The 60,948-nt window shown below is 40.3% G+C and overlaps 1 protein-coding gene across 2 annotated transcripts; it reads left to right on the top strand.

Moving 5' to 3' along the window:
- The first annotated feature begins 692 nt into the window (after nt 1–692).
- sim1a (SIM bHLH transcription factor 1a) lies at nt 693–24,735 on the top strand. Of its 2 annotated transcripts, none has more exons than XM_051407285.1 (12): nt 693–813; nt 990–1,443; nt 5,994–6,076; nt 7,441–7,530; nt 7,616–7,724; nt 7,821–7,906; nt 11,163–11,362; nt 11,513–11,619; nt 12,156–12,303; nt 18,644–18,806; nt 20,675–21,086; nt 22,069–24,735. In XM_051407285.1, exons 2-12 carry the CDS (start codon nt 1,269–1,271, stop codon nt 22,785–22,787), a joined length of 2,292 nt encoding a protein of 763 aa, XP_051263245.1. In that variant the 5' UTR covers nt 693–813; nt 990–1,268; the 3' UTR covers nt 22,788–24,735. The 2 variants fall into 2 exon arrangements, with proteins under 2 accessions (XP_051263245.1, XP_051263244.1); XM_051407284.1 differs by having other exon boundaries at nt 11,513–11,628.
- The last annotated feature ends 36,213 nt before the right edge of the window (nt 24,736–60,948 follow it).

Below are 60,948 nucleotides of genomic sequence, written 5' to 3'. Positions count from 1 at the left end.
TAAAACCTTAAATAAATAAAACATCAACACCGACTGCACTGCTGAACAACGCATGTTGGAATATGTTCCGGATCTCTGCACAGGTTAGAAAGACCTGCGGGAATAAAACCATTCAGGCATTATTGTATGCCAAACTCCATTCAAAAATCAGGCAGTTCTTCACTGCGAAAATCAACATATTATAGCTCAAGCCTTAAACTTTCTTAAAGAAAATTGTTACAATTTGCTTGTAAAATCTAAAAAACACTACTCCCCATCGATAACTAGTTGAAGCTCATATTTTTTTTGCATTAAATAATAATTTTACAAATCATGAAAATTGAGAGTAGACATTAAATCATGCTACAATATGCATGCCAAATGAAAGAGAAGCCGTCACATATTACATTTCCTTAATGGAATCTTTACTACATTTTTTTGTTGATAAAATATAAATCTGTTAAATTGACATATTTTTTAAAGGAGTTCTGCGTACCGTTTTCTCCCAGAAAAACGAGCGCTCGGGTTCTGTGGGGATCCACTGTGGGCCAGAGGTGAACATTTTGTATCCCGTTCCTCGTGGAGCGCGTCATTCCGGAAAGTAGCCAATAGACATGTGAACTGGCTATCCAATTGTCCAATAGAAGCAGAGCTGTCTGTGGTGGGCGGGCCTTCGAGCCTGCAGCACATTGGAGGCTGTGGACGAGCTGCGATCCATAAAATCACACAGGATCGAAGATATGCGAATGCTGAGGCTTTTTGGACATTCTGCCCGGACACTTTGAAGCCCAGCGGGAGTCCGTTGAACAGACTGTCGGTTGGAACTGCGCGGAGGTAAGCTAACAAGCAATTTAAAAATACAGCCACTAAATTTGTGTAGAAAGATTCAAACAAGTGTCTTTATTAGTTTCCCGTTAGCTAGCTGTCCAATATGCAGTTTATAGACAGATACAAGTGATGGCTCGCTCACGTAAGGGTGCAAATAAAGTGATGAACGTTTCACCCCGCAGGGCCTAATGTCTCCAGCGGTTCCACTTCAACAGCACCTGTGATGGATATCAGCGAGCGGTGAGCCCTCCAATGGGCTGACCAAAAACGCCACAATAACCCGCAGAGATCCAGGAATTAGCCGCGTCCCACTCGCCGCCAACCGCCGGAACACCTGGAAATAAGTATGGGTCCACGCGCCGGCAGCTGTGGATTTTAGGCCGAGCGGAGGACGGACAGGTCGGGTACAATGCTCTGAGAGAGCCGGCAGTGACAGAGCGCTGTGACACTGACAACACAACATGAAGGAGAAGTCTAAAAACGCTGCCCGGACCCGGCGGGAGAAGGAAAACAGTGAGTTTTATGAACTGGCCAAACTGTTGCCGCTGCCCTCCGCCATCACCTCCCAGCTGGATAAAGCCTCCATCATCCGGCTCACCACCAGCTACCTGAAAATGAGGATAGTGTTCCCGGAAGGTACGAGCGGCATTCAAACAGTAAAAAGCAATCATTATATTGAAATACAATTAATATGTATCAAATGAATATAACATTATAATCAACAAAATATCAATTATAACCATTACACTATTATATTGTAGCCTATATATAGGCCTAATTATAGAAAGTTATATGAGCTATAATATTCATTTTCTCAGCACTGTTATTATCATCATGTCATTATTGGTAGTAGTATTATTTATATATTCATATTATTACCTCCTTTTAGTAGCTGTAAGCTTGTTTTTTGTAGGCTATGCCTTATTTCATATGGGCTTTAGTCATTTTTATTTTTTAAGTTAAGTTTTTCATTTTTAAAAAATAATTTTAAATCTTGTTTTTCTTATAGCCTCATTTTCTCTCTTTCTTTCCTGATATATAATTCTGATTTCCTAGGTCATTTATGGATCATTTTTTATAAGAAAGAAAAACATTGTGACGCCGCGTTTCAGATGTGACCGACCGATTTATCACAAAATACAAACTGTACAAATGACTATAAAACGGGATTTTTAGATTTAGTTCCCACCGTCTATTAATGTCTTTATTTATTGTTTGAGCGTTACATTCAAGAACATATCAATATGGAGTGAGAATGGAGGAACGTTGTAATGGATGTATTTATCAGCACATTCTCTCTAATGTGTATTACATCTGTCTAATCACGTGCTATTCGTTTAAAAGCTGTGTGTGTGTGTGTGTGTGTGTGTGTGTGTGTGTGTGTGTGTGTGTGTGTGTGTCAGATCTGTCTCACCGCGGTGGCAGTATTCTGATATGATCGGCGAAAATGACATTTATCCGGATTTAACATCCTCCGTAGTGGATGAGTGTGTCCCCTGTGTCCCTCGGTCCGTCCGTCTGTCCGTGTCCCCCAGCCTGCAGTGATGTCGGTTTCTCTCCGGGGGCCCCTGGCGGCCCCTGCCAGCAGATTAGCTGTGATGAGGCTCCATCCTGCGTGACTGCTGCAGAGCCGCGGATATTAGTATGATGTGCACGTCTGATCCCTCAACATATGGAGCTCCTTGTAACAGTGGAGCGGGCTGCGGTGCGGGGAAGGTGCGGGGACAAAGAAAACACAAAGGGAACATGGACACTAGTGAGGATCTGTCATTTTACACTCTTGTAGCACCACTCACATGAGCGGACTGACACAGATGAGATATATCACAGGGAGTGGGTTAATACTGCGTGTTATAATGTGATACAACCCATCGTCATCACACCATAGGGTACATTGCAGTGTATTGATCATTTATATGCTAATACCACAAAATAATGTCAAATAGTTATGGAAGTGTAATCTCTGCCCATTGCAGCTCTTCTTTTAATAATGAAGTAGAAATCAGCTGAGAGGTAAGAAACATGCTTGAACTCAGTATAAACGTTGTTACATGTGCATGTGGGATTATTCAGGAGGAACTAGAGATGCAAAGATTAGTGGGCTATATTAATCAATTAATTGTCAGCTATTAACCAATTATTTAATCAATGAAAAATAAATTCTGATTTCAGCTCATCAAATGTGAACACGTTCTTGTGTCTTTAGTCCTCTGTGACAGTAAACTGAATGTCTTTGCGTTGTGGACCAAACAAGACATTTGAGGACGTCAGCTTGGGCTTTAGGAAACATTTCTCACATTTTATGGATCAAACAACTAATCAATAAATAAAGAAAATTATTGACATATATATCGATAATGAAAATAATGAAGAAATACAAGAAAGACAGGGAGATATCTGAATTACGCCTGAAAGTGAAATTAGAGACAAATAGCACAGATTCTTACTGCATAAAGTTAAATGTAGGGTTGGTTGTAAAAAAAAAAGTCTTATTATTGAACCAAAGGATTCCCCTACAACTAAACTGAAAACATGCAGTATATCAGGATGAATTGGGGATTCCTTCAGTATAGTGAAGTCACATTTAATATGAACTTTTGCATCTTTTTCCAACTGGGCAACAGAAGATCTCTGAATAATTGAAAGGACAATCATGCAGGCGTTTACTCCTCCGTCTTACAGGCCGTGTTCAGTGTTCTCGCATTAAACCACCTCTCTGCTGTTTTAAGGCAGGACCTCTTCACTCCAAGGACCACTTGCAGAAGTGGGGGAAGAGAACGCCAAAAGTGCTGTTATGTTTAGGGGATGTAGCAAATGATTTTTTTTTCTGTGACTGGGGGGGTTAGGGTTATTTATGGCTCTCAGAGTGGCCAGTAGTATGACCTTTGACTTTTAGCCATGTTGTCCATCCTGACTGGGTTGAATTACATGACACCCCACACCACAAATATCTTGCAGAATTGTCTCCACCTATAAACCCTGGGAGAGATTCAAACAGAGAGGAGGCTAAAATCACCTTTTATTATATTTACTATATTTGCTCAATTCATTTTACAATTTATTATTATGTATTGTTTACTGTGATTCATATATACATCTTATCAGAGCTTATTTATAGGCAACAGTAGAAGTCATATGGGCTCAAGATAATAATGTGGAATGTTGTTGGATCTCACGTCTTCTTCAAGCTGTGATGGTTTCTTTCTTGAAATACACACCGTGTGTGTGTACAATGATTCTGAATGACGTACTGAAATGCTCACTCTTTTTTCTACTCTTATTCCACGTGAAGCTTTTGGGCTCAGTTCTGACTTTAAAGCGTCAGCGTGTCTTTTTGATACGTATGAATCATTATTATTTGGGTAAAAATAATTTATATTTTGATAATTACAAATGTATTATCAGCATTATTGTTGGCGTTCTTTAACTATGTGTCTTAATGTGTTCACGGAACGCAGCGACGTTATGTGAGGGGTTTTGCGCAGAGAACGTAAACGCATCTTTCCCACTGTGTAAGCATTGTACAGTTTATTTATTTATTGATATTTTTATTTATTAAAACATGACATATTTGATATTGATATATATTTAAGAAAAAAAACCTTCACCCTTATATATATATAGATATATATATTTATATATATAAACATGAGGTAAAAGGATATTAGTCCCAAGCTTTGCCTAAGACATAATGGAATGATATTAGTGAATAAGAAGTTAAATAATAAAACATTAAGTTGGATAGAAGCACAGCGCAGTGAGCTCTATAATAAGGACCGTCTATGCTCAGATTGCTGTATTTCCTGATGGAACTGCGGTATTTGGGCCGCTTCCTGTACCAAACTTCATTTGATTTTTGTTCATTTTTAGGATGATCTCCGCCAAACGAAAACTCCGTTATTAAAGCGATTGTTACTCTTTATAATGTTCTATTATTTTCTGTTGATCATAATTAACTGCCTCTCACTAATGAGCTTAAATCAATGAAATGTATTCACCGGATTTTTTCCCGTTAAGCACAACAGTCCTACAGTTATTAATAAAAAAATAAATTATTATTATTATTATTTGAACGTTGATTATTATTATTATTATTATTATTATTATTATTATTATTATTATTATTATTATTATTTATTATTATTATTATTATTATTATAGCGGGCCTACAGGAGTTCTAGTCTATTACTATAGAGCCTAATAATAAAGTGTGTTCTGTCAGAGAGCAGCGGACACTGTGTTCTCATAGAGTATTTATTTATCATTGTTATGAAGTGGAATTTGTTTTGCACTCGTGGCTTTGTTGCTCGGTAATTTGATTGTGTCTTTTCATGCAAACGCGAAGTCCATATTAGCTCCATATGAAGCGTGCAGGCGGCGGGTCGCTGTGATCCCCGCATGCTGCCTGTTTACTCTGCAGAGCGGGATTTACATCTGAATGCGAGCTGCTGCACACACACACACACACACACACACACACACACACACACACTGCTGTTTGCACCGTCTCACATGTTATTTATTTTGACTGCTGCTGTGAAGGGTTTATGAAAAGATTTCACGCCACCACATTCGCAGTGATCCGGATTCGATAAAGGTCCGCTCCCAGTCCAACTTGCGGTTCAGTGTATTTTTAGAGCTGCAGACCAGTAAGATTAACACATTGTAGCAGTTTGTACTGGGTTGATTTTGGATTTGTGATGGTCATCGGTGCAGTTTAACGAGCCTGCAGACCCTGCTAGTGCCAGCTTATTATTAATATTATATTGTTATTGTTACATCATCATAATTAGATAAAGACTCATTTTATTTTCTCTTGGTATTGTCTTTGCACTATTTATTGTTCTATACACAATACAATGTACAATCGCTGTTAGTCTGTAAAACCAGCACATGGGACACAGACATTACTGTTGCTATTTGTTCTTAAATTTGTTGTAAATGAAGCCTCTTTGTACTGACAATGTGGGTACAATAAAATGATGTTTTTACATTCAGATTATGAATTTCTAATGAACTTCTTCATTGCTTACATTAGAATATACTGGCTAAACTATAGAATTACACCATCTTTCTGTTCACAAGGTTTTCAAAGATATTGTTTACGCTCTGCTTTCATTGTAAAATATGCAATTATATTTTTGTAATTATATTATTTCCCTCCGTTTGTGTGATTGGTTTGCCAGGCCTCGGGGAGTCCTGGGGTCACGTGAGCCGCAGCAGTTCTCTGGATGGAGTCTGCCAGGAACTAGGCTCCCATCTCTTACAGGTACTCACGGCTGTGGTTCAGAGTATGCACAGGTTAAAGGCAGCTGAAACAAATAGTGGGCTTTGCAGTTTGCAAGTAACTGAGATTCCCTAAAAATGGTCATTAGAGTACAGATTTTGAATAATTCTACAGCTTAGCTGTCACCCTCAAATGCACCCTCTTCAAGAAGAAATTATTATTACTATGATTATTATTATTCATGTTATTATTATTATTATTATTATTATTATTCAGCCAAAGCTAGTGTGTGTGTGGTTTAGTGGTTGCTGCCTTTGCCTCCTGCTGCCTTCATTCATGTGCTTTAAGAGTGAAATGAGCTGAGCACATTCCTGGTCACGCACAGAGCTTCAGTCTGTCCTGCAGCCCCTCTCCCATCAGCAGCAACACAATGGAGTAGGGCTGCGGGGTTGCAGGGCTACAGGCTGGCTACAGACAACCACAGGTCAGCTAGTACCAGTCAGACAGACATAACAGAGCTTCATGTAAGCCGAGCAGGGCTACAGGATTGTCAGAGTAGCAAAAGAGGACCAGAGGGCTTCAAGCTTTCAAACAGGTCTACAGAATAGTCAAATAGGGCAACAGGCCGGCCTAAAATGGTTCCATAATGAAAGTGTACTGGTTTGAGGACCACAGAGAAAGGACAAGTGTCTACAAGCTAGCAGCACTGGAAATAAGCTGCTCATTAAATAAGCACTTAATTCCAGCTGAGGTTAAGATTGTTATTATCAGTAATGTTCCTTATTATCATTAGTTAGTTAATGTGACATATACTAATAATAGTATAATCTAACACTCAGTTGCTAGTTTATTAGGTAGGTTAACCAAATGCAGTCTAAGACAATAGCCAGTAATATATCCTTCATTAAGTTTATAAAATAATAAAGATGAGTGGGACAAAATATTAGAAACACCTGTCGATATAATGAGTTACACTCCAACAGCAGCTCACACTACAACTCCCAAAATGACCATAAAGTTGAATCAACAGCTCTCCAAATAAAAAAGAAAGTGGCTGTTGTATTAGACTGTATTAGTTAGAGCAGGATGGACCTTATGAACTGAGCGTGTAATTCAGCTGTTCCTTTGATGGTACACGTCGTTGTTGTTTGTGTTTGTTATTTCATTCCTCTCTTCAAATCTTGATTTTGTCATGATGTTGTTACAACGATCAATCGGTCTGCAGGTAGCAGCTCTGTAGTTATCTCCAGTTTAATGATATGGTCATAATAATGAGACACTGTAGTGTATACACATTGTCAATGGAAACAGACTCAAGACAATAACACTGATTTTATTAAAAGGCTAATTAATTTGGACCTTTTGTTGGTATCTAATACAATAACACTTTGTGTTGTTTCTTTCAGACATTAGATGGATTCATTTTTGTGGTCGCTCCAGACGGGAAAATAATGTACATATCAGAAACAGCATCAGTCCACTTGGGCCTGTCGCAGGTTGGTTTGACAAACTTAAAGCAACCTCCTCTAACATGTTTGTCCTGATGTTTCACAGTTCTGACGTGAATGTTCCTTTCAACAGGTAGAGTTGACAGGAAACAGCATCTACGAGTACATCCATCCAGCAGACCACGATGAAATGACAGCCGTCCTCACAGCACACCAGCCTTACCATTCACACTTCGTTCATGGTAAACAACAACCCAGGCAGGTCGTTCTGTATATGACATGGACTCATTATCATGTAGCATCAAAAACTTTTTTGCATGTTTTTTAATTCTCTGCAGAATACGAGATGGAACGCTCCTTCTTTCTGAGGATGAAATGTGTCCTGGCTAAAAGAAACGCCGGTCTTACCTGTGGAGGCTACAAGGTAGAGGGGCGAAATGCAATGAAAGTAATTTACAAATGTACAGAAATATGTAAAGAAAAAGTAATAATAACATTATAGATATATGAATGAATATACTGTAACAGAGTTAAAGTAAACAGTATCAACAGAGTAGATATATACGGCAATAAGTTAAGATATTTACAATATGGGATTGAGACAGTTCAGTGGGAGTTCAGGGGGTGGGGGGTCTCCTCGACCAAGAGTTTAGCAGGCTGACTGCTGATGGGAAAAAGCTGTTCCTGAGCATACTAGTTCGGGAACGGAGGGACCTGCAACGCCTCCCAGAGGGGAGGGGGGCAAACAGTTTGTGACCTGGGTGAGAGGTGTCCCTAGCAATGCTGCGTGCCTTCCGCGGACATCGCTTGCTCTGGACAGCCTCAATGGTGGGGAGAGGTGAACCGGTGATTCGCTAGGCAGTTTTCACCACCCTCTGCAGAATTTTCCGGTCCGAGGCCGAGCAGTTTCCATACCAGACTATGATGCAGTTGGTAAGGATGCTTTCGATGGTGCAGCAGTAGAAGTTCACAAGGATCTGAGGAGACAGATGGGCCTTCTTGAGTTTCCTCTAGAAGAAGAGACACTGGTGAGCCTTCTTGATCAGGGTTGAGGTGTTCAGGGTCCAAGAAAAGTCCTCAGAGATGTGGACACCCAGAAACTTGAAGTTGGAGACGTGCTCAACCTCATTTCCGTTAATACAGATGGGGGTGTGTGTGCCGCCATTCCTTTTTCTGGAGTCCACAATGATCTCTTTGGTCTTTTTGGAGTTGATGGCCAGGTTGTTGTTGGCGCACCAGGTCACCAGGTGCCGGACCTCCTCCCTATAGTCTGACTCATCGTTGTCAGTGATGAGGCCAATCACTGTTGTGTCGTCCGCAAACTTGATGATGGTGTTGGAACCATGTACAGGTGTGCAGTCGTGGGTGAAGAGGGAGTAGAGGAGGGGGCTCAGCACACAGCCCTGTGGGACACCAGTGTTCAGGGTTAGGGTTGAGGAGGTGTGAAGTCCAGTATCCAGTTGCAGAGGGAGGTGTTGATGCCAAGGTTGCTGAGTTTGGTGATCAGACTAGAGGGGATGATGGTGTTGAATGCTGAACAGAAGTCAATGAACAGCATTCTCACATAGGTGTTACTGTTATCCAGGTGGGAGAGAACGGAGTGTAGCGCTGTAGAGATGGCGTCTTCTGTACTCCTGTTCTGGCAGTAGGAGAATTGGAGGGGGTCCAGTGTGGGTGGGCTGGCTTTGAGGTGAGCCAGGACCAGCCTCTCAAAGCACTTCATGATGGTAGGGGTAAGTGCAACTGGGCGGAAGTCATTGAGGCCTGCTGCAGTTGAGTGTTTGGGCACCGGCACGATGGATGTGGTTTTGAGGGACAACTGCTTGGGCCAGTGACAGGTTGAAGATGTCAGTCAGGACCTCAGTCAGCTGTCCATCAGGACCAGCAGCCTTACGTGCATTAGTCTTGCTCAGAGCAGCGCACACGGCGATGGTGGAAAGTGTGAGGGGTTGGTGGTCTGCAGGGAGCGCAGCCTTAATCGCCGCCTCCTGGTTCTCCCTGTCAAAGCGAGCATAGAAGTTATTGAGCTCATCTGACAAGGAGGCGTCGCCAGTTGGTATGGTTGTGTTGGTCGGCTTAAATTGACCTGGGGCCGGTGCTGGTATTGTCATCTCATAGGAGGGCCACTTCAGTGTTTAAGTACTACAAAAAATGCAATATTACTAATATCATACTTAACAAAAAAAATGCAAATAGCAGTTTGTATACATTTACAACTAGGAAAAATAATTTAATTAAACAATAGTTGTGCTGGTCGAATTATATTTTTGACTTCATTGCAATTTCCTTATTCAATCACATGCTACTTTGTGTGAAAAGTTTACATTTTCAATGTTATCTGGCTAACTTTGCTGGGATGGACGAGGTTGACGAGGACTACCTTGCTTACTTACTTGTTCCGGAGCCTTTGACTGTATCACACGATCTTGAGCAGCAGATGGAGTGCTCAGTGGTCATGGAACTACAGATGTTCAGATTTTCCATTTATTTGAGCCCTTTTAGGAATTTTGAAGAGTGGCCATTGTGATAAGTTAATATCATAGGGAAGCACAAAACAAGATGCAGGTTATTATCTGGGTACAAAGCTCATGTACTGTGTGTTTGGTTCAGATGTGACCTCTGCCTTTATTTGCAGAAGGAAGCCTTTAACTCCTACTAGACTAAGCCCGAGGTTGAGAATTTCTTTATAAAAGGAAGAGCAGAAGGAAACAACAGAAATACACTTTATTTGGTTATTATTCCATTGTGTTCATTTATTAAATATGAATAGCAGCAGATCAGACTCTTGGCAGGTGTTCAGACTGAAAACAGCACTGTGTTAAAACAATGCAAGGGGCTCCATTAGTGTGTGTTGCTTCAGGTACCAGTGAGGTGATGAAATACTATCCAGGCCAGGTGACAGGGACTCCTGTGCTGTGTTTTTTCATGGAATGCTCTGCATCTGCACCCCCGCTGCTTCATCAGACAGGCCTCATAAAAATGAACAAGGAGGAAAGTTTTTTTGGAACGCGGCATTGATAGTTTCAAATGATTCTAATGCTCAGGTCGAATACTGGTGACATGCTGAGACGTTGTTGTCCAAAGTAGGGCTGTCACTATATCAAATGTTCACTACACGACTATCGTGGCCAGAAGAATTATAATTTTTAGAATAAGAAATATCTATAGAAAATTTGAAAGAAAAACTCGAACTTTTATTGTGTGTTTTGCCTCTTTTTTGGTAAATTAATTACACTTAAAATACAGGTGTTGGGAGGTGGGGAGAGAGTGTGTAACCATAACTGTACAAGATAAGAACAGTAACACTGAGTGTGAACCACAAAGTGAGAACGGATGGAAATTATTTATGCTGGATTATTTATACAAATAATTTATAAAATGTATACAGCATGTGTATTAATAATGTGACATCAATATTAAATTTTTTTAATATCATGGGTATCATCAATACCAGTATATCGCAGCCCTAGTCCAGAGTGACAAGAAAAAGTCCTCCACGCTGTCCAAAACTCACAACTAGAGCCCTTGGGCCTGGGGTCACAAATATCGAGCATGTTTAATAAAGACAGGGCTCCTCTGGATGTGGTTCCTGCTCTGCTCTTGACCTTACTGGACTGGAACATGTATGGATTGATACACTATTTATACTTTGTGTATCCCTCTGTGAACTTTTGGTGCAGGTGATCCACTGTAGTGGCTACTTGAAGATCCGCCAGTACAGCCTGGACATGTCTCCGTTCGATGGCTGCTATCAGAACGTGGGGCTGGTGGCGGTCGGCCACTCGTTGCCGCCCAGCGCCGTCACCGAGATCAAACTGCACAGCAACATGTTCATGTTCAGAGCCAGCCTCGACATGAAGCTCATCTTCCTCGACTCACGGTACGTTCTGTGTGACAGTCTGTATGTATGTGTGTGGGTGTGAATTCTTCCGCATATTTTCCTGTTACATATTGTGTGTGTGTGTGTGGGTGTGAGTTCTTCCGCATTTTTTCCTGTTACATATTGTGTGTGTGGGTGTGTGTTGCTCAGGGTTGCAGAGCTGACAGGCTACGAGCCTCAGGATCTGATAGAGAAGACTCTCTATCATCATGTCCACAGCTGTGACTCCTTTCACCTGCGCTGTGCTCATCACTTGTGTGAGTTAGGTTTGTTTTACTTTCCTATAAATTCTCTCTGCACACACACACACACTGGTACAGTAAAGACTCACTACATCAGGCTATACAGTGTTATATCATTTCTTTCTCATGTTATGCTGCTATATTATGTTATATTATGTTGTCTTGTTATATTATGTTGTGTTTTCTGCTGTGGTGGTGTGTTGTGCTGTATTGCTATGTAATAATATGTTATGTCAGATCATATTGTGTGCTTATGTTAAAATACTCTTTTATTTCTTTTTCAGTTTTGAAAAGAATTAAGCAATATAAATTCCATACAGTAGTAGTTAATTTTTCAATGTTTGTTTATATAAAACAGCTCATTTATACCTATTCACAAATACCATAAGATACAATCAAATACATTCAGTGCAGTTTTACAGTGTCACATTTTAATCTTATGTCACCTTTTGCTGTAATTTGCTGCTATATTTCGATGTGTGAATGTAATTTAATAGTAGATTACTTCCCCACAGTAATCATAATTTCTTTCCAATCTCTCACTCTTAAAGTGCTTGTCAAAGGTCAGGTCACAACGAAGTACTACCGTTTTTTGGCCAAGCATGGCGGCTGGGTCTGGGTCCAGAGTTACGCAACCATTGTACACAACAGCCGATCATCCCGGCCTCACTGCATCGTCAGCGTTAACTACGTTCTCACGTGAGTATCCGTCTGTATTCCTAAATGCTGCTAGATTGACCTTAATGATATCAACATGCTGATAACCCTGACAGCCAAACAGAGGTCCAGAAGGTTCTTACTTGAGACAAATAGTGTTATTATGTTTAGGTGTTGGTGGGGATTGCTGTGGTGGTAGTGCACTTCATTTCCAGGAGACCACATTTTACATCAAGCAGTGTGTCCAGGTATTTGGATGATGAGGCGTTATCTCTGGTTACAAGAGGTGAAGTCGGTCTGTCCCTACCTGCTTGGTAGCTAACACTAGTCTCACAGAAACAGGAGGAGATAAGTTGGTGTGTTTCTCTGCTGAAACTGATCATTAAGGTGGATGTCTGTTCTCTACTTAGGCCTGTCCCAATGCTTATATTCATGATATATCAACTTATCATACAATATATGGACATGACCTCAACTGTGCTGTTATACTATCATGGCATAAAATGGTCTTGATGACAATGACAATAATATTGTTAAATATATCATCTAATAAAAGTAGTTATCGTGACATAATATATCTTTTATCTTTCATCCCTGCTGCTGTCAGACTCTACAACACCTGATCAATGTTGTAGTTTCTGTTTTTTTTTCTTTCAAATTACCACCATACCATAGTTTCTGGTTTTTGTTTTTTTTCAAATTTCAAATTACCACCATAACATAGTTTAGTTTTTATCATAGTTTTTTATATCTGTATTTATTTATTTCAAGTAATTGCTGCTGTGACAAGGAAATTTCCCCGTTGTGGGATTAATAATTAATTATTAATAATTAATAAAGTAATACAATTTAACAATTTAATTTGGTGGTAAATTATAAAACAAGAAGTCTCACATTACTAAAGAACATTGTTTGAAGACACTAAACTTATCCTAAGGCCATTTTGCTCACTTTATATGTATATATTTTTTTACCTTGATTTATCCCATTCTGCTTATTATACAACATTAGCTCCACACTAGATACAAATTCATTTAGTCTACACATTACACAGTATGACTGCATACAGCACCTTGACTCATGCCCCAGGAATGTTCTATGGATGTAGCTTTACGTTTCGTATTCTAGCCTAGTGTGTATTTAAACCAGTATGAACACTAATTGAGCGAAGCCTGCAAGCTAGTTCAGGCAGTCAACTCGAGCTGCATTGATTACACACATGACACGCCTTATTCCATAATCACTAATCAAGCGCACCCTTTTAATCTGGCTGTCTATTTAAGCTGCAAAATTTCCTAGCTCTCCCTCTGCTCTGTCAATGCCGCTGTTGCCCTGCATCCGTATTGCTGCCTGCAGGTTTGTAAGCCCCACCACCACCCCAGAATCCACCTGTAGGCTCCGACTGGGGGTTTAAGGTATTTGCTCATCCCTCCCAAATATCTCTGTGTAAACAGATCTGGGGGGACTGATGAGGTCAGAGCCTAGATGCCAAAATCTAAATATGCTATACTGCTGTAATAAACATTTCAAACGTGCGTTGGCTGACTGAACTGTGTTTATTTAGTTGTTTTGTTTTTATGTTTTTACTTTTAAACAGGGGTCCAGTATGCAATTTGCACAGTATGATGTAGAAACCTGAAGCCACCAGTGCACATCCACTGAGAATGGACTTGAACAACATTTGCATATTCAAAAATTCTGGAGGTTTTTAATAAGGTAGAAGGAGGAGAGGACCTTTTAAGGATTTTAATGTGGAAATTCTACTGTTTTGCAAACACATATTATTGTTCCAAGCAGACTATTTGTATGTATTTCCTAATACTTGTCTAGAGGGGATCTCTAAAGGATAAGTCTCCTATTGTGTCATATGTATCATATAAAAAAGCCCCCTTACATTAACTTAATTAAGTATTGTGTGTGTATCCAAAACCTGATATAGCATATTCATCTGTGCCATTCAGCTCCAGATGTGTATTAATCCACCACTGTGCACAAAAACTATACTATGTCTTCCCGTTGATCTAACATTGGCGAAAAATTATAGTACCCAGCTGTTCTATTACTGACAGGGTTCCCACGCATCCTGGAAAAACTGGAAAACTAGGAAATTTAGAGACACTTCTTCCAGTCATGGAAACACATGGAAAATGATTTGAATGACCAAATATCCTGGAAATATTTTATATTGTCCCGAATTTTTTTTTTATTGTATTTTACCCCCTCACTCAGATTGGCTATATAAACCTGATAACTGATTCTGATTTTGTTTGAAACTCGACTTTTGGTGGGATAAGCTTTGTGAAAACTAAAGTTAGATGTGTCAATATTAGGACTACTGGTAAATTATATGATTGTTTTTGAGCAAGTGCTGAAAAACAATCCTGGAAAATGTCCTGCAAAGGTCCTGGAAAACAAGTAGGAACCCTACACTGAACCTTTTAAAAAGTCCTTTTTAGAAATGTACGTCTTTACTAGAACCAGTGGGCTTGGGGTTGGGTGTCACAGACAGAGCTGGCTTTGGTCTTTTTATGGGATTTTATGACAATAAGAAAAATAACACCAGTGTTAACATTTTAACAGCACATTAGCAGCAGCTATTCCATGAGATGGAAAAACATACCTGAAACAGTGTAAACAGGGTGTGACCCTATATTTCAAAATAAATTAAAGCTGACTGATGAAGCCTGCAGGGAACTGATGGATGGATAGAAGATTGCTGATGGAATACCTACTACTGATCATCCAGGCTGGCCCTACAGCAACTTATAGAAACTTGCAGTCATGTAAAGCTCGAGTGTTTTTCTTTTAGATCCAACCTGGAAATAAATGTCAAACGCTGTGACGTGAACTCACTATAGGTTGAATCACTATTGTTTATGAATTATTGAACAGGTGGTTAACCATTAGGAAAGCGTTGTGGATTTCTACTTTATAGATGCGTGGTGGTATTTATGGATTGGTTTGGTGTGAAAGTGTCTGGCAGCTCCAGGGCAGAGAGGAGTGGCTCAGATCTCTGTTATTGTCATTCTCTGCTTTGATAAGATAATGAGTGTTGGTACTAGAGATTTACGCAAACAGTTGCTGTGAAGCAATTAACTGGAGGTTAATTGGAAATATGACACGTGTTTGTTGAGGCCTGGTTTGCAGGATCCGAGAATGAATAAAGTTTGTCAAGTCACATTCTGTTTTTGTTTTTAGTCTTTATTGTTATAGAGTTCGAAACAAAGGAAATGTGATTATGATTTCTTTTAGGAACACCAGAACTTTCCTGCTCTCTCTGCCTTGGATGGTAGTAGACATTCCTGTTCTGTCTATCTCCTCTCTTGTATGCCAGTTATGTCAGAATGTCTGAGCCCTTTGTTACCAAAGGTAAGTGTGCTCATGTGTTGGCTGTTACCTGTGGCGGCCTCTCTGTGGCGGCGTCAGTCACCTGGTATAGTTTATCTAAGACTGGCAGCTCTGCCTGCAGAGTATATAAACAGAGTCGGGTGCTGAAGCATATCTGACTGGACCAGGATTGCTTTTGCAGGCCTTTATCCTGCACAAACCGTCCAATAGTACTGTGTTGCCACCAAAATCCTCATCACAAGCTGCTACTTCACCTCCTTACAATAAAATCCAACTGTAATCACAGCAGAGACTCTACCTGCGTGAGCCGCATTATTATTGAGAGAGGGACAGCATTTCATTGCCTGTTATCCTATTATTTTATTACCCCTGATGTGCATATTTCACAGATGTACAAGAGAGCGCGTGAATGAATGAGGCCTATAAAGCCCTCCATTAAGCAGCTCGGCCGGGTGCATTCGGAGGCAGAGAACAGCTTGACACACATTTCTTCTACCTCCTACATCAAACCCATAACAGCTTTGTGTTTACGGCCTTTTAATTGATAGGCTGTAAACTTGATGAGCGTTTATGGGCTCCAGCTTACTGTGAGGGGAATGAAGCCTCAGTTCCCTCTTTGCTCTGCGTTTGTAAATCTTTTTGAGATACTATATGGATTGACCCACAGTGACAGTGGAAGGAGGCAGTAGGCTTCTTTTGTGCGCTGTTATCAGGAGCAGAGTTGGTTTGCCCGGTAGCTGTAGTGTATGCAGCCACGGATAACACAGCCGATAAGGCCACTTCACCTGCATGTGAACTCCCACTGTGTGTTTAGCTCAGATAACCTCTACACCTGCCTCTGCTACCACAACCTGACAGTGATTTAGTAATCCTTTGAATAAAGGCATGTCTGCAGCAAAAGCACATAACCACATGTTTTTACTCACAACAGTTTCGCAGTCTGTTTAATCAGTTGTGTTGCGTTCCATTCTGGTTTAGAGGAAAGTCGTCACTCTGCCGCACTCCGGAAAACGTCAGTGTCCAGTATAAACACTTTCATTGATACATCCACATTTGTCACATTTAGTGAGTTTAATAATCCTCGTATACTCGAGTAAAACCAAAAAAAGGTTCTACCTGTTGTCTTTAGAGCGCTGGTTTCCAACCTTTGTGTTGGGATACTCCGAGGGGTCACAAATTAAATGTAAGTAATCATGAATTAAGAAGAAAAGAACAAAGTTTTGGCACAAAATTATATCTTTTGACTATTCTCATACCCTTGCTTTTTTCTTCTAACAGACGTAATAATCTCACATTCTCTAAAAATGTGTTCAAATATAAGAATCCTAACTGCATTAGACTCATTGACGTGCAACTTGTGACTTGGGATGGGATGATATATGATATTAGGGGTGTAAGAAAATATCAGATCACTTGATTATTACAATGTTTTGTTTTGTAATATTGTATTGATTCTCAAAAGCACTGTATGGATTGTTGTGTTTAAACCTCCAAATGCTAGATAGCAGTGTTGTAGATATTAACTGAGGACTGTGATGTTGGATGCTACAGAGACTGTGATACATACAAATGCAGATCCATCTCTTCTGGTTGCATAAAAAGTTAACTATTTTGTTAACTTTGGGGATGTGTTTTTTTTATCCTCTATCAGTAAAATGATCCTAAAATGATAATCTCAATAGATCACCTTGCTTACAGCAATCCAATATTTTGCAATGTATTGAGTCATATATTGTGTCGTTTCACCAGACACAGGCCTATACGAAATGATCACATATATCGTTGAAAACACTATTGTTGTGGTAAATTTTCATTATTGGGATTATCAGGAATCGGGGTAATTGTGAATATTGTCACATGGCTTGACTTGAAAAAGCCGCCTGTCTTGTTAACGTACGTCCCATCTTTTTCTGTTTTATTTTGAATTGCCTAAACGGTTAGCGCGCATCTTTCCAGTCATTCCAAAATCCTAAACCTGTCACCATGGCAGTGTCAAGGGGTTGCAAGTACATACTGCTTCATTTTAATTAATGGTTTGGGAACCAGTGTTTTAGAGTGCTTCCATTTCTTTTTTTTTTTAAATCAACAGCAACAATCTACTTACATACAGATGTTCTGGGTTCTGTTTCCATTAGTCTGTTAACCAGGTGTCTGAAATCAATGTCACATATATGTATCTCAATTTAACTGTCTTGTAATACATCTTTACATTCCTATCATCAAACCATTTAGGGAGTGCTTTATAACCTGTAGGAAAGAATTCTAATTTGTCAGTTATTCCACCAGGCTGCTAGCATTATAATTATAGCAGCAGTTCCTTATGAATGTGATATTTTAGGACGCTCTCCAAAAGTAACTGATGCAAATACTATGAAATGTGCCTGCATGTATGTATGAATTTGTGTTTGTGTGGGGAGAAATTGAAACAGAGGGGAGGTATGTGTAGATGATGGATCACTATTTGTCTCAAGTAAACCCTGTCCAGGTTTTCTGTTGTCTCAAACTTGATTTATCATCCATGGCGAGATCTGTAGAACACTTTAGCGAGAAATCAATTCCCTTTTCCCAGCAGTGAGACGTCCAAGCTTCTCCTATGGGCCTGATTTAGCCAGACATAGCCTTTAATCTCCCAGTGTATTTGATTGGACAGCCTTCCCCCTGTAGAGTGTTTGTTGAAGGCCTTGCTGCAATCCTTCTGGTAAAACAAGCATCCCAACAACCATCCCAGCCCTCTACCCCGCCCCTCCCAGCATTCTCACACACACACACACAGACCTCTCTGCAAGCTGGCCCTCTCTGCACCATGATGAGGCTCTAATTGCTAAACAGATGTTAATGGGTTTTTGCACCTAGAGAAAAACCAAACACACAGGTACACATGGGCTGTTTGTGTTCTTTAATAAACAGCCTTTCCAGGGGACTGGGCTCTCTCCTTGTGTAATTATGGACCATAATTAATCTATGCCATGCAAATTCAAAACGTCAACGAAATTACTTTGACTGCAACACGTGGAATTTACGCTTGTTTCTGTAGGGAGACAGAGTATAAAGGCCTCCAGCTCTCTCTGGACCAGGCCACGTCCAAGGCCTCTTTCCCCTACGGCAGCAGCACCGCCAGCCTCACGGAAAACTGCAGAACTCCCAAGAGCAAAGCATCCCGGCCCAAGACCAAAGCAAGACTCTCGCCATACACACAGGTGAGCGTGTCTTACTGGAAAACTTCACATTGTAGCGCTTGCTCATTCAGGTATGACACATCGTTTTGGCTGACTTTGAAGGGAGCGGTTCTTTAGGTGAGGTACCATCATTTATTATTTAAAGGACAATTCTGGTTTCTTACAACTTGGGTGTTGTTTTTGTAGTTTTGGTCCTATCAGTTATGAAAATTGCTGAGATCTGGGAATATGCATGACAGGTGACGCTGCTACAACAAAGTCCAACAAAGCATCAGACAGGTTGTAAAAACCACAACAGTTTAGCAGGATTATCTTTATTTACTTTATTTAATGATTGGTATACAGACACATGCAGACAAAATGATTTTCCTTCAGAAGGAGTCTGTAATCTAACCATGCAACAAAATCCTGTGAGAACCCAATCAGCATCCTTTGAGGAAGTAACAGCAGCTGTGATGGTGGGCGCTAGGTGCCAGATAACACAGCTCCCAAAGAGGTTAGCGTAGATGCTGCTAGCATGTAATAGACGTAGAAAAGATGGTTTCACTCTTCTCCAGACTGACTTCAGTGAGAGTTTGTTGGTAAGTTAATATGTTATATGGTTGGTTGATTTGATTGGTTCAGGTTCACCCGTGACAGACTGTGATAGATAGATGGTTCATCCAATCACCTGCTGAGTATTTTTTGAAAACGCTTTCCTTTTTCTAATAGTTTTCAATGACTACTTCCTGTGCAACAAACCATCTGGCTCAGTCAGGTAGGCTGGGGGGAAATCCAAAAGGAGCTTAGAGTAGAACTGTTGCCTCATGCTAATACGATACCCAAACCACATCAACTTACCCCTATCAATGCCAATGTCTCCTTGAGGGAAGAAGAAGGACTTCTAGGCTACCTCACTGAGCTTGCTGCCACAGCAACCCCAAATCTGTTAAACCACAGAAAATTGATAAGTTTACTTTATTACTTTTATTTTTAGGTAAAACAGAAAGTGAGTACAACATGTTGGTAATAATCCCTCATTTTACAGGAAGACTATGTGCAACTACTGCAAGTACGGTACATCAAAGTAGACCCAGGAAGTAATCTGTAAACTGCGATGGATGTTTGGGTAATAATTTGCAGTGGTTTTCTCTTCCAAATTAGTTTGGCTAACCCTGGGGTTTGTTTCCAACCTGTCTGATGGTCTGACTGCTCATGTTTCTTGTCCCATCAGATGTGTTCATGAAGATGTTGCTGTAACCTCAGTTCTTTGCCAGCAATGGTTAACTGTAGCCGCAGTGTTTATAGTTCTTTTCCCGGCCGGGGATCTTTGTTGCATGTTGAACATGTCTCACCTTGTTTCCTGTCCCTCTCTACAATCAGTCAACTAAAGACAAAAAGGTCTTAGAGAAAACAACCAACAGTGGCCAAACCTACAAAATCAAGTTCCAAAAGTTAATACTCCAGAATTATCCTTTTAGAGAAGTGGATTCTTTCTTCCATGATAATGCTCCGTGCGTTCCAACTGAAATGTTCACTGGGCCATTACAAGGAAAATGTCTTCAGGCTTTTGCATTTTGGGGAGCAGCACATGCTGATTAGAGGCCTTCACTGGCCGAGGCGACCCCTGCTGCACACATGGGTAGAATGAATCTGATTTACTGATAGGCCTCTTTTTGACTTGACCTTTTAAAGTGTTTGTGATACATTCTTCACTGTTGTACAGTTGTTTCTTTTGTAGTAATGTATGGGGAAAAGTCTTTCTTGGTAACATGGTATCCACCAGTATACTGTGCTGATTTTGGTAGTCAGCTGTTCATAGTCTCAAATGTGGCTCCAGCCGGCTGTGTTCATTCGAAGGCTTTCTATAATCTCTTTTGTTGTCTCACTACCCACATTTCTCACCGCAGTACCCTAGTTTCCAGACAGAGCGGTCAGAGTCTGACCAGGACAGTCCATGGGGCAGCAGCCCCCTCACCGACTCCGCCTCCCCTCAGCTGCTGGAGCACAGCGAAGGCCTTGACGCCTCCTGTGTGTACAGGCAGTTCACTGATCCTCGCACGCTCTGCCACAGTCTGTCTGAAGAGCAGCATCACACAGCCAGTGACGGCTACACACACCTCCACACGCACGCTCAAGGTCAAAGTTGTGAGCGTGGCCGATGTGAGGCGGGGCGATATTTTCTAGGAGCGCCTCCGTCTGGCAGGGACGCGTGGTGGGGCACGGCTCGCTCCATCCTACCGCTGAGCAAGAGCTCTTTGGAGAACCACGAGGGATATGACAGCAGCATGCCGCACATCACCGCCATCCACAGCTACCACGGTGAGGACTAAGACCTGGACTGTGTCCACTGTAGAGACAGAGCTATACGGGCAGTTGATAGTTTTACAGTGTATTCACACCAAATGTGTGTTAATCTGTCTTACTATGGTGGTATGAACCAAAAATACAGATTCTGCTGTTATTTAATTGCAATGAATGGATCAAAAGGATGCCAAATCATGATAGCGATTTTTAAAAAGTCTGAATTCATACTTTGGATCTTTTAAAATGCAAAAAAAGTAAAGTAAAACAGATTACTAGACTCAAGTAACAGACATTTTCAGCTTTTACCAAGTTTTCCAACTTCTTTTTTGTCCACTCTCTGTATTAATGTGAAGCAGTATCATAGAGCTCTGGGTGCACACAGACAGATACAAGTCGGTGTGGCACCTCTGTGGCTCACAGCAGACAGGTTGATCAATCCACTGTTTAATCCCAAAAGATAAAAAATAATCTCCAAGCTTTGATCAGAGCAGAATCTGGTGTGACAGTGGATGTTTATTCGTCCAGAAGCTCTCGCTCTGCCCCCGGCTCTCCTCTGCAGAGCTCCCCGGACTCAATCCGCTGTCTGTGGGCCAGCTCTGTCTCTCTGCTCCTCCCCACAGAACACTGCAAACACACTGTGTGCACAAATGTTTTTGATAAGTTGATTATTTTCTACTGGCACAAATATAGAGTTGGCCCATTCACATCACCTGGCATGAATTTGCATCTGTCCCTCTCTTTGCATTTAGTCTGTATGTAATCTCATCACTTGAAAGATTTGCTTCGCTTTCTGTACACAACATTACAGTGAACCTGTCAACAGTCAGCATTATGTGCTGCTGTTGTGCCACATAACTAGCATCAGGCTAGTTTCCATTTGTTCTTGCTAGAAGATCCCACAGAGTTAGAGGGAATCTGTGGAAGCCAAGGGCTGCCATGGTTGCTGAGAATGACATGTTTCCTCTGCACTGACTGTTCTCACTGTGTCCTCCTGCAGGCCGGGGACACTGGGACGAGGACAGCGTGGTCAGCTCTCCAGATGGAGGCTCGGCCAGCGACTCAGGGGATCGGTACCAAGCTGAGCACTACCGCTGCAGCCCGCAGGAACCCAGCAAGATCGAAACGCTGATCCGAGCCACGCAGCAGATGATCAAGGAAGAAGAAAGTCGACTTCAGCTACGCAAGGGCCCTCCGGATGCTCCAGTGGGGCCGGCCAATGGACTGCCCAAGGGCCCTGGTCCATGCTTCACTCCGGAGTATACTCAAGGTCCCCTGCCGCTACAGACCGTGGTGTGTCGAGGTTTGAGTCAGGGGATCAGCCCTGCGTCCAGCCCCGCCCCACTGTCTAGGCTCAGCAGTCCAGGGTCTGAGCGCCTCCACAAGCCCAAAGACTACCTCCAGACAGATCTGTCCCCGCTGTCTTTGCCATTACACCACCCATTTGGTCGGCCGGGTCCGTGCTCGGCCTCCCCCACCCCCGCCCCAGCCCTCTACCCCTCCCACACACACCCGCGGCCCTACTTGGACAAGCATACAGCCTACTCCCTGACAGGCTACACTCTGGAGCACCTCTATGACACAGAGAGCCTCCGGGGCTACTGCACCTCTGCCAGCACGGGCCCCACCCATTACGATATGACCCCTCACCTCCGCATCCCGGCAGAGCAGACCCCCGGACACAAAGGCACCTCTGTCATTATAACCAATGGCAGCTAACACTCACCTAACACACACAGCGGGACTGCAGTCACAGCCTGACTGTTAGCTCGGGTACAGCATTAAGCCATGGTCATTCTGGATCCTGTTAGCTTGTTTCTCCATCATACTGATCCAAATCTCATCTGTTGCTTCATTACAGAACTTCAGTTTCTAAAGGCTACAGAGAACATGTCAGTGTGTGGCTCTCTGAATGGGTGCTAGGTGAATATAAGAGGGAACAACATTATAGTGCCTGTGATTCTGGTAAATAATGCAATTCTATTGCAGCTTTTCATCTAAGATTGACTTTATTTGACTTGATGAATTTATCTGCTTCCTCTGGCCTAAAATCAGGTACAACATTTTAGACCTATAATAAGATAACCGCAAGGACCTCTACTATGTAGCCTTTATTTCTGCTGCCCTTTGAATTCTTCATGGTTTGGTCCTCATGGTGTCCATTATCATTAAAAAGCCCTCACTGTGTTACACTGTGGAGGAGAATGGGGGGAGAGTATCTTCTCAACTAAGGCTGATATCTCAAAACGTCAGTGAGACGGTAAAGAACAAAGATGGTGGTCAGCGGTAACAACGCGCATACATTGCTGCGAATAAAAGACAAACAAGAAGCATGTCCTGCAATGTCATCAAAGATCTGTTTCCTTTACATTTTTGCGTCTTCTCGTCTTTGAGTCACACTAGAAAGTGTGCCAGCTCTGATGTTTTTAGTGTGCAAACTCAAACTGTGCTCCAAATGAAACAAAATATGTTGGTTACAGCTCACTCTGGTTGAGGTTCAGTTCAGGGAAACATCGGGGTTTGGCTTAAAATTACGATTTCATTAAGGTCGGGGGTCCCAAGTCGTCATGGTAATAGCAAACACTATCATTAAACATGTCATTATAGATGTGATGAATAGATGAATGTTAATAGATTTTATTTTGAATGGAGCAAAGTAACATAGTGCAAGTTCAAAACGTACAGTATTTTGGTCAGAATGGATCGGTGTGATGGAGAAAATGGGAATAAAATAGCTGAAGTTGTGCTTTAACATCCGTGCCCGTGTGTAACCTTTTGCACTATAACAGATGGAGTATTTGTGAAGAGATCTCCTTGTTTTTCAATGCATCTGGATGAGGAAGTGACAGGGTTGGGTGTGGTGCACTTTGCAGTGATGCAGAATAATTAAACTTCACAGACTAATATGCAAAGCCATTCTCTTGATGTTTCTGTTCTCTCACTTTTGGTATCTTGCAGCAAAGTAAAGACAGACCCTTATGCGTACATGATAAATATTGAAGAGAACCATGGCTACTGAGCAGTTTTAATAGTTGACACAGGACGTCTGCTGCTTCAGTACATGGTAAATAATCCTGGTGGAGGGAAAATTTTTGATTTGAGAATGACCTGTTAGCAGAAACTGAAGTATCATCCAAGTACATGACAGAAAATATGGGAAATATTGTATGTTTTCCATCCTGATATCTGTGTCTGTATCATTTCTGAGGTGACTGTAGGAAGACTGACACTTGAGATCATATGCAATTTGACCCGTTGGAATGCCAGGTAAGGCAGCTTAATTGCATTCATTACGGCGGATCCCTGTTAATTATTGTTATGTGGGCATGTTTGTACAGCAGGATTCAAGGTTTCTCTTCTTTATGTCCTCTTCAGTCCTTAGATGAACCTATATTTATACAAGTTTGGATTTTTTTTTTCTTTCGTCAAAGCCTGAAATGTGCTCCAATCTCTTAAAAGTTATTTATGGTGTACTGTAAATATGCTCAGTAAAGAAAATCCCACCACATTTAAGCACATGGGCAAAAACTGTATTTATTGAGTAAATGTTTCTTTATGATTTTGAAATATAGCTGCAATCAAATCCAGTCTAACTGCTTGTACATTGAGTGTGTTTTTGACTGAAGCAAATTGTAAAAGAGGACAAAATAAAATCATTTTGCAGAGATGTCATGGGTTTTTTATGTTTAATGTTTTTAATAAAACATTCAAACATGGCCGTTTATACACAACAGAATCTTGTTTTTAGTGAACAATTCCACCAAGAACATGTAAATTCATATGTAGAAAACAGGAATGAACAAAATCACAGTTCCCTGGTTCACATACAGCATGCACATTAGCTTTATCACGTGTGAGAAAGCATTTAAATGTGATGAATTCACATTTAAAGGAGACATGATTTTTGGATATTTCACATTTCATTAAAACTCACGTGTGGGTGCCCGGTTAGGTTCAGTCCGTAGACCTGGCGACCCATCTACCGAGGCTGAGTCCTTGCTGCAGCGGCCCAGGGTTCAAATCCGACCTGCAGCCCTTTGCTGCGTGTCATCCCCCCTCTCTGTCCCCCTTCCCTGTCTGTCTTCTTCTGTCCCTATCAAATAAAGGCAATAAAAAGGCCAAAAAATAAATAAATAATAACTCGTGTGGGCCTATGTGGTTTTATTTTTTTCAAAAAGAAGTCAAAAATATTTTTCATATTCTTAGTAACACATGGGTTCACAAGGTAGGCACATGCAAGTTTCAGATGTTTAACAAATGATTAGAAAAACATTTTCATTCATGTAATTCATATATGTGGTTTATTTTGTAAAGTGTCTTAAGAGTATTTAGAAAAGCGCTTATAAATAAAATGTATTATTCCTCCTGTCCAATCAGTGGCCCTTCCTCCACCTCACACTCTCTCTATCAGCAGACCACTGTTTGTTCTGTATTTCCTTTTTATTTACTTAATAAATCTAAAATCCGGTGAATCAACTTTGTTTTCTTCCTTCATGTAGCTTCCCTTGAGCCAGGGTTTTAACACAATATGTTAAATACAAATCCATGTGGTTTTTGGGGCATTTCACATGCAAGACATCACACCATTCTCAGGTGAAAACAGCAATTACAGACACTACAGGCCAAAAGTTTGGAAGCAAGATCAAATATGTACAAAAAAAGATCATAGTTTCATTTGTATACTTTGCAACAAAATAAACATGATTATTATATAAAGAGTCACTTATCAGAATATATTTTTACTATAATTATCAGGTATTTGGGTTTTTCTTGCTTAGACTTTGTTTTCTTCAAAGTAACCTCTGGCTTTAACAGCAGCATGGCATATACGAGGCAAGTTTTTTAGCGCACTTTTCTGACTGATTGATGCAATTCGTCCCACACAAGCTCAATTTTAAAAAAGGTCTAGAGACTGTCGGGGCCAAACCATTATCTTGCTGCAAAACAAACTTTCAACCCACAAGTCTCAGTCCAGATGGAACTGCATGATGCTGGAGGATGGAGTGGTACTGTTCCTTCTTCATGATACCCTTTACTTCAAACAAATCTCCTACTCTATCACCTGCAAAACATCCCCATACCATGGCACTACCATCTCCATGCTTTATTGTGGGTGTTACGCATGGTGCTTTAAGACGTTCACCAGTTTGTCTGCGGACATAGACTCTTCGATTTGAACCTAATAGTTCAAACCTGCTTTCGTCGGTCCAGAGAACTTGTTTCTAGTCATCATAGGTCCAATTTTTGTGTGCTTTTGTTCACTCATATCCCTTTTTCTTGTTCTTTGGACGAAGTAGTGGTTTTCTTGCAGATACACAACCTTTCAGACCAGCCTTTCTCAAACGTCTTTTCACAGTTGTCAGAGATATGGGTTTTGACCTTGTCATGTTGATTTCCTCCCTTATTTGTGGTGCTGTTTTTCAACGATCTCTCTTACTTGTGACAATGATATGTTTATCCTCTCTCAACCCTAAAACTAAGCCCTTCTTTTCTTTTGTTAACATTTATTCAGCAATGGTCTGGTAACATTAATGTATACCTAAAGGTAAATTGAGGAAATGGTGCATGTCAATGAAAGCAAAGTCTGATCATGCAGTGAATACATCCCAAAATCCAAAGAATTCATACTGGTTTTTAGAAAGGCATTGTGAACTGAAACTTGAAGTTGCTTCCAAACTTTTGGCCTGCAGTGTATATTTACACAGGATATTAGAATGTTTTATGTGATATAAACTCCCATGATATAGGCACATACATTCCAAATATTATAAATGTGAACACATAAAATTCACACATATTTTTTGCACAGGATAGCTGTATGCGTTTCTGTCACAGCCGTCTGGTTATGATTCAATTGGATGAATTTTAGATATGTTCTCGGCACTCTAAAATTTGCACAGGTTATGTGTGGCTGCACTGGCAAATAAAGAGCTCTGATGGAGAGCAGTGCAGCAGAATCTCCAATTAAGCCCGTAGATTTGTGGGTGTGTGGAGGTCAGAGATGAGGGCCAGTCGTCTCTTCAGCACTGATGGACGTTGACTGTTTGCTTTAGTCATCTCAGTCCGCTCTGCTGCTGGACTCTCCCGGGCCTCCGCCTCGCCTATTACCTCCATATTAAAAGCCTTTCATCCTGCTAGTTATTCCTCACTTCTGTTCTCTCTGGCAGGTTTCTCGCTCACTGTCAACAAGGCTGATATAACTCTGCCCATTAGGTACAAACACGTTGCTAAGAAACCAGCAAGGAAACAAGAAGTGGCGTCAACAGCAAGGCAGGCTGGGAAGGGCTCCGGGGCTAGGCAAGTAAGATGTGGTGCAGATATCAGTGTTTTATTGTGAAAAGAATCTGCCTCTCTCATTCACATCTAAAATTTAGTATCTTCTGGTTCTGTGAGCGCCTTCCACTCCACACTCTTTCAAAGGCGGTAGCAGACTCAGTGAAGCTATCATATGGAACTACATAATCTTTTAACACATCCATTGGTTCCAACCATGCCATGGTAGCATTTTGGTAAGGCAGTAAAGTAACGATCCAAAGTAAAAAAGCTAAAGCTAAATTTTGGCGATGGAAACTGGCATGGCCATTTTCAAAGGGATCCCTTGACCTCTGACCTCAAGATATCTGAATGACAATGCGTTCTATGGGTACCCACGAGTCTCCCTTTTCCAGACCCATTATGCTTATCTCTCACAGTTTTGGGGCAAAAACCATGCAGTTTGTTGCATGTTTTATACATTCTTCCTAGTGTATATATCTGTATACTGGGGTCCATAAACAGTACTGGAATTACATGAATTGGGAATGACTGGAAAGCTGAGACACACACTTCATGCCAACCATAAGTCACTGCCCCTCTTGTGCCCCCCCAGTCCAAAAAGGCTGGAAACCTGCACACTAAGCCACTCTGGAAGCCATAACAGTATATTACAAGGATAAGCCTTTTTGTGGATGGGAAGAGAATGTACGGTTACAGCTGATATCAGACTTCGGGCAGGTCTGACCGTTAGCCACTAACACAACAAGACTGAGTCCAGCAGCCATGGGTTCTAGTCCCACCTGTGGCCCTTTAATGTGTCTCTCTCTCTCTCTCTCTCTCTCTCTCTCTCTCTCTCTCTCTCTCTCTCTCAACCTTCAGCTGTCCTGTCTAATAAAAAGGCAAAAAGCCCAAAACATACAGTCTATATATATAGAAAATGTATTAAAGCCAGTAATACTAGTAACGGTAAATGCTTGCTGTTAGCAGCATAACTGTCTCTCTCCAGAAACAGTGTTCCTGTCACTGTGGATAATCCACAGACTTCGCTGTTCAGCTCTGTCGATTATCCAGGGACACAGTTTCATTCATGACATTGCGGTCTGTTAGTTGGTCTACCTCTTTTATTATTTTTTTAATATATCTTTTAAGCTCCCAAACTGGGACCCTTAAAGTGAATCACATGTGAACACATTCACACATGTACATGCTTCTGCCATTGACGCATTAAAAGATGGATGTCACATCTGCACTTCTTTCCACTGTACAAAAATGAAGCCAAAATATCCTGATAAGGTCACTGCCATCTAACACCAGAGTCTGCACAGTAGCGATCAAAGTCCCGCCCATACACTCAGCAGACTCAGTCGTGAGCAGGACTGCCAGCAATCGAGTGAAACCCCCCTTTTTATAACGTCAAGTAACTAATTGAAACCAAACTGAAAGTCGGCTATAATATTGATGTATAGGACAATTTGGTAGTGAATGTTCGGGACACCAAGCCTGAAACTGGGACAATCCTAGACAAACTGGGACGTCTAGTCACCGTATCTTTTGTGAAACAGATATCTTAAACCTTGACAAGGAAAAGCTATTTGCAAGGCTTACCCTTTAATACAGGCCTTTATGTCTTGTAAGGCCTTCCGTATCACAAGTGAACAAGTGATCTCTGACTCTGTGAAGAACAGGTTCACTTGAGCCTGAGGGCTGTGTCGACTTTTACTCTGCATTTGCAGCTCTCTGTAACGATTGGTTGTTCTAATTGGATTAAGTTATCTGAGTGTTTCCTGAAAGTGATAGAAGTTCAAGCTTTCTACTCCCTCTTTTCCTCCACTCCCCGCCACCTCCCCCGCCCCTGCAGCCTCTCCGCAGTTAGAGGTAGCAGTGCATGTCTAATGGAGGCTCCATGAGGTTAACTTCTGCACTCATTTGTTTTGCAAGCCTCTCTCCGTGGCTCCCCATTCACATCCTAACATTCAGGACGTCTCACTGACAAATCATTTACAGATGCTTTTCAGCTCAGCGCATTCGCTTAACAAGCATGTAACAGCAGCGCGGGCTCAGGAAACCTTGTGAGATGAGCATGATGTCTTAAAATGCAAACACTCTGTGGAATAGGTTTCCCCCAGCAGGACTGGATTAGACGGAGCCAGGCAGCAGTTTGACTTCCAAACAGTACGGTGGAAAGTAAAAGTGTGGATGTGTCGAGGGGGTGATGGACAGATACTTCGATCTTAACTGCCTTGAAATTAGTGACCTCAGTTCAACCCCCAACTCAAACTTTGAGTAATCATTTTCAGCAAATATTTTTCACATTTAACCATGACCCACACTAATTCCACTAGATTTTGAACCTAACCGCAAACATAAGTAATTTACACATCAAAAAAGTTCTAATTCAGTGTTAATTGTTCATCGGTCTCTTATAACTATATAACTATAACAAATATATGTGAAAATAATCATGTTTTAGTATTTACATTTCAAAATCTGGTAACCTCATGAATAAAGGTCCAGTGTGTAACATTGAGGAGGATCTATTGTCAGAAATGGAATATAATATTCACAGGTATGTTTTCATTAGTCGATAATGATTTTTCACAGCAGCCATTTTGAAATGAAATAGTAGGGTAAACACAGGTGTTACCAATGAGGTTACATTCCATTCAGGTCAAACAGAGTCTCTTCTGTATTGTCAAGAAAAACTCGTGGAAAATATCCAATAGGAATATTACAAAACAATGACAAAAAACAAAATGAAAAACAAACAAACAACATAAAAGGAATAAAAATAAAAAATTTGAAGTAAATATAAAAACAAATCAAATAAAACAAGAAAATGTCAAAAAAAAAAAAAGTAGCAAAATAAACTAGCAACAAGAAGTACAGATATGGTTCAGTGGTTGGAGGTATCAGTAGAAATTGAGATGAGATGAAATGTCACATTTAGAATTTCTTATAGTAGTGTGAACGTGAAAAAAAAGGTAACTGGGGGAAGAAAAAGAAAAGAGAGAAATAAGACACAAATTAAACTCAGAGAGGGGAGAAACATTTGTGTGTGTTAACAATTTCTTAGAAAGAGTGAGAATTCTGTACAATCAGCTTAAAATAAGATGAGCAGGTCCTCCTTGTAGTCTGCCATATTGAACCACCATGTTTCTACAGTAGCCCAGAATGGACAAACCAAACACTGGCTGTTCACGTTTTTCGCAAGTTACGCCACCGTAGTTTCAGTATTCAGTTGTTACTTCACCACTAGATGGCACTAAATCCTACACACTGGTCCTTTAATCCACACAAAGTTCTGCTTCGAGTTGTCTGCACTGTATGCTTTGTGTTTGAAAAGTAGGTATTAATATTAATATCATACTTTAAATCAAATAATCAATAATTAATCGCTTAAATTTGATATCTACAGTGATATTAAGGACAAAAACCTGGGGCATCCCTGTCTGCCATATAATCCTTTTACAGGGAGAACCTGTTAACAACACGTAGTCTGTATGTCAGAATGAGTTCATAATGAGTTGGTAACGGGCCAATGAATTCCCTTCTAATGAATGTGTTTACATTTACTTGGCCTGTAACAATCCTACTGGCTGAAACATTGTCTGATTCAGATTGTACAGTTGCTGAGAGAAACACGGGCAGCAAACAGAAGTAGAACATTTTGGTGTGATCCCCTCGTGCAGAAACAACAGGAAGCACAAATGCAGGTTGGCTAATCTTGTACTGTTAACGACTGAGCTTTGGAGCATGCCCAGTAAGGAAACCTGAGATCCTCATTGTACCCGAGCCCAGACAGGTGAGGGGCCCGCTGTTGGTTAAAAGAATGCTCTGGTAGCATGACACACACACACACACACACACACACACACACACACACACACACACACACACACACAGATATAAATCCCACACTCTTTCTGTATCTTAAAGGCATACACAAAATAAAAATGTATCAAATCAACTCGTAAATAAAAGAGTGAAATAAATGAAGTCAACTGAGTGGTGATAGAATTAAATTAAAAGCTACCTGGCTGTATGTCTTCAGTTATTTTTTAACTGCTGTTACAGCATACAGTTTTGCCCCATAGAGGGGACAGGCATGCAGACAGACCGTAAGTCAGTTTAATGTCAATCCATCTAATAGTCATATGAGATATTTCCCATTTTGCGGGCCATAAATGTCTGCACCAATCCGTCCAATAGTAGTTGAGATATTTCAGTCTGGACCAAAGTGGTGGACCAACCAACCAGTCAGCAATGTCATTCCAAGAGCATTGCAAGCGTGATTAAAAAAGATTAATCGCAGTTGTTAGTCTGAACTTCACAACAAAAATCAAGAGATCCTTGGCTTTATCCTGCATCCTTTTTAATGTCACAGGATTTAAAACAAAATCTTCTGCATTGCTTCTACTGACGACTTCTTGTTTTGATAGTATGTGAACGGCATGCGTTAAAAGTGATTCATTGAGACAAGGTTGTCCTGCTGTATTGACAGTGAACTTGAGAATAAGGGCCAGAGAAGCATTGATACGGTGCAGCCCGCCTGCCGTGCGCTCCTCTCTTGTGCCATGCGACTAGCCAGTCAAATCAAGCAAGAGGTGGGCTTTATTGCTTTGCTACATCTTTCCTGTTTTAATGCTGCATGCCGGTAAAAATATCACACATACATATATGGCAAAAGAACTGAAGGTTAACAGAGCTAAGAGACCTTCTCATGGGAAAGTCTAAAATAAAAAGAGGAAATGAAGATAGTGGTGAACACCACAGTTTGTAAAAAATAATGCTAATAATAATTCCTTATAAAACAAAACAATATTTAATCCCATATTAATATATTAACAATAGAAGTGTTAATCTGTACTCTTCAAAGTAAAAGTCTCTGCTTAATCCACATAGTAATAACGGTATTTAAATATTTATTAACCAAATTGATAGCCAGTAAATCGTGTTCCATCAGGACGATCAGGATAACTTTCTGAAGCACATTTGATTAAATAAACACACAGGAGAGATATAGATTACAATAATTTACTTTTTGCAAACCTTTAACCTCAGTCAAACATGATGGACATGCCGTGTGTCGGAGCAGACCGATTCCGAGTTAAATTTTTGCTGTTCTGTCGGCATTTAAACCCTCTTTGTGTCTGCGTGTACCTGGAGCTCAGCTGTGGAAAGAGCAGCGTGTCTGCGGTATTGATCCCTGAAAGGCAGACAACAGACTTCAGTGTTAGTTTTTGGGATTATCCCGATTCTCGTTCCACACGAGGTATTCCCATCCCATTTGAGATGTGTGTCCATATGCTCAAATGTCAGAAAATGTCACTGCAATCAGCACAGAAGAGCTTGACGCGCCAGCTGGAAAAAAAAGGTTAAAAAACACAAACATTGCATTGTTGACCAGATAGCAGTACCTCAGAGGATGCAGAACACATACTGTATCTGCAGATACAAGAAGTGGAGGAACACAAGCGGATTCTGTTTTCAATCATTTAATAAATATTTACTTGAATATTCCTCCTTTCTCTTTAGATTTTTATCTTTTCTTTAATTTTGGCAAGATTTTATCCATTGTCTGCCTACTGTAAGCATGTAATTTCATTCAAACAACACCCAAAAGGAAAGACAGCCCTTAATCTTTGGTGCAAGCAGTCTCTGCTGTCTTTTTTTTAAATATACAATCTTGGTTGGCATGAAATTCTTGAGGGTTTTTTTCATCACTGTCTTGTTACACTCACTCTGAGGCTGCTGTCCCAGATCACAGTTTTGCTTCAACGTGGTGCTTTTCATCGGAAGAAAAAAAAGGAATTAAGCAAGTGCGCTCTGGACTATATAGATGAAGAACAACATACTTAAGTGGAGCTGTGCAGATGAGTGGTAGGGCAATTGAATCAGGGGCTCCAAGGGCCCCCTTGGTGGCACCAGAGATGGTTTAGAAAGGAGGCAGCTCACTGAAGAGTCATTTTCTTTGTCTGAGTCATGTGGGTTTACCGCTGCCCCGCCCCTTTAGGAGATTTGCAGCCGGTCCTGAGCATTGTCATGTATATTGATGGACAACACGTCTCCATGTCCTCCCACTGTACAAAAACTAAGCCAAAATATGGCCACTGCCCAGTTGCGATAGGGGATTGAGCCGCAGTATCGAGATCCCACCCTTACTCATGGCTGATTCAATCACCAATGGACCCCCTTTTTATAGCTTAATATATAGGAACCACAAGTAGCCCTGCATTCAGAGAGCACAGTGTTCTAGTGGGATAATAGGGTACTATGAGCTCTTTAAGATATGAAGGGGCCTGACCATGAAGAGCTTTGTAGGTGAGGAGGAGGATTTTATATTGTATTCTACATTTTACAGGGAGCCAGTGCAGAGAAGCTAGTACAGGAGAGATGTGATCTCTTTTCCTAGTTCCTGTCAGTACTCGTGCTGCAGCGCTCTGAATTAATTGAAGGGTCTTAATGGATTTATTGGGGCAGCCTGATAATAAAGAGTTGCAGTAATCCAGCCTAGAAGTAACAAATGCATGGATTCGTGACAGGATGTGTCTAATTTTTGTAATATTACGTAAATGAAAGAAGGCAGTCCTAGAAGTTTGCTTTATGTGGGAGTTAAATGACATGTCCTGATCAAAGATAACTCCAAGATTCCTGACAGTGGTGCTGGAGGCCAAGGTAATGCCATCTAGAGTAACTATATCTTTAGACAGTGAGTCTCTAAGGTTTTTGGGGCCAAGTACAAGAAAGTTTTTTCTGAGTTTAGCATCAGAAAATTGCAGCTCATCCAGGTTTTTATGTCCTTAAGACATGTTTGTAATTTAGATAACAGATTAATTTCATCAAGCTTGATTGATAGATATATATATATATATATCATCTGCATAGTGCTGCAAGTTAATGGAGTGATTCCTAATAATGTTGCCTAAGGGAAGCATATATGAGATCGTGAATAGGACTGGTCCAAGTACAGAACCTTGTGGAACTCTATGACTAACTTTAGTGTTTATAGAGGATTCGGCGTTAACATGTACAAACTGAGAACGATCTGATAAATAGGACTTAAACCAGCTTACTGCAGTTCCTTTAATGACAATTAGATGGTCAAGTCTGTAATAGGATATGATGGTCAATCTAACAATACGAGTAAAGAGATAAGTCCATTGTCTGAAGTAATTAAAAGGTCGTTATTAACTTTAGCCAGTGCAATCCTGACTGAAAATCCTTAAATAAGCTGTTGCTATGTAAAAAGTCACACAACTGTTTGGCAACTACTTTCTCAATAATGTTAGAGAGGAAGGGGAGGTTAGAAATGGGTCTATAGTTGGCTAAAACCCCTGTGTAAGGTATCACTGTTCTTCAAATGCTGCTATCATGCTTGTTTTTGTTTTATTTTTCTCATTCATGTCATCATGGAGTAAGAGGAGATGGTCTCTATCCATACACACACACACACACTAGCAGAGATCTTGTAGAGTGTGTTGTCCCACTCTCAGACATACCTTTGTGAAGTGGTTTGGGGGTGGGGTCGAGCTTTAATGCTCTTTTTACAGTCCCATTAATCCCTCTGTTCACAATTTCACGCACAGCTTGGGCCTCGGTGTTATTTTCACGACCTTTCACCACTCATTCCTGTGAATCCTGAAACAGAACACCTTCCCCTCTCCTCCTCCCTGCCGCATGTGTGTGTCTCTGTTTTCATCAGGCAAAGACAGCTTTATCTCCAGTTCCCCTCATCAAAAACTGGGCTAAAGGCAGAAAGAGGGATGACAAGCCCGTCCCGCGTCTTTACGTGCCAACTTCTGCTTCGCTGTGTTTGAGTGGTCAGCAGACCAAGAGGAAGTATGTTTACACTGGAGGAGGGACAAGACAGTAGATCCGTTAGAATGACACACCGATTATCAAACATGCAGTGACATTTTTATCTGATTTAGGCCTGTTATGTCCCCGGCCATCATTTGTTTGTATTACTTTATTAATCCCACAACGGGGAAATTCCCTTGTCAGAGCAGCAATTATGTGAAATAAATAAATACGGATCTTAAAAAAACTATGGTTAAATGGTAAAGCTATGGTATGGTGGTAATGTGAAAAACAGAAACTACAACATTGATCAGGTGTTGTAGAGTCTGACAGCAGCAAGGATCAAAGATCACATGACGAATGACGTCACCAGTGCACACAATAGGAATGATTCAGGCTATAGAGTGCTACAGGGATGATGTATTTTTGTAGACCAACCTCAACCTCAAGTGTCTGTGAGAGGAACTGCAGTTTGGTATTTCTGTTCCTTGAGATCAACCTGGAAGGGTTCTCATCACCCTGACAAGTCTCTGTGTTCAGCGCGCTGACGTTTAAAGGTCCAGTGTGTAGGATTTAGTGACATCTAGTTGCAGATTGCAACTCCGTTGCTTCAGCCCCTTCCAAGCGTGAAGGAGAAACTGCCGTGGCTGTGAAATGCGGCAAAAAATTTGAACGCTCCTATCTACAGGTTTTTAGATAAAAACAGCTCAATCTAATCTAATACCTATAAATATATTATTCCATTTCTGCCACCAGAGCCTCCTGTTGATGCACATGACATAAGAGTTGCCTCATCTCAGTCTTTGAAAGAAAGTTAATAAGCATATTTCCCAAAATAACCTAACTATTCCATTATATTGGTATATAGGTGCTATTTGAAAACATGTTTTAATGACATAATTAGAGTATCAAAATTAATATTTGACAGTCATGTAATTATAGAGGCCATTTGTCGACATTAATTAAACAACTAATTATTTCTTCAACTTGCACAATTATCATTACAAATATTTATCTCAAACACAACATATACTGCATAGTTTAGGCTTTTCTCGTCTTAATTAACTCCCCCTGTTGATCACTGGTTTTGTCTTTTACCTGCCTGCTATACATGAATTTCTGTGAAAGATTTGATTAGACGTGTGCTGTTGTGGTTATTTATGACCTGTCTTGAGAACATCAGACATGTAACATCCATAATTGTAAGCTTAAACAACATTGTAGGTTGTGGAAAGCGAGACACAACCTCTTTATCTGTATTTCACCTTGGGCATCTGCAACCCATAAAACTAAGAAAAGAATCATAATTCACAACATTTCCAAAGCTAATTACAGAAGAAATATCAGTGTGTCTGTTCATTCCCATCTATGTTTCTATGTCCTGCAAATCTTCACAGCAGCAAATCAGGCTCACACTGCTCTACAATTGTTGGACAATTACTGGGAAACAACAGTTTCCACAGCTCATCTAGTCTGGAGATGGCTGCTGTGATTGTTTTGTTGCCTGCTAAGTGGCTCGCCGACCGACATTCATTCATGCTGATATCAACATGGATGTGTGTTCTCCACCAAAGAACAAAAGCTTTGTCGAAAAATTCTGCAAGTGTTCTCCTCCTATATGATTTGCTGTTAGTACAAAGATTAAGCACTCATTTCCTGGTGAGAAACAGCAATTATTGGATATTTGAAGACAGTTATTATTGTTTTTCTTCAGTTGTATGGCCACTGCCGCTTGACTTTGTGTGTCTGTTCCTCTTCCCTGCTGTTTCCATTTGTTTTCTTAACATTCTGATCTCCAGCCACTTAGAAAGCAAACAGCAAACAGAAGGCAAGACCAACCCACACCACTTGGCTTAAATCCAGTCATCATTGTGGCTCAGAACTAAACAATTTTGCAAACATTTTTCTGGTACAAAAGAAAAGAGGGGCTATGTGGCTGTGCTAGCAGCGAATATATTTATATATATGTATATGTATGGTATGTCCTCATGCACGAACTTCACTCAGGGTTACTTTGAGTCAGAGTTGATAGAACTAACTATTATCACCTGTTCTGAAACCGAAAGCTCTGAGATTGACAGCTCAGAGTCAGTAAACCTAGAGTTAAGGTTTGTTAAACTTGCTTCTTGAAACGGGCCCCAGGAGGCTTACTGCTTCCTTTGTGAAGTACCCAGCAACAAAAAGCTGCATTCTGCACACTGCAAGATTGCATTCTCGGTCGCACATGTAACTTAGGTTAGCCATAATAATAATCCTTCAAATCTGAAAGGGAGCAGTAATGAACTGTCAACACTGAGAAATATGGTGAGTCTTATGATAGGTGGAATTGGTAGCATAGGATATAGTAGCATTATTTTGATTTATTCATGTACAGCGGCTACTATGTTCCAGCTGAACGTTTCTTTTTTCTGATATATTTTGTCTTTCCAAAATATTCAAGTATCCTGTTGTGATTAGCGTACATGTTGGGAAACACTGACAGCATTCAGTATGTGATGGATACAGAGAGTAAAGCCCCCTATTTTTGGAGTTTATGATTTTCACTGGAAGTATTATACAGAACTTGGTCATGGGACAGTTAAAATCACAGCCTCTTCCATACCTATTTTACAGGTAAAAAAAGGGTAAAAAAAATGCAGCACCTTCTGCTTCAGATGTATAGGCTTTGCCTATACATATGAGTATGAGCATTTTCAGAATTTCAGTCCAACAACCGAGGTTAGCTCACGTTACGTTCTCTGGCTGAGAGTTTGATTGACAGCCTGGTGGTAGCAACTGCAGTGATGGTGTGGTGAATCAGCACATGGCTTATTTGAATATTAAAATTAGTCATGTGTTGTTAGGTCACACGAAAATGTAACCAATGAAATTACTTAGTCTGACACACATTTTTAGCCAATAAGTATTAAACTAATGAGGTAATGTGTCAAAAGGCGAACCTTTTTTGTTATTTTCTCAAAAGGAGGACAAGTGAGTGTCCGGCTTAAGGCTGCGCCTGCAGCCGGACAGGGCGTTTAAAAGCTGGACTGTCCGGCCTAAAGCCGGACGAATGGCCACCCTATTCAGAGCACTAAGCGCCTTCAGCGGTAAAAAGATGTCAGCGGAGACGTGTTTTTTAGCGCAGCGCTCAGAGCGCTTCAAGTTGAAATCTGTTCAACTTTTAACACCGCTGGGTGCTCGGAAAATGAGTTTTTGAGCGCTCTCAGCGCTAAAACCATGTTTGGTGGACACAAGCACTAACTCAGACAATTCCAATCACATTTTAAAGGATATCGACTGATTATCGTTATCGCCAAAATCCCCCAAAATATCGAGATATTATTTTTTGCCCAGATCGCCCACCCCTACTTAACATACAATGGGGTTTGGCACAAAGATCAGTTCAGCTCAGTTCAGTTTCACTAAAGTCATGGAGGGCTACAAAACAATATACTGCATTGAAGGTTCTCAAGAGCTCAGCCAGAGAGACCATCAGGTTCTTGGTCACCTCTCTTATGCTGTGTACACATTACAGGATAATCGGGCCAATTTTTGTACCGATCTCCCTTCCGATCAAAGCCAGCAAAGGCCAGATTGTCTGATGTTACCAAACGACATCGGGTCTGATTCTCCTGGTTGTTCTAAACTTATAACATATAAGTATGATGGAGGGAACCTTCAACGCAGCAGAAAGTTTTTTGTAGCTTTGATACTGCAGTTGGTTCCTTCCACCTCATGGCTTGGTTTTTGCTCTGATATGCATTGTCAGCTGTGAGACCCTCGTTAGACAAGTGTGAGCCTTTCCAAGTCATGTACAATGTATTGATTTAACATCTGTTGGACTCCTATCAAGATGTAAAATGATCTGAAAGATGATCTAGAGAAATTAAAGACAACTGAGCTAAATTTAAAGTGTCATGGTAAAGGGTCTGAATACTTTGTACAATGTGATACAGTATTTCAGTTTTTACTTTAATTAATTTGCAAACATTCTAAAATTCTGTTTTCACTTGGTCATTATGGGGTATGGAGTGTAGATTTATGAACTTAAAAAAATAATTTAATCCCTTTTTAGCAAAAGGCTGCAACATAACAAAATTGGAAAAAAATGAATCCACTGTATTTCAAAATCCTACAAGGTTAAAAACCATAAAATGAAGGAAAATTCTCTTTCAATTCCCGACAGAGTAATCAGAGTGATAACTTATGTCTTAGGTCATATTAGAGTCTGAAGCATAAATAACAAATATGTGCACATCCATAAACATTACTATAACGACATTCCAATAATAAACATTATTATAACAATCAATAGATAATCTGTACGTATGACTATCATACCTTTGCATTTCCCTATGCACACTTGTGCCTGCTTGTTGATGAGCTGGTGGCTGGAGGGGGACTGGTGCCTGGAGGGGGACCGGTGCCTGGAGGGGGACCGGTGGCTGGAGGGGGACTGGTTCCTGGAGGGGGACCAGTGCCTTGAGGGGGACCGGTGCCTGGAGGGGGACTGGTGCCTGGAGGGGGACTGGTGGCAGGCGGCTGGAGCATAAAGTTGACTTAAAATTATGAGTGCAAAATAATTAAAGAATAAGTCACACACTCCAGCTTGAGTTTGTGAACCTCATGTCACTTGTTTGTACACAATATAATGGTCAGCACCTCTCTGATTTTTGGTGTGCCTTCCTGCCCTTTAGGTCTTCTAAGTTGACAGTTAAATAGAGTATGTTAACATTAATTACACTCATGCCCATCTAATCTTACCTTTGCATAGCACCTTGGGTTGCAGTTGACTGGTGAGTTTGCTGTGCCAACATGCCCACAAAATTTCGCACTGCCAACTCTATCAAGGAGTTCTGGTCCTGTGGGAGAAATAGGGCTTTACTCTCTGTATCAATCACAGAATGTTACATATAGGCATTCTTTTTTTAAAATGTATTAATTTTTATTGACAGGAACCTATCGACACACATACAGACACATCAGTGTTCATGTGGCGCGCTGTTGACGTTTTCATTGGGTTAACGTTAGGTGAAAACTTACCATTTGGTAAGTTAGAGGACATTGAAATATTTGATTGTTTTACAGATATTTCTCGTTACACCAACGCTATAAACAGGAAACCCCCCAAAAAAAAAAGAGCTCTTCCCCCCCCCAAAAAAAAAAAAAAAATTTTTTTTTAACTCCCTTTTTTTTTTTTTTTTAAAAAACCAAATATAAAAAAAAAAAAAAATTAAGGTTTTTTTTTTTAAAAAAAAAAAAAATGCTCGGATCTGTCCAGGCCCGCGCACCGGTGTCCTGTGAAACTGCTCAACCCTGCCCAACTATCTTCCTCCCTATGAAGCGCCCAAAGCATTATGTCCCCTGTTAAATATGATATAACAACAATTACCGGTACCTTCCTTCAGATTAAATAACGTTAAATAGCTTGTTCACATCACACAGCCAATAAACTCTACCATGGCTAACGTTAGCTACAACGTTAGCCACAAACCCAGAGACTAAAAATGCTAATTAGGTGGCATGGATGCAAAGCTGTCTTGATATATATAACATTAACTATGATATATAAAACTTCACGTTATTAACCCACCTGTGTATCGGATGAGCTGCCTCCACGCTCCGCCATGTTCTCTCCTGCAGCATACGGCGATCAAAGACACTGGATCTTGATTGATAATTGTATTTGAAACGAGACTTCTTATTGGGTCCATGATGATACCAGTTCGTTGCCTTGATTGGATGGTAGGTGGGCGCATGGGTTGATTGGCAGGTCAATAAGCTACGTGCTGATTGGTTGTTCACTCAGGCGTAAATACAGGGCCAAAAAGGTTTTCGTTTTGTGTCTTGTAACTTCAATGTCGCACGTATGGAGTTAGATTTGTGTCTTTATTACATGCAAGAAAATAAATGATCTGAGAGAAAAAAAAAACATTTGAGAGAAAAAGTTTTCATACCAATAGCAAAAAATAATAATATGTGAGACTAAAAAAAGTTTTGAGAGAAAGTATTTTCTCATAGAACATAAAAACATATAAATTGCAAATTTTTAAAATTAATTCTGAGATGACACACACAACTCCATGGGTAGCTAGCTGAGCAAGTTGGTAATCAAAATCATTCCCATCATAGGACCTCATTTGTCTAATCTCCAGTTAGAATGCAGGACAGGTATGTTTCAACAGCCAATTGGCTTGTTTGTGAAGTCAGCTAGTCGAAATGTCAACTATGCACCTATGGATGGCTCCAAATTCTACACCCTCTCATTTTATTGAGTTTTCAGTAAACTCATCAATAAAATGCAACTGTCGACAGTAACTATCACTATTCTCTCTTTATTTTTTATGATGCTACAAATTATACCCAGCTACAAAAAAGTCTAACCCTAGTTACAAATTTCAACTTGTCATGTTTACCAATCTTTAGATGTGTCTTGTAAAACTCATTTTGTGGGCTTTCTAAAAAAAAGAAACCCTTCCTAATCTGACTTTCATAGCACCATCCCTACCCTGTCACTGACCTCACCTCACGTCACTGCTTGTTGATTCTTCGGCAAAATCCAGCTGGATAGAAGTGACTTCAGTTAAGCAGTGAGTCTGGTGATTAACTTCACATGTTGTTACAGATTTCAGAGAAGAAACAAAAGCGTACGTGAGTAAGGGCTCTCGGCCATCTGTCTGCTGTTAGGACCACCATAGCAGAGTGTACCAGAACAAGTGTGTTTCAGGAGATAATGGGGAACAAAGGGGAAGCCATCATGCCTCATGCCTCACACTGACCTCTGACCTCTACATGTACCCATCCCACACTCTAACCCTCCTCTCTGCTCTGCTCTGTCTGCCCCTGTATCTCTATCAAAAAGGCCTTCCACGTCCCACCACATGGTACGCCATCAAAACACTACTATTCACCAGGCGGCAGATTGCTGCTGAAGGAGACCACATACATCCTGGCCTTAATGTCCAACTACAACTGGCCCTTTTTACCTCCTCCGACATCCTTCTTTAACATACAAATTGGCTGTTTTGTGCAACTGAATTGGTGATTAATTGCACACACCATTTGGCGGCACTTGTTCAAAAAGACTCTGGCCTTTTTTAGGGGTTTTTGTTCGACAGTGTCTCGGTGATTAAGGTTAGAGATTAGGCACTGGAGATTTCTCCACACTGCTTTCTTTGTGAGGCTGTGGAGAGGCAGGCTGGATTACACTTTAACATCCTCTGAAGCAAGTGGTTCTCATGGGGCCAACCAAAGCAGCCTCTCCGTCCTTTCACTCCACCATACATTAGCGTCACACAATCAGCACAACACTCACAGATACTTGGAGTAACATCTGTGAGCAGCAAGTCTTAGACAAATGCGTACCTTCTCCTCCAGGTCCTACTCATACAACCTAATTAGTATTCTGGAGTTGTTAGCTGTATATTTCACATACAACTGTATATTCTATCCCCACACTTCTTGGTGATGTTTATAATAAAGATAAAGAAATGCTTGCACACTTCACTGGCCAGTGAAACCTCACCCTAAAATGTGTTTTTTGAGCTGTAAACTAAATAATATGACTTTACTGTGATGACACACATCAGTGCTGGTATTAATATTGACAGTCTTGCCAAAATTATAAAATTCTTGAAATTTCATGGGTTGAAAATAGCACAACAACTGTCAAAGCCACACCCCTAAAGTTGTTTCAGTCATACTGCTGCAAAAAAAATTTAAATGTGAGTTGTCTAACATATTTAGATTTTGGCATCTAGGCTCCGACCTTATCATTCCCCGCAGATATGTTTACATAGAGATATTGGGGAACAATGAGCAAATACCTTAAACCCCCCTAGCCGAAGCCTACAGGTGGATGCTGGGGTGGTGGTGGGGCTTACAGACCTGCAGGCAGCAATACGGATGTGGTGCATTGACAGAGCAGAGGGAGAGCTGGGAAGTTTAGCAGCTTAAAAAGACCGCCAGATTGGAAGGGTGTGTTTGGTTTATGATTACGGAGAGTGAGACATGTCATACGTGGATAGCAGCGCAGCTCGAGTTGACTGCCTGAATTAACTTGCAGGCTTTGCTCCATTTCCGATGCATTGTTTACATTTGCTGAAAGGGAGAAAGCCACCAGAATTGAAGGTTTTATATGGGTTCTGATAGGGCATTTGGGGTTTTTTGTGGCCATCATGGTTTCTCCTACAACCTGTTATCAATCCCAGGCCATCACATACAGACCCCAGTGGTGTTCAGTTAGTTGCAATCTGCAACTACATCACTAGATGCCACTTAATCCTACACACTGGTCCTTAAAATCATCAGTTAAATATTGGATTTTAATTAAAAATGTTCCTATCGGGAAGAGGTCTAAATAACGCTCCAATGTTAGGCTAAATTTAGCGATGCATTATTTAGCCCTCTATCCGACATGCTAGCATGACATGGTTGGTACCAATGGATGTGTTAGGTCATCTGGTTTCTCATGATACCTCACTTTAGTTTCAAAAAGACACCCACTACAGCCCCTGAAAAACAGTGCGACTGGAAGAGGTAAGGATAATGGGGTGGCAATTTGGGTGGCCAATAACATTTCTTTGGATCTGTGTGGCTCAAATTTAATTAAATTCAATTAAATGCAATTTGATTTGTATAGCACCAATTCATAACAGAAGTTATCTCAGGACACTTTTCAAATAGAGCAGGTCTAGACCGTACTCCTTCTAAAATGATTTACAGAGACCCAACAGTTCCCACCATGAGCAAGCACTTGGCGACGGTGGCAAGGAAAAACTTCCTTTAAGAGGCAGAAACCGCGGACAGAGGGAGAGCAGAGGTAACAACAGAAGGACAGAGACAGACTCAAAGGTGTACAGCAACAACAGTAGCAACAACTACACTAATAGTAGTGAAGTGATGATGATGATGAACATGAAGAAGATGAAGAGGACGACAACAACAATGGGGGCAATGAGCAGTGACTATAGTAATAATAGTAACTGAAGTAATACTACTACTACTAATAATAATAACAATAATATCAGTGATATTAGCAATGGGAGTCAAGCAGGACCATGGCAGGAGGCTCCACCAGGATCCATGAGAACCTGCGAGATGTGAAAGCACAAGAACTCCAGGGAAGAAGTGAAGTTAGTAACATGCATTAATAGAACATTAATGTGTGCAGAAAGAGAGGGACAGGATGAGAGGAGTTCAGTGCATCATGGGATATTCTCCGATAGTCTAGGCCGAGAGCAGCATAACCCCAGGTTGGGAACCACTGCCTTAGTCAGTACTTCTGCTGCAGCGTTCTGAATTCTATCTGTCTATCTGTCTATCTAAGGAGTTGCAGTAATCCAGCCTAGAAGTAACAAATGCATGGATTAGTTTTTCTGCATCTGTCTGTGACAGGATGTGTCTGATTTTTGCAATGTTGAAATTAAATGAAAAAAGGCAGTCCTAGAGGTTTGCTTTATGTGGGAATTAAAGGACATATACTGATCGAAGATACCTCCAGGATTCCTGAAAGTGGTGCTGGAGGCCAAAGTAATACCGTCTAGAGTAACTATATCTTTAGACAGTGAGTGTCGGAAGTGTTTGGGGCCAAGTACAAGAACATCAGAAAATCACAGCTCATCCAGGTTTTTATGTCCTTAAGACATGCTTGTAATTTAGATAACTGATTAATTTCGTCAGGCTTGATTGATAGATATAACTGGGTATCATCTGCATAACAGTTAAAGTTAATGGAATAATTCCTAATAATGTTGCCTAAGGGAAGCATATAAAAAGTGAACAGAATTGGTCCAAGTACAGAACCTTGTGCAACTCCATGACTAACTGTAGTATTTATTGAAGATTCATCGTTAACATGTACAAACTGAGAACGATCTGATAAATAGGATTTAAACCAGCTTAGTGCGGTTCCTTTAATGCCAATTAGATGCTCAAGTCTCTGTAATAGGATATGATGGTCAATGGCGTCAAATGCAGCACTAAGTCCATTGTCGGAAGCAATTCAAAGGTCGTTATTAACTATTTTAGCAGTGTTCATGACGTGCTACGGTAAGCGTACTGACTCATTTCCGGTTTACTTCCTGCTCCGTGTACACTGTTTGGTGCTGTAGCTCTGTCCAGTGAACGCTAAAAATAAATTAGTTTTACTCGTTACAGCGGTTATTCACCCGCTTTACATTTAAACGTAGACTAGTTCTACCTAAAACACTCAGAGCTACTTCCTTCCTTTAGCCTTTTCCTAACTTTTCACTATTTACGAAATTTAAGTTCTCACTGACGCTAGCTTCATTAGCATTAGCAGTTAGCAATGGCTTCTCCCTCTTCGTCTTCATACCAACTCGTTTTAATCACACTCTTGACCTTGTTCTATCATATGGCATTGATATTGAACATTTAATAGTCTTCCCACATAATCCTTTTCTATCTGACCATTATTTACTAACTTTTGAATTTCTATTATTAGGAGGAGGAGATTCCATCAGAGTCCTATAACGACTTTAGTCCCTCTGAAACTGATAATCTTGTTAATAGTGCTGCAGGCTCACTATGATCAACATTAGACTCTATCGCTCCAATAAAAAGGAAATTATTAAAACATAGGAAACTAGCACCGTGGTACAATCACCAAACCCGCCAATTAAAGTAAAAAACAAGGAAATCTGAAAGGAAATGGCGCTCTTCCAAACCATCAGAATATTGCTCAATTTGGCATGATAATCTTAAAACTTATAGAAAGCCCCTCCATAATGCCAGAGGAGCCTATTACTCTGCGCTAATAGAAGAAAATAAGAATAACCCTAGGTTCCTCTTCAGCACTGTAGCCAGGCTGACAGAGAGTCACAGCTCTATTGAGCCACATATCCCCATAAACTTAAGTAGCAATGACTTCATGAGCTTCTTTTATAATAAAATTATTACTATTAGAGAGCAAATTAGTCACCAAATGCCATCAACAGTTATCACTGGCTCTCCAAGTTCAGGAGCTTTAACTAATGTAAACTCAGATATATATTTAGAATGTTTTTCTGCTATCACTCTTCATCAGTTAACTTCAATAATTTCTTCATCGAAGACATCAACCTAGACCCGATCCCAACTAGGCTGCTTAAAGAAGTTGTACCCTTAATTGGCACTTCTTTACTAGATATGATTAATTTTTCTTAATAATCAGGATATGTACCACAGTCCTCTAAAGTAGCTGTAATTAAACCCCTTCTTAAAAAGCCCACTCTTGACCCAGGGGTTTTAGCCAACTATAGACCGATTCCCGATTCTGGAGAAAGTAGTCGCCAAAGAGTTGTGTGACTTTCTACATAACAATAGCTTATTTGAGGATTTTCAGTCAGGATTTAGTGTTCATCACAGCACAGAGACAGCTCTGATTAAAGTTAATACTGACCTTTTGATTGCTTCCGAGAATGGACTCTGTACTTGTATTATTAGATCTTAGTGCTGCATTTGACACCATTGACCATAATAGTCTTTTACAGAGACTTGAGCATCAAATTGATCAGATTGTTTGCAGTTTGCACATGTTAACGATGAATCTTCAATAAATACAACAGTTAGTCATGGAGTTCCACAAGGTTCTGTACTTGGACCAATACTATTTACTTTATATATGCTCCCTTTAGGCAACATTATTAGGAATCACTCTATTAACTTTCATTGTTATGCAGATGATACACAGTTATATCTATCAATCAAGCCCGATGAAATTAATCAATTTTCTAAATTACAAACATGTCTTAAGGACATAAAATCCTGGATGAGCTGTAATTTTCTGATGTTAAACTCTGAAAAAAACATAAATCTTGTAAAAACCTTAGAGACTCAGTGTTTAAAGATATAGCTACTCTAGATGGCATTACCTTGGCCTCTAGCACCACTGTCAGGAATCTTGGAGTTATCTTTGATCAAGACATTCATTTAATTCCTACATAAAGCAGACCTCTAGCACTGCCTTCTTTCATTTACGTAATATTACACAAATTAGATACATCCTTTCACAGACAGATGCAGAAAAACTAATCCATGCATTTATTACTTCTAGGCTGGATTACTACAACTCCTTATTATCAGGCTCCCCCAATAAGTCCATTAAGACGCTCCAATTAATTCAAAACGCTGCAGCACGAGTACTGACAGGAACTAGAAAAAGAGATCACATCTCTCCTGTACTAGCTTCTCTGCACTGGCTCCCTGTAATTTAGAATATAATTTAAAATCCTCATCCTCACCTACAAAGCTCTTCATGGTCAGGCCCCTTCATATCTTAAAGAGCTCATAATACCCTATTACCCCACTAGAACACTGCGTTCTCTGAATGCAGGGCTACTTGTGGTTCCTAGAGGCAGATACCAACTGCACATTTAAGAGTAGGCTTAAGACGTTCCTCTTTGATAAAGCGTATAGTTAGGGCTTGATCAGGTGAGTCCTGAACCATCCCTTATTTATGCTGCTATAGGCCTAGACTATCCGGGGATTTCCCATGGTGCACTGAGCTCCTCTCTTCCTCTCTCTCTCTTTCTGCTCTCATTCATGTCCCATTAATGCATGTTACTAACTTCACTTCTTCCCCGGAGTTCTTGTGCTTTGGTCCTGCTTGACTGCCATTGCTAATTTCACAGATATTATTGTTATTATTATTATTATTATTATTAATAATATTACTGCAGTTACTATTATTACTATTGTCACTGCTCATTGTCCCCACCGTTGCTGTTGTCGTCGTCATAATCTTCTTCATCAGTCACTACTATTAGTGTAGTTGTTGCTACTGTTATTCCTGTCTGTCTGTCTGTCTGTCTGTCTGTCTCTCTCTCTCTCTCTCTCTCTCTCTCTCTCTCTCACCCCAACTGGTCGAGGCAGACCACCACCCACCTAGAGCCGAAGGGTCTGTCCTAGGTTTCTGCCTCTTAACAGGCAGTTTTTCCTTGCCCCCATCGCCAAGTGCTTGCTCATGGTGGTACTGTTGGGTCTCTGTAAATGTTATAAGGAGTTCGGTCTAGACCTGCTCTATTTGAAAAGTGTCCTGAGATAACTTCTGTTATGAATTGGAGCTATACAAATAAAATTGAATTGAATTGAATTAACATCAACCAGAGCTGTCTCTGTGCTGTGATGAACTCTAAATCCTGACTGAAAATCCTCAAATAAGCTGTTGCTATGTAGAAAGTCACACAACTGTTTGGCAACTACTTTCCTTCAGAATCTTAGAGAGTAAGTGGAGGTTAGAAATTGGTCTATAGTTGGCTAAAACCCCTGGGTCAAGAGTGGGCTTTTTAAGAAGGGGTTTAATTAAAGCTACTTTAAAGGACTGTGGTACATATCCTGACAATAAAGAAATATTGATCATATCCAGTAAAGAAGTGCCAACTAAGGTTAAGACTTCTTTAAGCAGCCTAGTTGGGATGGGGTCTAAAAGACAGGTTGATGGCTTCGATGTAGAAATTATTGAAGTTAGTTGAAATTTAAAATTCCTGAACTTGGAGAGACAGCGATGCCTGTTGAGGGCATCTGGTGATTCATTTTGTCTCTAATAGTAATAATTGTATCATAAAAGAAGATCATAAAGCCATTACTGCTGAGGGTTATCAAACATTTTCTCCTTAGCAAATATTTTCTCACGGTGAATGTCAAAAACCACTTCTCGCAAGGACAGAAATACTAGAACACACACAAACCTACACATTGTTATTCCCTAATAATAAGTGTTAGATAATTAAAGACCTTTCCCTCCCTGACTGTTAAATGTTAAACTCTGACCTGCCCACACTGACAGCCTGTTTCCAGAAGCCACCACTCAACACAAGCATTAGTAGATGTTTGAGTGGTCAGTTAAGCATTTCTGTAAGCAGGAACTGTGTTAATAGGTTTTAAAATACACTTTGAATGTGCGTCTCAGTAATTACAGTCTGTGCATTATTCTGGCAAACATTGTTGACATTACACAACTACATTAGGGGGGGCATTGCCATCTTGGTTTTATGAAGCCAGAAGTGACAATATTTGGATGAGAGCATTGAGCTGGTGGGTGATGGCTTGGTTTTGACCCATTTATAAGCAGGACAAAATGGTGCAGTGCCAGCTAAACAGGAATAATATGTTTGTGAAACAATTTTATATAGATATTATATTATATAGAAATAGTCTTAACGCAGTAACACAATGTTGATTCATATTTGATCAGCACAGCATATTTTGACAGTTTGATCTGTTTGATCTATTTTACTCTAAATGGGACCATCAGTTACTAAATGAACATCATGCCGTATAGAAGAAGAGTGAAACTAGAGACTGAGACCATAGACTCATCAGGAAACTGTTTACTGAGCTCATAAATCAAGTCAGAAGACGGCTCATTTCTCCATGAGACTCAATACTGTCAGACTTCTTTTTTTGCAGCCCCCTGTTGGCCATTAGAAAGAATGCAGGTTTGAAGAACATCAGCATCGGCTTCACCTTTTAGTTTTTATCTACAGATGGAGCAGAACTTCTTCTAAGGAGTCTGACAAGTTGAACCACCATGTTTCTACTGTAGCCCAGAACGGACAAACCAAACACTGGCTCTAGATAAGGCCTTATGCTTTGTTGAGTCAAGGGGTTTCAGTTGTTTACAATCGGCAGTCTCACCAGCACTAAATCCTACTGTCACCAACTGCTGCTGCAGCTGATTGAGACAGACGGTAACTGCGACTCTAACCATGGGATGACAGAGCTGTCATTGTGGCTGTGGCTGTGCTTTGGTTATTATCATTATTAGTTTATAATGGATTAACACTAACAAAAGTGTGGGGTTGTGTGTGCAGTGAATTGACCTGGTTGTGCTGGCTGAGCATTGTATTGAAGCTACTGTATTCCTGAACTCCTGTAGCGTATTGGTAATACATCTGTCACATCTGATACAAGCACCACTAGTACTTACTACTAACAATAATGATACACACAGCTGCAGCTGTGCTCACAACCATTGGCCACATGCAGTCCGACTGAGACATAAATGCATCATGTGTCACATCATCTCTGCTTTCTGTAGCACCTGCAGAGCGTTTACCTAAACTGACTGTATTGTAACTGGACTGAACCAACCCACTTACTTAAATATATTGTGATGGAACACAAACATAGCTGAAGATCCTGACACACCGGCCGACAGTCGGCTATTGGCCAGTGTTGTGCTGTCGGTGAGCATCTGTTGCCCTAGTTTTTGGTGGCATGAGAACTGAATTGCCGGCAGAGGCCATTGGTAAGAGAAATCACTCTGATTGGCTGTTCAGCTTAAGCGAGTGTACGAGAAGAAAAATGTAAGTGAGAAAAACAGCAAACAATGTCGTCAAGAGGGCACGCACGAAAGGATCATTTCATTACTCAACTTAATTTCAGGACCTGTTCTGGGTTTGTGTGTGTTAATCTTCTTCTTGTCATCATTTACACACACTGGTATTTCAAGATTAGAAGCAACGAAACCATCGGAAACCTACTTTCATTGGGCTGCCCTTGTTTATATCTGCAGTCCTAGGTCTTCCAGTGAAGAACTGAATGATGAATACTGACTACTGCCACCTGCTGGTATGGAGAGTTATTACCTCTTGTACAGGCACAGAACGTGTGTGCTAGTTGGCCGTTCGCTGTAGTCGGTGCGATGTGTTCTAACGTTACTTTTTGGCCAAGACAGAGTTGGCTTGACGCAATGCAAATAGATTAAGACTAAGAAAAGACAAAACAAAATAAGGATAAAAAACAATTCTTCTGATATTTTATCTCCACAAATATATATATATATATATATATTTCCACATTGAATGTGAAATCTTTCTTCTAGAGTCTCTGCATATACATCATTCAAACATCACACTATAACAACAAGAAGAGAAACACTCATATCTGAGTGGAGGGACGCTTCGTTGGGTGTCGGGAGTTGAAACGATTGTCTTGGTTAACTCATGTACATTCACTTGAGAAGGAAAAAACTAAGTATTTTTGTATTCCACTGTTTTGTTAACTTAAATTAAAAATAATACTAGACAAAGATTATTATTAGATCTGTGATGGGATGCAATTCAGAGAAAAAGGACGTATAAAATTTTGTTTGTTTGCAGTTTTTTTTTTACACTTTAGTTGATAGTCAATTATAAGTTAATTAGAAAGTCGGCTTTTGGTGCTAGTTCTTTGACGTCAGTTTGGTGTCAGGGCCTGTTCCCACCATGACCCATGAATATATTATACAATAAGCAGGAAACACTGTGAATGCAGTTTGGACAGCCATTAAATGTGAACAAAGAATAAACAGCATGCATATAATGCATACATCTACTGTAATAAAGTCATATCTGACAGCATGAGCATGTTCAGCAGTTGTTCTGTATTAGTAGTAATCTATAATAGTGGAGTAGATGAAGGAGGCAGGTTAATCTGGTGAATAGTTAATTAGTGGAGAAGGTAACAGGTCAGACGTTCATGCACACAGTTTAACCTCGGTCAGACCTCAGACACAGTGTGGTCAGTGGCTGTGTTATTCAGTGGCAGTAAACATGTCTGTCCTGGCTGAGGTGCAGGTTACACATGGACTCCCTCCCCTGGCAGATTTATGTGTGCTCTGACAGCAGGGGCTTCCACCTGCACAAACACTGTCCCTGACTGCTGCTCATTGTGCTAACAAGACCTGCAGCAGCTCCCTGGACACAGCCTCTGCATGACCTGCAAAACCACACACCGCAGGGAGCATGTCACACACAAGCACAAGTTGTAAAAAAAAAGTCTCCAAACTTTTTTTTTCTTTTTCATTTTTGAGGTTTATAGATCTTCATGTGAAAGCAGTTCAGTGGAGGGTGAACCCACCTACAGTCAGTTCACAGTGCAAATGTTGCATGTTCATAGGAACCACAGAATCCAGTAAAACTGATGTTTCTTCTGCTGTAAACTTACAGCTAAAGACTCTGCAGGTTTTGACAGAACCAACACTACAGCAGCTTCACTCTCTGAATGCAACCAAAACCAACAGCAGCATCTTCAGCTACTGTCTGAGAGCTACGAACTGAGCTACTAAAACTGTACCTGGGTAGTTATTGTGCATTTATTCTCCACTTTATTCTCGAGTTCAATGTGGTTTAAGATTTCCCATACAATTTTTTACATCTATATTGGATGATTCTATGAATCTTTCTACAAGATCAGTGGATGGCAACTATGGTTAAGGTCAGGGAAAGATAGGTTAAAGATCCCCTCCAGGCAGGTATTAACACATATGTACAAATAGTCTGCTTCAATCAATCAATCAACCAAGCTTTATTTGTATAGCACCTTTTATACAGGTTAGTGCAGTTCAAGGTGCTTCACAGATGACTGACAAGCCAATAATAAGACAGAATGAGTATGGACTATAATTGAGAGAAATAAAACTAAATAAAAAGTAGAACAGATACATCTAAAAATGACTATAAAATACAATTAAATATTTTCAACAGTTTTAACCATAAATAGTGTTCAATAAAAGCCATAATATAAACTAGATCAAATAGATTCAGACTAAGACAAGACAAGACAAATAAGATCCAAATATTGTTAAATCAGTCAATTCTTCTGATATTTTATCTCCACATATATATATATATATATATATATATATATATATATATATTTCCACATTGAATGTGAAAACGTTCTTCTAGTGTCTCTGCATATACATCATTCAAACATCACACTATAACAACAAGAAGAGAAACACTCATATCTGAGTGGAGGGAGGCTTTGTTGGGTGTCGGGAGTTGAAGCTCAACGATTGTCTTGGTAAGCTCATGTACATTCAAGGAAAGTATTTTTGTATTCCACTGTTTGTTGAAGTTGACCTTTTTCATCAATTAACTTTTATCTAAGTAAAACATTTTAAAACTTAAATTTAAACTTAAATGAAAAATAATACTAGAGAAAGATTATGATTATAAAGTATAGATCTGTGATGGGATGCAATTCAGAGAAAAAGGGCGTTTTTTTTTTTAATAAAGTATATATATATATATATATATCTTTTGCTGTAATAATTAAAGCCCCTATGAGAAACTGTCATTTGGTGTTGATTCTGGTGCCCCCCTGGTGCCAATCTTTTTGCTGACGGTCTTGTTTGTTTATGTAGGTCATGTAGAGGCATCGGTATTAAACACAGACCATTTCTCAAAAAGTCCTTGGAGCACTTTTAAATTAAAATATGATTAGATAATCTAGGGGGCCTCTGACGGCCGTTCAGTTGCTGCATGTCACTGTATATTCTGTCTACATCTCTACTATCCCTACCAAAAAATGTAAATGGCAACTTTAAATTGTTAATCATTTGCTAATGATTTCAAAAGTATATAAAACCATCATATAATGATTCATAATGAATCATACAAAATGTAATTTCTGCCACTTCTGCTGGCAAGCAACCAATGAAATGCTATCTGGACAAAATTACAGATTTCTCTGGGTTTAAACATTGTTAGAAACATTTGAAAAAATCTAAGAATCAGAATAAGAATCAGTTATTTGGCCAAGTAGATTTTCACATAGAAGTCATTTTTTGTAAATTGGTGCATAATATTATATATAGAAAAATTTAAATAAAAAAAAAAAGAGACAATTAAAAGCGACAATATGTAAAATATGACTACTATTTAAATAAATTAATGAAGAGCTATACAGTTCGCAGGAATCTGCAAGTTAGCAGTGTGACACATTTTTGCCATGTGCAAGATATAATCCAAGGGATGAGCATTAAGGTAATACATAGATTCAGGGTGGGCGGTGAGTATAATTGGGGGTCCCAGGACTTGTTGATGAGGCCAGCTGCAGATGGGAAAAAACTGTTCTTGTGGTGTGAGGTTCTGGTCCTGATTATGGAAGCCCATTTCTACCAATGAGAAACGTTCTCAATTTTTTGAATTAGTATCTCAAAATAATGACTTAGTATATTTATTTTGAGATACTAAGTCAAAGTGTTGAGAACGTTTTTCATTATTTTGTGATGCAATGTCAATATTTTGAGATACTAATTCAAAATATTGAGAACGTTTCTTATTATAATGACTTACAGAATCTTATTTTTCCCCATCACATTGGGCTTCCATAGAAAGGCCTACTGGCTGAACTTTCCTCCTTTTTTTCTGACCTTAAAGATATGTGAACTGCACAACCCTGACTGTAAGAACACACCACTGACAGCAACGTGAACCTGTCCACATGGAGTGGTTTACACTGGTTCACTATGTCTGAACAGATCACAATATGCAGTACAATGCTACAAACATATGCACATTTTCTGTAGAGTAATGTGACAGATGGGCATTGCTGTCCCTAAGATTACCGTCACTTGCTCAGAAGGATCATGCTACTGCACGCTGTAGAAAGTGACTTTTGGCCGGATGCTTGCAGGGGTCCTGGAGGTGTTAAAAAGGTCATCGTGGAGAGCTGGCCCCCTGACACGGGACAGAGGGCCGCCTTTAGACTGCCTGTCTGCATTACTGGGACGGTGGAGGGGTTAGGAGCCAGGAGTCATTTGGATTGACACACACACACACACACACACACACACATATATATGCAAGTGTACACTTATACACCTGTTCCATTTTAAAATAACAAAAATTTTCACATATGCATACATGAATATGTGGTGACACTGGACAAGCATGGCAAGCATGCAGATGGTGTGCAAAAGGAATATCTGAAAAACTATAACTTTCAGAGTCAATAAAGACATGGAGGAAAATCACCTTCACATACTCCATTAGTCTTTGCCCTCTCTGCTACTACAGCTGTGTGTGTGTGTGTGTGTGTGTGTGTGTGTGTGTGTGTGTGTGTGTGGAGACTGACATTGAAATGGCAGGCCCTGCTTGCTACTCCACGTTCCTTTTTTGGGTGACGAACTTGACAAATTCTTGGCCACGGATAGAGACATCACCCTGTCACTGACACCCCGTTTATCTACCGCTCACGAAACGTCCGAACAGGCCATCACGACGTCGTCTGCCCTTCAACAATCAACAACAATTCTCACACTCTCATAACTGCCTCTCCTCAGCTCTTTGACATTGCTACTGCTACTGTGACTGTCAATTTCTTGTCCATTTGCCACTCAGAGGGTGGGTGCTAATGTCTTACTGAGTGTTTAAGTCATGGAGAAACATAAAGGAGAGTTGCCGCCTTCACAAATCAACATGAGGCTCTTTATAATGGAGACTGATCAACAGGCCATGATCAGGGCAATAAGATATTTTATATATAGGTAACAGTTAAGATACATGCTGGGATGTGTTATACGAAAGTAAAGGTCACCCATTAGTCATAAAGAAAAAATTAGTAAAGTACACATTCATAAAAAAATACCTAAGCAATATTTTACCTTGTTATTTTACATCTCTGACTATCATCCTTGCCCAGATGAAAAAAGATTTAAATCTTTTGATTTTTTTTCTTTTGAACATAATTTCATTAATTGGGATGCAAAAAAATATCAATTTTAAAAAAAAGAAATCTTACAATTCTTAATTATTTTGTTTTTGTAACATGTTTTTTGTAGTCAGGTAAATCCTAGTCCTGTAGGACATTAGGACTCTAGTCCTAAAATTGCACACATGGTGTTTGAAATAAATGCCTCAGTGTCATGCCCCCTCACAGAGGACAGATATGAATTGCTGGGTCTTAAGAGGCTATGGTGCAAAAATCACTTCTACTAATTCAAAATATCTATCCTTATATACTTTAACAGGATGTGAACTTGGGGATGCCAGGGGGAGCTTGGCTCCTCTTAAGACATGAGCTCCCCTGAAAACACGATTTGTGAAATTTTGGTGGGTCTCTAAAATTTTGACAATATGCTATTTTTGCCACACATTTTATTTTTCTGTATCCTTATCATCACGCATACTGTGGAAAATAAGCCTATTATTGATGTGTTATGTGATTAACTGATTATTTCATATCAGTTGCACTGACATAAAGCAACAAGGCTTACATGATTGCCTCTACAAATGTTTTTTTTGTTGCTACCAACACACATTCACTCACATTATAATCACAACCCAGCACTTGTATACAGGTCAAATATTCATATAATTCAAAATGTTCACCACTGAACACTGGTCAACTGTCCAATCCATTATGATGGCACCCCATTCACTTGTACCCAATATGGCACACTAATGAACCATATTCAGGCTCATTATGATAGTGGTGTGTTTAATAACTTTTGATAATGATTTTTTATGAAAGTCTGGCACTTCCATTTATTCCCATTGATGTTATAAGTCAACCATTTACTATACTGAGTATGGAACATTAAACAATCTTATGCATACCTAAAATACACCAAGTAGCCAAACCCAGCTAGTTGCACCCTTGGAAATGCAGAGACACTCGAGCAACCTATTTGTTCTCTCAGAGCCAGACACATCGGTCTAATTTAGCTCCGGTCCAACTGTATCGATCACACCACTCAGCCGGGTACACACATTATTTCTGTCACCATTTCTCAACCTCAGCCTGCTACGAAACTGAAGCTCTGCTTTGAGCTTCAGTGTCTGATTGATTGGCATTCTGGCCAGGCAAATACATGTCTAGTTTTCATATTTGTCCTGCTGGAGCGGGAAGCGTAAGTTGATATTTCACTTTAGAGCCTGGTTATTTCTCTCTAGCCTTAGGTTACCAGAGGGCAGGAGATGCCGCAGGGTGAAGGGATTGACACATGCGGTGTGTGGACGGTCAGGTGGAGAAAGGAAGCACTAATTTAGTGCCAGTGAGTGTCTATTCTAGGCCTGTTGAGGTTGCATTTCTCCTACACTGTCAGACTCTCAGCCATCTGTCATTGTATCAATGCTGTGTTTACATGCACAGACTATTCTCTTCTTAACACGACTTGTTTTGGATAAACTCATAAGAGGCCTGCTCATGATGCCTGGCTTTCCTCCATATGATCACTGTGACATAGGAATCATGGAATGCTTTCATTTCGTTTAACAACAAGGCTCCATAGTACATTGTGCACAAACAATGTAATTTTGACAAAAATAGAAGTATTGGGTTGCCTCATTCATGCAAATTCAAGAAAGTTGATTTCCATAGTGTAATAAAAGTTAATAGGGCGTCCTTTAACATTTAGCAACCTGTGAGATAATAACTGTGTGAGGTAACCTGCAAGTGACCCATGATGGATGAAAAAGACCAAAAGGTTTTATGCACCCAAGCCTTTCTTCATTGTTGGCTTCTATGTAGGAAAATACTTGCCAGTGGCCAGAGATAGGACCAAGTTGTTGTTTTGCAAGTCAGAAGAAAGTCTCAAGTCTTTGCACTCACGTCCAGAGTCAAGTCCAAAACAGGTCATATAGCACTTTTCACCAAATGTAATGCCATTTTAAGTAAAATATGTAACATTTATGCATTAAATATCATAAACACTAGAGCTATGCTCTATATGTAGTTGGGTTGTGTACTTCCATTATCTCAAATGTTTCCAACAACAATCAAACTCAGAGAAATCTGTTATTTTATTCAGGTAACGCTGTGTTTTACCAGTCGCCTGTCAATGGCATCATATCCCCTTTGTGCATGCAGCATTGTTGTTGTCGGCCAGAAGCTGTCATACATTTACAGTCTGAAGCCACATTTTTACCAACTACTGTTTAGATCTTGGTGCTTTTTAACTCTAGATTTGAACCATGTTGAAGGATTTTAGTAATTGGACGTCTGGATCTTAAGTTATCAGAGAAACAAGCTGAGCTAACGACATCCTTTGTCTGCCCAACAGCGTGAGAGAACTGGTGATTTTTAGGGTGGAACTGCTTTATTATCAAGTTGAATCTAGAGTCATCAAATTTGTGACTCAAGCCTAACTCCGAGTCATGTGATTCGAGTCCACATCCCTGCCAATGGTGTTTTCTGAAAAACTGAAGTAAATAAATTGCAAACAGTTCTTGGGGGTCCTAGAGTCATTTTTCAAATTCCCAGCACATTCCTAAAAGTAAACCTATGCTACACTTTGCCCTGGCACTGTGCTCTGTATTGTACTATTGCCACTGAAGTCAACCATTCAGAACACTCCATGAAGTCAAAAAGCTGCAAAAAGAGTACTCTCACTGCACACATATAACATTTTCGGAATCACAATGGACAGTCCTTATAAAAAAAAAGGATCAAAATGAATGCAGCAGAACCAGAGATATATTTATATTTATTCCCTGCATTGTCAAAACCTCACACCTACCTGCATTACCCACAATGCAACTTGATCTCAGATAGTTCTGAGAGACGATCTGAGATTTGGATATGTTATGCTAGTAGCTCAAGCAGAGATGCTTAGTGGGCTGCAAAGGCTGGTAAGCTAACCTTCCTCCACAAACTCCACACTAACAGATTTTTTTCTTTTTCAAACATTTCCACCTCAGCCCTAACAGATGCTGACTCAAATGACATTGCCTGAGGAACATTTATCAGAAGTATCAGACACAGCCTACAGTGTTTTTCACATATTCGTTATTCCAACATCTGTGAACACGATGTGTAAAATCGGTAAAGTTCGCATTTGATATCAAAAGTATTGATTAATGTCGGTTTAAAGTTCCAACTCCAGTTTATAACTTCATGACTTTCTCTGTTACTGACACGGTTGACAAAGTTGGAGGGAAATAGTCTGGCATCCACTTAGTACACAAAATAAGCTGAGGCTGATGTTGCTCAGTCAAACATGGAGAGGGAGAGAATATTCTGTAAATGATTCATTCATGGAAAGTACAAGACTGCAGGAAAACAGACCGACGTGAATAAGACTTTAAGCAGGGTGTGACCCACAGCCAGCCTCTCAAGTTGTCACCAGAAGCTTGCCAAGTGCAGTGTTGTCCAATAGGGTGCCTACTGCAACTTCGTTCAGACCATGTAGTCTGCATGTTGCCAGTAAACCAAGCTGTGTTGTTTCAGGCACACTATGGCTACACAGATGTGAAGTTTAAAGCCTGGAGATATTAAAATCATAAGCCTCATTAAAGTCAGTTATTTATGTTCATCTAAACCCCCACACAGAAACCCGGCCAGTCAGATCAAATCTCCCTGGTGGTGCGGCGGTCGTGAATTGTCGTCTAAATAACAGCAGCTGTGAGAGCCTGTAGAGTCGGGCTGACTGATGTCTTGGCTAAGGATGCTCCCGGATCACAATAAAACTGTCACAGACATTTTATCATCTGCATTCCCCTCTCAGGACATTTCCACACATCTTAAATTTCCATGAGATGAGCAGCAAGATGGACACATTCTCATCTTGCCAACTTGCATACTGTACATCCTCTCATACATATTTCACTCCTCTCTGGACAATCATTATCTCTATTAATGACAAGAACTCTAGTCTTAAAGGACCAGTATGTAGGATTTAGGCATCTAGCGGTGAGATTGCAGATTGCAACCAACTGAGACCCCTTGACTCAACCAAGCACAAGTGAGAAACTACAGTGGCAACGAAACCTACGAAAAACACTAAATACCCTATCTAGAGTTTGGTTTGTCCCTTTTGGGGACTATAGACACTGCTCTTTCTAAGGTAAAGACAGCATAAAGATTCTTATTTCCAGGTGATTATACACTAATACTACCTATGAATATTATATTTCCGAAATGTTACATGCTGGACCTTTAATTGAAATCCTTTTTGCTGTAACAGTGGTCAGTTGGTCTCTATAACACTACAAGGTCTTGACAAACTGGCTAGACTACCTAATTTGGCATATTTATGAACCCCAGGGGAGGATTCTCAGAGGATAATTATTTATGATTTTGACCTTTCTGCAGGGCCACCATTCTGTCAGAACCTTCCTTTAATACTTTTTATTGTTTATTGCAATAATTTCTGGGACAATATATCGTCCAACCAAAGTAGTTGTCATAACAAGCCTCCCTAAGAAGTAACAGGTACTTCTTATCAAGAATTCTATTAGCACCACAAATCATGGATGGGTCAACAAAGCGAGTGATTTAGACTTGGATGATTCCAAATGTCATGATATACAGTGCCACCGTTCAGCGCCAATGCAGGAAGTACTATCCCTAAAACAGATATTCGAAGATTTGGATGGCACTAATTAAGGCTTTGTTCCATTTAGTGAAGCAGAGTCTTTCCAGTGAGCCAACATGCATAATAGTAGCACCCTGACTCTGTTTTACCTGAATGGAATGGAACCTTAATTGGTATCATTGATAACATCTGTGTTGTTTTGGTGGCGCAATTTCAATTTTCACTACTTTTCTATGAGGCTCTGTGTGTAACACCATTGGTAGATAGTGTGTTCTTTCCAACACTTCTTCTATTGTGTGGTGTAATGAGCAGCGCAGTGTCCAGGGGCCTAGCCTAGCTACAGACGTGTGTTCTTGTATTCTGCCTGTGGCTCATCTTCTATTGCTGCCTCAACCTGTTCCCACAAAGGGAAATTACCTCTTGTGACATGATACCTAGAACATGGATAATCTGTGGTTGATCCAGCCAATGGACAGGGGCGCTGCGTAAATACCCTTAATGTGGATGTTTCCCCAGTCTGCAGGCCAGCACGGAGTGGATGTTGCCACTGATATGACAGCTCTGTACAGTCTGCAGCCATCCTGGGTGGGCGAGGCCAGCCATGGCTTAACAGGATAATCTCCACGACAGGCTCAGCCCTTTGTTCCTCTTCAAAGGATCTTTGAACGGGAAATATCCACCTCAGGTTTTACAACCAGAGTTAACCCCTCAGACAGAACCAAGTCCCCCTCACCAGAGACCAGTATCCACAGTCCATTAAAGACGCTCAATGGCCGGATGACAGTTTCACTTTTGCTTTTGGGGTTTTTCCTTTGT

The sequence above is a fragment of the Dicentrarchus labrax genome, unplaced genomic scaffold, assembly GCF_905237075.1.
Source record: "Dicentrarchus labrax unplaced genomic scaffold, dlabrax2021, whole genome shotgun sequence".
Lineage (NCBI taxonomy): Eukaryota > Metazoa > Chordata > Actinopteri > Moronidae > Dicentrarchus > Dicentrarchus labrax.
The sequence above is the reverse complement of the archived record's forward strand: the minus strand, read 5'-3'. Positions and strand labels throughout refer to the sequence as shown.

Excerpts from the sequence above, each read along its gene's own strand:
- sim1a (XM_051407284.1), top strand. The coding sequence starts at position 1,269 with ATGAAGGAGAAGTCTAAAAACGCTGCCCGGACCCGGCGGGAGAAGGAA. Across the intron at positions 7,725-7,820 it reads CCATTCACACTTCGTTCATG|AATACGAGATGGAACGCTCC; the intron begins GTAAACAACAAC and ends AATTCTCTGCAG. Across the intron at positions 11,629-12,155 it reads TCATCACTTGTGTGAGTTAG|TGCTTGTCAAAGGTCAGGTC; the intron begins GTTTGTTTTACT and ends TCACTCTTAAAG.